Source organism: Danio aesculapii, chromosome 10 (assembly GCF_903798145.1).
Source record: "Danio aesculapii chromosome 10, fDanAes4.1, whole genome shotgun sequence".
Classification (NCBI taxonomy): domain Eukaryota; kingdom Metazoa; phylum Chordata; class Actinopteri; order Cypriniformes; family Danionidae; genus Danio; species Danio aesculapii.
Window position 1 is genome coordinate 10,476,956 of NC_079444.1, and position 72,089 is coordinate 10,549,044.

At 37.0% G+C, this 72,089-nt stretch overlaps 2 protein-coding genes across 4 annotated transcripts in view; both read left to right on the forward strand.

The window, feature by feature from the left end:
• Positions 1–7,460: 7,460 nt before the first annotated feature.
• On the forward strand, positions 7,461–28,539 carry si:ch211-243g18.2 (uncharacterized protein LOC559906 homolog). Its single transcript, XM_056466690.1, has 9 exons — positions 7,461–7,545; positions 10,983–11,380; positions 13,639–13,721; positions 13,797–13,953; positions 16,786–16,950; positions 18,491–18,616; positions 22,483–22,700; positions 22,850–22,878; positions 28,055–28,539. Exons 1-9 carry the CDS (start codon positions 7,461–7,463, stop codon positions 28,168–28,170), a joined length of 1,377 nt encoding a protein of 458 aa, XP_056322665.1. The 3' UTR covers positions 28,171–28,539.
• Positions 28,540–54,746: 26,207 nt separating this feature from the next.
• The window catches only part of rc3h2 (ring finger and CCCH-type domains 2), a 52,939-nt gene continuing 35,596 nt past the window's right edge, over positions 54,747–72,089 (forward strand). Inside the window, exons 1-6 of one of the 3 annotated variants that reach the window (XM_056467629.1) lie at positions 54,747–54,992; positions 60,698–61,001; positions 62,620–62,737; positions 67,418–67,651; positions 69,102–69,277; positions 71,820–72,020. In XM_056467629.1, coding sequence (XP_056323604.1) covers positions 60,771–61,001; positions 62,620–62,737; positions 67,418–67,651; positions 69,102–69,277; positions 71,820–72,020 — 960 coding nt within the window. In that variant the 5' untranslated portion in view covers positions 54,747–54,992; positions 60,698–60,770. Of the gene's footprint in view, positions 54,993–55,486; positions 55,546–57,459; positions 57,589–60,697; positions 61,002–62,619; positions 62,738–67,417; positions 67,652–69,101; positions 69,278–71,819; positions 72,021–72,089 lie in introns of those variants that run through there. The other 2 variants (XM_056467631.1, XM_056467630.1) reach the window with 2 other exon arrangements.

A 72,089-nucleotide genomic window follows, 5' to 3' on the forward strand; every position in this document is an offset into this window, starting at 1 on the left:
GTCCAAAGAATTTTGTCAGTTGTTGTGTCTGAGTGAGAAAAGAATTGATGAAATTTGAGAGATGTAATCATTAAATGCATTTTGTACCAAAACAATGAGAATTGATCCCTAGTTCAGCCCACATAGACTTCTGTTGTGCTCACTGTGTCAAGAGTTTTGCAAAAGTGTCCTATATAGAGAAATGTGTCCTAGCGTCTGTAAAAAACTTTATTACACTTAAGTAATAACAGTAGCACAAAAGGCAATACAATATATAACAAAAAAGCAGAAATATTTGTGTGTACTAGCAGATTTGTACATTTTTAATCCTTCATGATAAATAGCTTTTTTTGATATAAAGTATGCTGAAGTGTTGCTAGTGCTGCATCTCCATTTGTGTGTGTGTGACACACATTCACAGGCTACTCCTATCATAGGGGTTAATTTATCGTTAATTAGCCACAGTCTTAAAAAGGCTTACATGAGCTTTTATTTTGAAGTGTTTCTGGCAATCAGACAGTTTATTCTTACTTGTTTCGGGACCACACACACACACACCAACCTACATGGATACTCCGAAGTGATGTTTAGCACTTGCATGCTCAGTACTTGTTGGAAACTTTGTGGAAAAAGAATAAAGAATTCTGGATTGATTGCAGCTCGTTGCCTCTGACTGACCAGACATCTGTGGTGAACTAGCCCCCACTGACAACCCCTAACTGGTTTGTGGTTTCTATATCAGTTTTCTGTACACAGTATTAAGAAACTGTCAGCATTTGTGTCAGGGTGTGTTTCTCTTACGGCTGTATTCCTACCTCCATGACACTTGACTCTGCTGCAGCAGTCAGGCTATCTGCACTGCCACTGGGTCCAGAAACATTCTAGTTTGAATAGATGAACACAGGGGTCAGGAAAGGAAGAACATAAGCAAGCCAATGTCTGACTAGTGTATAGATATACTACAATATTGCCTGTAAAAGAAGTCTATGTTCCACCTACATACTGTGACATATGCATGTATTTAATGTCATACTTTAAAGACTAGCTATGTATTTAGAGTTGACTACAAATTCCTACAGTACTATAGCTATAGCTGTTCTGTGTATACCCTAAATTCCACGTTATCTACTTATAATGATATTTTAAAATGTATGGGAGTTCCACACTGAGTTAACTGTTAAACACAGTGTAGGTTACTGTCAAAAACTGTCAGAAGTAGCGTGAATGACATTAAAATTAATTATTATTTATATTTTAGTATAATTAAGGGGGTCAGTCACACACCAGAAGCGCTGCTCGGCGACGCGCCGCGCAACGCCATGCATTTCAGTATTCTAATTTCTAAACAAAAGTTTCTAAGGTACACAAGTCGGCAGCTGCCATGTGAATATGCGCGTCTGATGTGTCATACTCTCAACTGTCATGTGCTCGCCGTGTTGCGGCGCATCCGATGTGTGACCTGCTTTATTTTCTGTTCCTTTCTTACCTCCTCTACGCTACTGTCCTCCGATGCATTTACACCTCCTCTCGCGAATATTTCGGTTAATTTTATGCATTTGGCAGCATCTGATTTTAGAGCCCTTTTCTTGCTCTCTCTGACCTTTTCAGCACCGCCTTTCCTTTTTTTACGGTCCATATTTTGACATTAACGTTAGCTTGCGTTGTGTTGCATTTACTGTTTGACCATCTTGCCAGATTTTGATTACATCAGCGTAATCCACAGCCTCTGATTGGGTCGGCCCATCTCGAAACCGGCCGGCCGTCGCCGATTGGCCCAAATGCTTAACATGTATCATTATTATAATTATCAATCATCATTATTATTATTATTATTGTTGTCATCAACAGCAGCATTATATTCACATCTTGCAAGAGATAAAAGCTGCCAGCATGCAAAAACAATACATATTAAAAAAAAAAAAAAAAATACCTGACCGGCCCACATTTTAAAACTGCTCCGGCCCTTCTGGCATTTGCCAGAATTGCCAGACGGCCAGTCCGCCCCTGCATGTGTGAATTTACTCAATTGCAGTGGTGCCATCCAGTTTGGCATCAGCCGTACAGCTCTGAGAGTCTGGATTCTTCATTGTGTTTGTAGAGTTCACACAATAGATCTCTGTTTGCTACTCAACTGTTCCCATGACACAGTTTGAGCGAAGGATTACACTGCTCTTGAGAACATTCAAAAGGTGTTAAAGGAACAGTTCACCCCAATGCCAAATGTACTTACATTTACTTAACATTTACTCACCCTCAATTGGTTTTAAACTCATAGGAGAACACAAAATAAGATATTTTGAAGAATGCTGAAAACAAGTAGCCATTCACATCCATAGGACATACTTTAAGATATTTTCTTTTATGTTTAACAGTAAAAAGAAACTCAAACACATTTGGAACTACTCGAGATTAGATTTTTCAGATTTTTCATAATTTCTGTCACTTTGGCCCAAACACAACAACTTAATCAGACAGTATTACATAAATTAGCATATAACTTAAAAAAATAAATGTTGCATATTATTGTATACATGCATATTGCGTATGTTTTATTTTAAATGTAGAATTTAAAAATTAAAACTATATAGTATTTTTTTTCCTGATATGGCAGTCCAATATTTATAAAATAAAAAAAAAATAATAATAATAAAAAAAATAAAAAAAAAAGTGCTCAAATAAGGAGTCAATTTTCATTTTTGTGTGAACTTTAAAAGTTTGTTTTTTACAAGAAGGCTTGAAAGCTGAAGCTGGTGATTATGGTAAGGGGTGGTACATTTCTGCCATGTGCTTGAGGTGTTCAGTCAAACACAATGCACTGGGTCAGCTGTTCAATCACAGGACTCTGTGAGACTTTTTTCAGAAAGGGGGCTTTGTAGAAACCAGAACTCGAGCAGGGGTATGCTTCCTATACAGAGAGGTAGGTCGCTACTGAGCTATGCCATGATGCTTTGTTTCAAACTACTTCACTTTCCTTTGTGTTAATCCCTGATTTATCAGGAGGCGCCACAGTGGAATGAATCGCCAGTTACTCTGGCACATGTTTTATGCAGCAGATGCCCTTTCAGCTGCAACCCAGCACTGAGAGTACACTAACTCATAAACCCCCAGTGTTGGGAAACACCCATACACTCTTGCATTCACACTAACATTATGGCCAGTTTAGTTTATCCATTTCCCCCATACAGCATGTAGCATCCTGCAATTTGTCATGTGTTCACAACATTTCCTGCAGTGCTTTCGACTGATTAAAGAAAAAAACTTAGCGGTGCTTCACACGATATTCACATTGTGGCACAAGAACAGCCTTCTGTAGTTAAACACCACAGGGGAGCGCTTCTGAAAATCATCGTTAGCCAACTTTAAGGAAACGAAAAATAAACATAATCCACTTCTGTGTTTCCCAAACCCATTGTTCCAACAAATTTTGCAAACAGAGTTGCAAACTTGTGTGGTTGGATCTTAGCACAGATACTGGCTTACAAGTTATTACAGGTTATCCCGCTATGCCTTATTCATTTAAAAATATTTTCAGTTGACCAATGATGGCTTTGGCAACCACACCAAGCCATCTTAGAGAGACTTAGGTTATTTACAACATTTACTGTACATGACATCCCTAAAAGAGAGTTTTTTAAGCCAAACGTTTGAAAATGATTTTGTAGTGCAAGTTTGCCTTATTGTTGATTGCCTTATTATTGTTTTGACTATACAAAAATGTGATTAGTGAGTTAAAGAGCCCATATTATAGATGAAATAGGGTCATATTTAGGTTGTAAGGGTCTCCAACAACAGTCTAATATGCATGCAAGGTCAAACAACACTTTGATGGTCTTATAATATGCATTTATTTTTACCTCATTATCCCAGCGACTCCCATATGAATCGTTCAGCGATTCATTTGTACCCACACCCGTCCTCAGCGCGAAGCTAATCTGCGCTGATTGGACCAATGACAGGCTGCTGCGATTGGTCGACGACACTGACAGGCTTCAGGGCGAGACAGAGTGAAATGCCCAGCAGATTATCAACAATATAAAAGTAGTCACAGTGTACACACGCTTCATAGTGGATTTTGGCTGCCAGTGGGTGAATGTAAATATAGACGATGGACTAGAAAATACTGACGACTAACTATTTTATCAAGCAAAAAGTCCAAGAACTGGCGAGGATATGTCCTAGCAGTCTACTTGCTCTTTTTACACACACGCACACACAGGGCCGGCGCGTCCAGAATAGAGACGGCGCGGCGGCGACACCTCCCTCCCCCTCCGCGTCCTCAGTTACATCCGCGATTACAACCCTAAGATTTCAACCGCGACACCCCCTAAAGTCCTCACTTTACAAACGGGTCCCTTTGATCACCCTTTGCCTAGAGCTTTACCCTATTCAGAGACACGCACACACACACATCAACCTCCTAAGAGGAGGACAAGAGGACAAACGACCGTCCTCAGAGGAGCCACACACACACACATTACACACACACACATAGCTGACTATCCATAAACAAAGCGGCACGCGTCGCGTTTTCAACGTGGCTTTACACGCGATATGAGAATATAAAGAGTTAACCTGATACAGCACACGCGGTTACAAGTAACAAAACACAACTAAATGCATAATTTGCAAGCTAGAGTAAACGAGGCAACAATTTTAATCGCACGTACTTACACTGGTGAAATGGGGGAAGAAACTGATTCATGATCCACTGATCCTTGTTCTGACAGTCTTTACCGATCCTTCCTTTAACAAACTGATGAAGTCTTCTTTGTAAGCAGGTAGTTTCCAGAGGCTCTCGATCTGCTCAAGGCTAGGCTATATGCTAAGGTTTCATCTTTGGGTGAACTGTCAATAATCTCCATCTGCACAGCGTGACTTCATTCTACCGGTGTCTGTGTGTGTCTCTGTGTGTGTGTGTGTGTGACTTTTTTCTGTTAGTGGGCGGAGCCGCAGGTTTCAAATCTCCCGGGCTTGCGCGTGCAACTACTTGTGTTTCGTAGCTGCGTCATCGCGAAACACCTAATAACTCGTTATCAAGACGACTCGTTTGAAGCACTATGAGTCGACTCTTTTTTAGATGAATCAATAGTTTTAAACACTGTACACTTACAGATTTAAGCCTTAGCTGGATATTTCACTTCACTTAGAGCTGTGTGACACACTACATGGAAGAGCATTTTCAAAAAGCCATAATATGGGCTCTTTAATAAGCATGAGTACTTTCCATAAAGAAATCTGAACTGCTCTACGCTTGTTAGTCTGTTTATTTCTCCTCATTCCAAGGTTCACTTAATCTTGGATCCAGCCAATACACAGAGCATATGGTTGTCATAGACATCGATGAGTTAAGAGTACATGACTGATTCCTGCAAAGACCCCAGTGCCAGAAGAGTCTGCATTGATCCTGTTGGCTCTGAACACCGACCCGGTGACCTACTTGGACCTGTACTTTCTCTAAGACGGAAGCTCATGAATGCATGCAGAATCACAAACAAAGAACATTTTTATTTGTTTAAATATTGACACAAATCTAGAATATGTATTACAAAAGAACCTAATAGTCAGATTTGTTCGTATTTACAAACCCAAAACGTACCTCTATATACAATTCTGGAGAGTGCCAAATACATCCCAGGAGTGACGTTTTTTTGCAGTCTTTGTTTTTGCGAATCTACCAGAGGCCGCTGTGTACACTTTTTGAGATCTCAAATTTCTCTCACAAGTGCCATTCACGCCTGCTGTTCTCACGTAAATCCACCAGAGGCCGTTGTCGACTGACTGACTGACTGACCGATGGACTGACCCACCATCCTCCTTCCCTAAACCCAACCAATTGTATTGATTGACCTGCCGATCCACTTCCCTAAACCCAACTAACAATTTTCAAAAGCAATCCAGAAATAGAAAAGCTTTCACCTGATTTTACCACGTTTTTCGAGTTTACCACATTTTCCCCCTGTTATTTACTTGTTTATTTAATTTTTTGGCTTGTTTTTTTTTTTTTTTTTTTTGTCTTACCTGCTTTCTAGAACTGTTCTTCACTGGACTTGAACCCTGTCATCATGGTCATCTCCTCTCTGCTTCTCAAGTCCACTGATGTACATGGTGAGCAAACGGGACAAACTGATAACAGCGTGAAAGCCGTCCATATGGAGATAAGTGGTCAGCTGGTAAGCCTGAAAAGCAACGGCGTCTTACATATTGTTCATTTAAAAAATGAAAGGCAGCCATACGTAGCTCTGGCTATATAATTCGTGATCTTACATTTCCACAACAATCATGTTCTAAACAGAAAAATTGTTTAAATACTTAAATACTTTAGGTGCTTTTTTTGCAAACATTTAATTTAATTTGTTGAAATATCAATTCTTTGTAATTATTTTTAAAATGTATTAGCTAAGTAAAAACTTCTGAATCTGTGCTTTTTAGAATTTCTCACAACATGTTTGTTTGCATTCTGCAGAAGATCGAAAGTTTGTAACAACATAAGGGTGACTAAATTATTCATTTTAAGGTCAACTGTTCCTTTAAAATGAGAATTTGTTGTACATTTACTCATCATAAGACCATCTTGGAAGCAGGCGATTCCTTTTTTTTCTTCAACAGAACATTAAGAACGCCTGCTGGCACTTTAAGAGTCAAAAACCAAATGTATGCAAAACAAAATTAATATCCATGGCTCCCACTCCAGACTGACATCAATACACTTTGAATTGTTTGCTGAGGCTGTGGATTAAAAGTAAAAATGTTGTAATTAATGTAAATTTTTTTGCACAGTCCAGTGATTTCCTAAGACATGTATATAGTCAAGAGACACAGGTATTAGTTTTGTCTTCCCTGTATGTTTTGTTCTCACTCTCAAAATACTGATGGTTGTTCACTTACATATTATGAATCACCAAATAGCACTGTTTCAGAAAACAAAGAAAAAACAAAGGTCATCTACATCTTAGATGGCCTGAGGGTGATTAAATTAACAGCAAATCTTCCTTTTCGGGTGAACTATCCCTTTAAGCACTCAAAAACAGCACTGACACCAGTATTCAGTTTCTGTGTGAATGTAGCCTCTGTAAATTAGGCCAGGTTCTTAACTTTTTTGTCTGGTATAGAGCACAGTTTGCAACAGCTGATAACTAAAATACTGAAAAGACAGACTATCCTTCAGATCTAGTTCAGAGAGTATTGTAGACGATAAAGATACTATAGTAAACACTGTTCTGGCTCATAGATCTTGTCGTGCAGGCACATAGAGCAGGCTTTGTTTTTTCATCTCTTTGTTCTCGTCACAGAAGAAACCTGTTGAATATTTCATGCCGTGATCTCTGGTGTCTTGAGTTACAACTCTAGTTTAAGAAAGAGAGAGAGAGAGAGAGAGAGAGAGAGAGAGAGAGAGAGAGAGAGAGAGAGAGAGAGAGAGTCATGTGGCTCCTCCCACAGGTGTTCAGGTAATATAAGCCCCGCCCACTGGTCCTTAACTCTATATGAGGGCACTGTTAGTTTCTGACCACAGATCAGCGCTCCACACATCACACACCACAGAAAACACCCTCCCTTCACTGACAACAGGTACAGTATGAATTTGTTTAACTTCTTATCTTTCGCAGTAGCCTAACCACTTGGATATCAGCCTAGGTAACACTTTATTTTGATGGTCCATTTGAGTATTAGTAGACTGTCTGCTTAATATCTGCTGACACTGCTACTTTAACTGACTTTAGTAAACTTTGCAAATACATGTCAACTTACACTTACCCTAACCCAAACCCCAACCTAACAGTCTACTTATAATCTAATGAGAATCAGTTGGGATGTAGATGCAATGCAACTTAAATTCAGCGAACGGACCATCAAAATGAAGTGTGACCTCAGCCTCTTGTTAGGTTTTAAGATATAATATATTTATAATTATAATATAATTCACAGTGTATTTGATGGTAAGGTTCAAGATATAAGATATTGATTTTCTGCTAGTGATTAGATTGTCTGCTTAATATTTTATTTTAAAGTTCCATCAATAAACACGTCACTGCCTGAAAGTCATTTTGAAAGTTCATATCAACCCATTTTATTAACCTTAAGGCTAAAATTAATGTCAACCAGTGCTCAAATATAAATTCAGTAGTGCCAATAGTAATAATGAGAGTTATTTAACATGTAGTTGCAATTATACTTGCAGTGAACAGGACGGTGATGTAACATTTTGAATTGCTTGAGAAAAAGTTTTGAGTATATTTAGGTGTTTTGTAATGACCACTAACTGATTTAAACCGTTTATAAGACACTTGTTTAAATATTTATTGGAAAATCACCAAAGTCTTACTTTTCTAACTTATATAGATATAAAGTCAAACATGACATTATTCATACCCCAGGGATATGAACAATTTCAGACTTGACGGTATATAAGAAGAGCTTAGATGCAAAAACCTCTAAATGCCATCTTAAATTTTCCTCCAAAATGAGCATTTTTATCAGGATCCTGTGTGTAATATCACTTTTTCAGCAAAGAATAAGTCCTTTTCCTGCTATTTAAAGTGCAATAACTAAACATTTACAAATAAGGCTTCAGACGGCACTTAGAGGTTTTTGCATCTGAACGCTTCATATTTTAATCAGTGTCAATGAAGCTAGCATATATTCTCTATCTGCTCTTTATCTGATAAAGGGTTAAAGTTCTTGCACCTCCAGAAAATTGCATTGCCTTGTAGAGTAACTCATATCGTATTTGACAACTAAAGCAGCAAAGTCTCCAAGACAACAGACCTCACATGAGTAGGTTAAATGTTTGATGTGCCAACACGAAACAACAATGCAGTGTCCATTTACATATCATCTGATCGTTGTCCTTCAGTGGAGCTTTGTTCACTGTTGGATGCTTTTAATACTTCATTGAGTAAAGTTAAACATGAACATTAAGAGTACTGTAAAAGCATTTTAAAACTACACACTCATTGCTTTAGTTTAGTGGAACTAGGAAGACTAGTTGGTTAATTTTCTTTACAAGTTCAAAATCAAAAGAAAAAATTCATTCATAACAAATTTATAAAATAATTATAACATCTTGTAGCTTAAATTGTTTTACATTTTACAAATCCAGGTAAATAAAATTGATAGTTCACCAAAAATGCAAATTTAATCACTATTTAGTTTCCTTCAAGTGGTTCCAAACCTTTCTGAGTTTCTTTATTCTGTTGAACCTAAAAGAAGATATTATGAAGAAAGCTGAAAATCGATAACCACCGACATCCATAGTAGGAAAAAATAAATACTATGGAACCAAGGGTTTGTGGTTTCCAGCTTCCTTCAAATTCTCTTCTTTTGTGTTTGGTAGAATAAGCAAAGTCAAACAGTTTTGGAACAAGTACTAGGTGAGTAAATGATGACAGACATAGTATTTTTGGGTGATTCCTTAAAAAATAGGCTTCTTTATGAAGGGGTGAACTATAACCAGATTTTTTTCTCCCTGACATCACTGTCAAAGTTGAGATTGTGGTGTCAGATCGGCATAAAGAGCTCCTTCAACCCAGTGCTCTTTAACAGTAGCAGGCTGTCAGATGGTTATCACTTTATGGCAGGAGAAAAATGGAATAGGAAGGTGTGAACCAACTCTCTTAAGCAGCCCAGAGTTGAGAAGTCATTTGTAACAAGGTTTGGACGTTTACTTCTAGCTGCAAAATTCAGCATGGAAAAATTCTTGATTTGACAAGCTTCTTTTGACAAGTCAGTTTGTATAAAGAGCGTTTTTAAGCTGCATATCTTGAGGTCAGATGGAGATGTGTGATGTTCTTCTACACCAAATATGATCTCCTTCTGCGCACTGTTGCTACTTGTATTTTTTTCTCCTACACTGAAAAAAAGTGTTGCATGCAAAACTGTTGCAAACAATTTATTTGTGTTGAATTTAAACAAACAAATTAAATTTAATAATGTTCAACTTAATTTGTTTGTTTAAATTCAGCCCAAATAAATTGTTTACAACCACTTAACTTAAAAAAACTGAGTAAATCCAAGGAATCATCTTTGAATAATTTTTTTCAGTGTAGAGGTACCTTAAAATGTGGCTACAATGGAAGTTTTAAGCTTATTTAAAGTTTATTAAACTTATTTTAGTTTTTTCATACCACTTTTCCATGGTTTGAATGTAAAAATGCCCTTAACAGACAAGCAGGACTTTTACGCTTGCGCCTCAGGTTTTTTTAAGCACAGCGTAAACTTTAGACACCATGTCAAGTTAAAACTTTTACACACAGCACCACACATCAGTATCAATTTCAAAGCAGTGGACCAATCAGAACTCTAGGCCGGGCAAGTTTCTGTTTACAGGTGCTCAGTGGTTGTGTCGGGATATCTTCGTCCTCTATTCTGCCCCCCCTTTTTTTAAACATCACAATTTTATATGCAGACATGTTCTGTTCCAGATGAATACAATTGCTGAATCTGATATAGCACTAGTATACAACTCTTTTTGACATAAAACCACAAGGTTGAAGAACGAGCCTTCACAGCCTATTTAGTTTAATATATTTTGCCTTTCCTGTCTCTTTTAATTTTTAATTTTCTTTTTTCTTTTATTATCATTATTTATTTGACCTAATACACCATGCCGCCAACCTCAACATTCAGTACTGATCTGTTTATATGCTTAATTTGTAAAATGAATGCACCTCATATATTGTTTATGCACATCATATACTGTGTGGTTTATTTTTATTCTTTTAATCAATTTTGTACTGTTATGTATATATTTTTCCATTTGTTATTTTCTCTTTTACTTTTGTTTGTTAACAGTCATAAAAATCTGATAAAATATTAATACAAATATTAAAATAATAAAATATTTTACAAAAAAGACAAGTTCGGTGTGAATGGCCCCTTAGTGTGCATTTGGATATGAAGTGGATATCTTTAAATTTAGGTGTTACACAATACATCTTTTGATAGTCATTCACCAAAAAGAATGCTTCTGTGACAATCGGAAATACATCTTTTATTCCCATCCACAGAGATCATGTCGTCCAGTCTCTCAGTACGGAGCTTCTCTTTGGGCCGGCAGCCCTCTTTCTCCAGCATGTCTCTGAGGGACAGTGGACGTGCCCGATCCAAAGCTGCGGTCTCGTTCGCTGCCTCTAAGCCTCTGTCTCGCTCTTCCTCCATGAGCATGTCAGATCTGAACGGCCTCGGCAGCATGTCTCTCAACGGCCTGCATGGCAACAGCACCAATGAAAAAGAGGCTATGCAAAGCCTGAACAGCCGATTGGCCAACTACCTAGATAAGGTGCGCACTCTGGAGAAGTCCAACGCTGACCTGGAGCTGAGGATCAAACAACTGATGCTGGACCGTGTGCCGAAAGGACACGATATCGATTCCATGATGGCCCAAGCTCATGCTCTCGAACAGGAAGTATGTCCTGTTTTTTTGACTTCATGAAAATAAGCTTTGTTAGCAAGTCTGTTCAGCAATGCTCATTACCTAGCTAAATGATTACCTACTGGCAGACTAAACAGTTACATTTTAACAAAGAAGGAAAGCACTTAAAACTGAATAAATAGCCCTGTAAAAGGGTTAACATTCTCAGCCCATTATCCCTTGATACTAAGTTTAAGCATACAGAATGAACTACTGGAAAGAGGAAATATTGACTCCCTAAAATTATCTTTTCATCTTTTTTACTCTTATTTACTCTTTTATTTGTAAACTTGCTCCTTTTTTATTTATCTTTTTTTAGATGATATGTTTGTTTTTAATTTTTTTTTTTTTTTTAATTTTATTTATTTTTATTTTTATTTTATTTATTCTGTTTTATTTTTTATTTTATGTTATGTTATTTTTTTATTTTATTTATTATTATTTTATTTTCATATTTTTATGTATTTATTATTATTATTATTATTATTATAAGTTTTTTTATTCTGTTTTTATTATTGTTATTTTTATGTTATTTTATTTATTTTATTTTATTTATTTATCGGAAACACCGATACACACACATACACTACGGACAGTTCAGCTTACCCTATTCACCTATAGCGCATGTCTTTGGACTTGTGAGGGAAACCGGAGCACCCGGAGGAAACCCATGCCAACATGGGGAAACATGCAAACTCCACATAGAAATGCCAAGTGACCCAGCCGAGCCTTGAACCAGCGACCTTCTTGCTGAGAGGCGATCATGCAACCCACTTTGCCACTGTGACGCCTTTGATCTTGTTACATGCCAAATAAAAGAAAAAACATTCAGCATGAACTGACGAATTAGCAATTCTGAGAAAACCAACTAAATCTCAGGTTCTGAGCCATGATGAGGATGTCCAGTCCTCCTTCTGGAGGGGCATTGTCCCAAAGAGTTGCTTTAACTTGCTCCAACACACACGGCTAAAAATTGAGAGTGACTGTAAAGACTTTGATTAGTTATTTCAAGTGTGCCTAATTAAGGTTGTAGACAAGCTCTGCATCTCCAAAAGCAGAACTGGACACCACTGGTTGTAAGTGTGCCATGCCATGTTTTCAATAATTAATTACACTTTCTCCGTGACCCAAACCAGGCTCAATGGAAATACGTGACTTGGCCTACATTTATGTGAAACATAAATTACATTGCTCCAGGTACATTTCATTCCATGTTTTAGATGTCAAATCTGCTAGAGGGCGCTGTCTACATTCATTCAATCATTCATTCATTTTTCTTTGGCTTAATCCCTTTATTCATAAGGGGTCGCCTTATCCAGCATATGTTTTATACAGCGGATGCCCTTCCAGCTGCAACCCAGTACTGAGAAACATCCATAAACGCTCATTCATACTCATACACTACGGTCAATTTAGTTTATTCAATTCACCTATAGTGCATGTCTTTGGACTGTGAGGGAAACCGGAGCACCCGGAAGAAACCCAAAAGATTATGGGGAGAACATGCAAACTCCACACAGAAATGGCAACTGACCCAATGGACTTGAACTAGCAACCTTCTTGCTGTGGGGCGACAGTGCTAACCACTGGGCCACGGGTGTCACCGGTGCTGTTTGCATTTTTGCTAATTTTTGAATTTGTTACTTAGGGTACATTTTGATATACAAGTCATATAAATTTCCACCGTACTGCGACTGACCTAAACCCTTTCCTGAGCCCAACCAACAGTGTTTTCAAAAGAAAACATAAGAGAAAAATACATCTTAGCAACCTAGTTTTACCTTGATTTTACATTGCTTGTAACCATACTCTCTAAACCCGAGCACTCTGCATCACAAGTACAACTCCAGACAAAGTGAGCCACTGAGCAAACTGACCAAAACGTTGTCCATATGGAGACAGACAGGATATTCGAATATTCGAATATAAATAATAGACACCGTTAAGTTGTTTTGTCATATTTATTTGATTTTGTGTAAAGAACTGCATGGAAAAATCTTTTATTCATCGGCAAAAAATATCATTAGTGTGAAAAGGAACAGAAGTTGTTGGCGTCATACTGCCCTTTAGCACTCATTTTACCAAGAAACTGCAGTCAAACTATGTTGAATTACATTTTTGCAGTTTGACAAAAAAAAGTAGGTTGAAGCATGTGTTTCCAATGAGCCTGTGTTGGATTAATTGGTTGCTTCAATTCATCTGAGATAAATGCACCACATGCACCTTCATTCTTAAAATACTGTACCTTACAGGTAAGGAAGAAAACTCTGGAGAATGCGCGGATCATGCTCGAGATCGATAACGCCAAGCTGGCTGCAGATGATTTCAGAATCAAGTCAGTTTGTTACTTTTGCACCCATCAAAATGTCTTTGAAACTTTTGGAGGTCTGTAACTGATGTGTGTTTGCAGATGGGAGACGGAGAGCGCAATGTGTCAGTCTGTGGAACGAGACTGTGTGGCCCTGAAGAAAGCCAAGTCAGACCATGACCAGATCATCGCCACACTCCGTGGTGACCTGGACAGCCTGAAAGAGGAACTCTACTTCTTGAGGAAGAACCATGAGGAGGTAAGATCTCCACAGTGACAGTTCTTGCTCTTCACAGCCGCATTCACTCAGTTTACAAACTGGTTAAATAGTAGCATTTAAGTGTACATGAAAAAAAGTTGGATTTGAGCCAGTACAAAGTTCACTTGTTTTCATTTCCTACTAAACTCTGTTGCTGTAACCCCCATTTCTGCATACATTCATGAGGTTTTTTAAGTTACCATAAATAATCTTTATGCAAAGGAATTTTTCCACAAGGAAAGGGCTTCTTCAGACACTCCGAATAAAAAGTTATTTGGGGATTTGTACACACAGTGACCCTTCCCAGCAGCGCATTGATGTCTAAACGACATAAATAACTTAAAAAAACACACTGAATGTTCAAATCAATTTGGTCAAAATTACATTAAATTAACATCTAACATTGATGCCAAAAACACATCAGAAATCAATTATTGGACTCTCCTGTAGACGATTTCTGATCTGTTTTTTGACATCATGTTAGATGTCAGTTTGATGCAGTTTTGAGGATTTTACATGCGTTGTAGGGATATCAAATCCAGTGTAAATTTAGAATTTGCAAATGAAGTTTTCAAATTAATAAAAAATGTCTTTTTTATTTATAACAGTTTTTTATAAATACAGAACAGAACAAAAACATTTAAACAGTCTATAATATGTTTTATACGACTGATGAGGGGGAAAAAATATATATATATATATATAAGTAAATTAATAAATAAAATAATTAAATAATTAAAAAAGACAAAAACAAACCAAAACAAAAAACAAGCACCAGTCCATTCAAATATGACCATGAGTAAATAATATACATTTTTAAGTTTTACTTGATCAAACACAAAACATTGAAAATGGAGTTGAAAAAAAAGAGTAAAATTGTCCATGAATCATAAGTGCCCTACTTTCAACTCTTAAAAAGATAAACAAAATATTTCTTATATTGTAATACTTTTGTGTCATTATTTTGATGGTCAACAGGTTATCGAGGTGTGGATGTCAAATAGATGTCAAGTATTTGACATCAAATCCATTAGCGTTTTTAAAAACTTTTTATTTAAATTAAGTTTTATTTATATAACTTTTTATTTATATTGCGTATAATATTATTTATTATAATATTCAATTAAAATTCTTTAAATGAAATAAGAAAATTTAATACATTCATCCGTTCATTTTCTTTTCTGCTTAGTCACTTTATTAATCTAAGGTCGCCACAGTGGAATGAACCACTTACTTATCCAGCATATATTATGCATACCTGTCACTGGGAAACATTTATACACACTCATTTACACACATACACTACGGACAATTTAGCTTACCCAATTCACCTACAGTATAGCGCATGTCTTTGGACTTGTGGGAGAAACCTGAGCACCCGGAGGAAATCCACACCAACACGGGGAGAACATGCAAACTCCACACAGAAATGCCAACTGACTTAGCCGAGGCTAGAACCAGCAACCTTCTTTGCTGTAAGGCAATTGTGCTGCCCACTGCACCACCTTGACACCCAAAACTTAATACAAAATAAATAAATAAAAAAGTACTGCCATCATAAATACTTTTCAAGGGATACATTTGTACATCAAGTTACATTGCAGTTACCTCAGATTACACTGGTGATAGGTTATTATAATAATTATAATTATAATATATTATATAGGTTATAATTAACCTCTAAATGTACATATCCTCTTCAGAAAAATATCTTCAAAAATATCTTCATTAGTAGACATGCAGTCATTTTGTTTAAGTCTCTGAATCCACTGAGCCACCTTTGGAGAACCTTTTTCCATCCAATGTCATTTTTTTGCCATCAAGGTGTCTGCTGAATTCTATTCTATGGGTTGAAGTTCCATCCTGGAGAGCCATAGTTCCTAAAGACACTTTGACATAATAGGTGCAATAGATAGCAATAGCAGTAGCAATAGCAATAGCAATAGTAGATAGCAGGCACCTGTTTTTATCTACAGTAGGTTGGCTCCAAGCCATATTTGACCACTCCGAGATTCTCCTAGGACTAATAAAAACCCTTTGGGACCCACGGATTCTTAAGGTTGTTCCACTGTGGCAGTCCTGTCAGACCTTTGAAAAGTTTAAAGTAGTGACCTTTGTTGTCTTTGATAGACAAGCGCTATGACTGGAGTTGCTTGTAACCCAATCCCTGTGGTTCCTTTGTCTAATGCAATTTAAGATGTGCCTCACTGCTAAACTCTTTGCACAAAATCAAATTTTTTGGTCACAAACTTGCTCTACATGGGTATGATCAGATGTAAATGCTTGACCAACAAATTCTGAATGCAAAGAAGCAGAATAAACGCATAAACTTGAATTCTTGTATTACTCCGAAACTAACAAATACACAAATTATTTAATAAGTATAATGAGAAGTATAGTTTCTCACGCATATTTTCTTGGTGTTTGATAAGGAGGTGTGTCTCTGTGATAGCAGAATATTCAAATTATATCTGAATGGGTTTTTTTTGTGCGTGAAAGGCACACTGCATACTCCCTGTGTGAGCAACATGAGATCAACACTTTTAAATATTCATTGAGAAGAATTTAATAATGAAGTAACTTCCACCTACCGTGTGCCACCATGTGGTATCAAATTGCCAACATTCACTCTGCAGTCTCAAATGACCACACGAAAACATCCCAGTGTTCAAACACAAAACACACACACATTTACCATACTCAAATATGTTCAACAACTCATTAGTCAACAGTTTTAGTTAATTCCACAGAAGGTTATCTCTCGGTATGTTTAGATGTACAACATACTTCTCTTTAATAATCCGCCCATTACTTTTCCCACACTCTCTGAAGGAAATGGACAGTCTGAGAGCCCGGATTGCTCAAGAGGATGTCAATGTGGAGGTGGATGCGGCCCGTGGGCCAGAGCTGGGGACTGTCCTGTCTGATCTCAGGTCTCAGTATGAAGGCATTGTCCAGAAGAACAAGGAGGAAGCTGAGAGCTGGTACCGTAAAAAGGTTTGTGCTCTCAGGGGAACAGGGTCAGAACCAGTACCATGGCTGCCAGCCCCCATTAAGACTATCCCAGACCCAGATCACATTTCACTTACAATAACACCTTCATACAGCTATGTGTTTTTGGACATGTACAATAGAAAACCAGGCTAATGTGGGCATGGTATTCATGTTACTAAAAGGATTATAAGATTATTACACTGTAAAACCTAAAAAGTTTTGGTAACTCAAACCATTTGAGAAAACTGATTGCAACAAACCATTTAAGTTCAAAAACTAATCCTAATGAGTACTGTGAACTTACTTCATTTGAGTAAATGAAGCAATTTGAGCACATTGAAACCCAATAAATGAAGAGATCTCAAACCAAATGAGTATTGTAAAACCCAATAAGTTAAGACAACTCAAACCATTTGAGGAAACCGATTGCTACAAACCATTTGAGTTAAAAAAACTAATCTATATGAGTTCTGTGAACTTACTCTATTTAAGTTGAAGTAATGAGGTATTTCATTAATTCATTACCTTCAACACTGAGTTGAACACTCTTTTCAAATGAGTAGAATTAACTTTCTTTCAAGTTTGAGTTAACTACACTCATTTCATTTGATAAAGTTGACTGTTGGGGTCTTACAGTGTATACATTGCAATGTTTTCTGTGTTAATCATGATTTTGTTTATATCCATAACATGTGTGTAAGCTAAAACATGGTCTTTTTATGGTACATAAAGAACATTTTGACCAGGAACTATGGTAATATGATGATATTTTTAGGAAATGGATGGTATTTGCATATGATACTTCAAAAATACAGTGGTATTTTTAAATATTAGACCACACTATTATCATGGACTACTGAACCACACTTGTACAGATGGTATTTGCAGCTACTATGGAACTATTATAATATATATAATTTCTTCAAAACATAAATGTCATTGTATTTTTGTAAACTGAAAGATAGTATTAATAGGGTACAGCAATATGCTAAAAATACTTCTGGTACAATGATGAAACCAATATATTTTTGGTAATTAATACTATTAGTCCACACTACTTTTATGGACTTTAGAACCATGGTATTTTCAAAGTATTTGCATATTACTATACGTACTTTTTGAGACATTACTTTTTGTGTATAAAATCAACATATTTAAAAAGATAATTTGAATATTCCATGGTTTTGGGACAAGTACAATAGTAAAACAAAGTTGAATACTACCATTATTACTAGAATTACCAGTATTACCAGGTAGTATAAGTATGATATTTACATTACTAAGTAGTTAGAGTAAGTATTTACCCAACATTATTTGCATATTATACCATGGTAATACAATTAAATTTTTGAGTGAGTGGAACCTTTGTATCTTTAAAAGGGAACCAGTATCTTTATAGCAAATAATAAGGTCCCATGTTATTACAATTAATGATATCATTATAGATAAGTAAAACACCTAGTGCATTACTTTCTTCAATTTCATAGTGGTCTTTCATACAGAACACTTGTGTAACCCATCAACTATATGTGTGTGTGTTTAGTTGGAGACGGTGCAGACGCAGGTGCGTGAGAGCAATGAAGCCTTGAGAGGAGCTCAGAGTGAACTCACCGAGAGGCAGCGCTTTCTGCAGACCCTGGAAGTGGAACTGGAGAGCCTTCATAAACAGGTCAGAACCAGGCAGGAGGAACCTTTTAGCGACCATTTCGGTTCCCTGAGTGAACTTTGAAAGCCTCGGCCAATGCAGATTCAATTACAGCTTAGCACTGGAAAGTAAAACCCTGCCCTTTATGTCAAAGCTATTTGAACGACCCAGGCCATAAATGCTCCATCACATGCCTGCACTTACTTTCACCAGTCAAATGTGAGCGGCAGGAAGCACAGACACAGTTTGTTGTCGGATTATGTCAGTAAAAAGGGGTCAGTTGAGACCTTACTAAAAGTAGTAGGGTTTTAGATCTCCAAAAGAGACGTTTATCTATCAGGTTTGCTTGTTGTTCATGACCTTCCGGTCTCATGCAAGTGAAAGATCAGTTCCAGCATCTCGGATGTATTTACTATCAACAGGTCACTCTTGTGTAAATAAGCCAAGATGTAAATTCACATAGTAGGGGTCGTTACTTAATGGATATATGCTGGTACAGCTATTTTAAAGTTGCAAGTAGATGCACTGTAAATACTCTGAAAATAAAGATTCAGTCATCATTGACTCACACTGTAAAAAATAGTATGACGAAAGGTCAAGACTACAAAAGTTTTTTATGTTACCTTAATAAGATAATCAAGTTTCAATTTCATTTTTAAAGTTATGCAAAGTTTAACTTAATGTTTTTAGTCATTTGAATGATATAAATTGAGATTATTAGCAAAGTTAATTTGATTCATCTTAATTAAGCCAGCAACATTTGTTTACAGTGCACCATTTACTTCTTCTAAACCTGCTTCTGTTTTCTTCTGTTGAGCACCAAAGAAGATATTTTGAAGAAAGCTGGAAACATTTAACCATTGGCCAAATTTTTACTACTACTATTAAGTCAATGGTTACAGATTTTCACCTTTCTTCAAAGTATCTTCTTATGTGTTCAACAGAATAAAGAAATTCGGTAACACATTATTTTGACCGTCAATTTGAGTATTAGTAGACTGTTTAATATTTGTTGATACTGCTGCTAAACAGACATTTAACTATATACACTCTCTGAAATAAAGGTACAGGAGTTAAAAAAGGCTGCACCTTTTCAAAAGGTACATATTTGTACCCAAGGAGTCCAAAATGGTACCTCAAAGGTGCACATTAGTGCCCAAATGTACCTAAAATATTCTTTTGAGGTACCATTATGTACCTTTCAGGTACAAATATGTACCTTTTAAAAAGGTACTGCCCCAGTGACAGCTCCTGTACCTTTGTTTCTGAGAGTGTAAGAAACTTTGCAAGTACATGTCACAACTTACACTAACCCTAACCCCAACCTAACAGCATACTTATAATCTAATGAAAACTAGTTGGCATTATGCAATGTAACTTAAATTCAACAAACGGACCATCAAAATAGACCATCAGAAACTCTTCTGCTTTGGACACTTGAGGGTGAGTAAATAGTGTGTAAATTTCCCTTTAATGTCTTCCTCTGCAAAACATAAGTTTTGCTATTTTACTATACAATGAACTGCATAATACCTTAAATGTCAACTTGATTAGAGGTCTCTAAGGATTTGTATGCATGAGCGCAGTATTCAAAGAAGCCTCATTGTCTGAGCAGTTCAGTGTATCACCAACTGGTGGTTGGCAGTTTAAACATGATTACATGTAAAATAGATGGGCTAGGGTTAGATTAGAATTAGGTTAGAATTGACTTGTTTACTGACAGAATAGCTTAATTGTGGGTACATTTGATCCCCAATGTGATGAATGCCAGGAGCACACACACATGCACAAGCCCCCTACCATAACTTTAACCATCACAATTGAGTGCCTAACCCTAACCTTTTCCTAAACTTAACCTTAACCCAGTTCTAACCTTGAACCTAAAACCAAATGGTAATCCTCAAACAGCCCTTTAAATGAGGTGCCAGAAAATGAATAACAGTTTAATTGTTTTCTCTTTACTCTTTCTCAAATGGCCTGTTTCCACTGAGTGGATACCAATGGTACTGTTTTGGAGGGCGTGGTGTATGACAGAAAGTTTTAGCGAATGTCATTCTAACTCGAGAAAATGTCAAAGTAAAGCTGTACGGGTTGTTTTACATATCACATGAGAAGCACTTCTCACAAAACAGAAGCTTTAAACACATAAATACCTGTGTATAAATGTTCGTTACTAACCTTTCTATGAACATAATTTGATTATAACTGCAATCAATGATCAGTGTGAAATAGCCTACTGTAACGTCTGCAGTTACATAAAATAAATAAATAAATAAATGCAACATATATGAACACATACAGACCCTTACAGTCTCTGAAAACTACACACAGCATACATTTATTTAGTCCTTATTTGGGTCAGTGCAAACCTCTCATCTGTATCTTTAATCTTCACTATCACATGTAACATCTTGTTAGAAAGTCATTCCATCATTCCTAGTTTCGAATTTGGTCATGTTTTAGGCTGCTGAAAGAATCATTTGCTCCTTTGTTTTTTCCAGCTTCTCCTTTGTTTTTTCACGCTTCACTCTTACGTTTGTCCATTTCTGAAAGGATTGGATGTCAGAAGCTGTTCAATAATCACGCGCATGTTATTATCATAACCTTAAGACGTTTGTTATTTCAAATATAGACCCGCGGCCAGCGCAAGCGAGAAAACGAAGGCCTTTAGACGGCCCCAAAACTATGGGGCACAGGGCAGATTCTTCTCTTCTTCTTGGCTTTGTGGCTGTTCAAGACGAGATCATGGTTTGTTTGAGCTCGGGTTGACCATGGCTCATAATTATATGTATATATTATTATGGTGTAATGTCTCGGTTGTGCATTTAAAAATGGTGGTTCTTTTGTTTTCATTCTGGCTTGTTGCATGAGCGAGTGCCGTATCTCTGTAAACCAATAGCGTTCAGTTGGGCGTCTAGCTCCGTCTATTGGTACTCTTTTTGTTGTGCAAGGTACTCTTTGCCAAGGATACCCAAAAAGTGGTATGGTACGGTTTACTTTTAGGTACCCTTTAACAGTGGAAATGGCCATAAAAGTGTACCGAACTGTACCGCACCGTGCCACTCAGATAAAACGGGCCAAAAATGGCTCTCATAAAAATAGTTAGACACACGCATAAGGTTAAAACGAACTGCATTTATAAATATTTTGTAACAATGTCTATTGAATTGAAAGCATTGTAAATGCTCCTAATGTTTAATGATAGTTTTAGATTTGTTTTGTTTTTGTTTTGCTTTGACTTTTTGGATCATAGAGAGAGGAGGACAGGTAATGATTGTATACAGAAATGTATTACAAATCCAATGTGTATCTACCATCAATGTTTGGTGTATTAAATGGATAGTTCACCCAAAACTGAACAGTCTGTCATCATTTCCTCAACATTTACTTGTTCCAAACCTGTTTGACATTCTTTCCTTTGCTGAACAATAAAGAAGATATTTTGAAGAAAGCTGGAAACCTGTAACCATTTACTTCCATAGTATTTTTCTTTTTCTACTATGGAAGTCAATAGTTTCGTGTTTTCAGCTTTCTTTAAAATATATTCTTTTGTGTTTAACAGAATAAATAAACTCATAAAGGTTTGGAACCACTTGATTATGAGTACATTTTCATTTGTGGGTGAACTATCCTTTTAATGTGCCTTCAAAAAGCATTGCGTAGCCAGACTAGATTTTTAAATACATTTTCATCACCCAAGGGCAGCCTAACATACATAAAAAGCAACCAATTACAGATTTTTCTGTTCAGTGTCATATTTAGGACTGTTAATCATTTAAATAACAGACTTATGTGTAAAACTCTATGCTAAAAATCCCAAAAGTTCAGCATTTGTCCTATGGCGTGGTGTCTGAAGCATCACAAATTCCCCTTAAAATTCTCTTTCACAGGTGGCAGCTCTGGAGGGTAACCTAAGTGAGACAGGGCAGAAATACACCCTAGAGATGGAGCGCCTGCAGGCCACCCTGGCCCAGCTGGAGGACAGCCTGTCTCAGCTGCGTCTGGATATGCAGCGCAACAAGACTGACTACGAGCAGCTCCTGCGCATCAAGCAGAATCTGGAGATGGAGATTGCCACCTACAGGAGGCTGCTGGAGGGCGAGGAGACGTGAGTGACTCTTTTAGCTCAACTCCTCATTATTTACTCAGTGTAGCGTCATCCATATCTCCACACACTGATATGGGTGTCTGGGGTTTTCACAGCTTAATGATTGTTTTGATACTTACGTCATGTTTTTATTTTCTTTTATTTAACAGGGTTAAAGAGATTCCTCCACCACCCAAGAGTGAGTTCTCATCCATTCTCAATGTGTCACTTGTTGGATTCAACAAACACTAGATCAAATACGCACACTTGAACTAAACTTGCTTTTAGCAAACATTTGACTAGAACTGCATGTTGCATTAACTGAATGTAAAAACTGTAACATGGTATTATCTCAATGGGATAGTTTTTAGTTGTAAATTTTGCTTTTATTTTACTCACACTCCGGCCATCTAATGTGTAGGTGGCTTTTTTATCCTCAGTAGAACATTAAAAAAGATTTTTAGCTGAATCTGTGGTCCTTGGTGATTCATAAAATGCAAGTCCACTTCAGTTATGGGCACTTTGAGAGTCTAAAAACAGGCAAAACATTTATTACAATTAATATCTGTTCCTTCTGAAAATATACTCCAGAAGGTCTTATAAATCAAAACGGTTTGCAAACATTATTTACTAACAGCTTCTTCAGTTTCTTATAAATGTCTTAATGGCTAAAGTGTGACAAGCTCACTTTATTAAGCACAAGCTGGGCTAAAATAATGTTTATTCCCTAATCTGTTGAAATTCTTGATTCCGATTGTCTGGAAGGTGTGCAATAAAATCGTTTATTGTACAGGTATAATTCCAGTCAGTTTTGATCAAACTTATATAAATGCGCTTCACTCAAACATCAGTAGTAACTGTTACATATGGGTCGAGACAACAGAGATGAGGATCCACGTGCAGTTTAATAATCAAGAGTAGTCAGGCAGGCAATAGTGAAACTGGGATGAACAGGAGCATAAGGGTAATCTAAAGAATGTGGTAAAAATAACAGGCAAATGCTCAGGACAGACAGCTTAATGGCATAAACAATAAAACAATGAAGGGTCTAAAACACGGTAAGCCAAGACACTTCATAATGCTAACAGTGAACAAGACTCTGCAACGTGTAAGGGAATGTGAGCAGTGTATATAAAGTAGTCTCTGTAATAAGTCTTTCATCAGCTGGAAACAGGTGTGTGTGAGGTGCATGACAGGATTTGTAGTTCATAAGTTGACAGAATCATGTTCCGGGTGAAGGTGCATGTTTACCAGCGGTCTGCAAGTCTGGATCGCTGGTGATTGTGACAGTAACCATACACTCAAAAAACTGATTGCTGCTGCTTGTTCAAACTACCTGTTTAAAATGAGCTGAAACAACACAATTCTGGTCATTTCTGTGGCCAATGTATTTGTTTTATGTTCAGTCCACTTAAATTTGTAAGTTAACTATTAAGTTAACTTAAGTGTTTTGTGTTGGGGCAACATGAAGGAATTGTGTTGGTCCAGCTACCTGGTTAGGGGATTTGTAGTTCCCAGCAAGCTTTACGTGGAATTGAATTAAGAATGGAAATATTGACAATAAAAGTAATCTGAGGTGTTTAAGGTTATAAGGAAAACTTGTTAGAGTTTATTCTTCACTTCAGTTTGATGATTTAGAAGAGTTTCATGTAATGCTTTGAGTTTTAAGATTACCACTTTGCAGAAGCACCCATGTTATGACGGCAGCTTAATTAGCTCAGTGAGCAATAACGGTCTCAATCAACTCTATATGTAACTCATGACATATGAAATATAGTGTACTCTATTAGTTCATTTAGGATAACTTCAAATAAAACAAAAAAAAGAGACTTTGAAGTGTACGACACATAAACAACCATGATATTATCAGACCTTTGAGTTTAAGATAAATAAAAATACAAATGTTTTCAAACTTTTTTTTTTTATAAAATCATGTTGTACCAACTCATTTAAATGTGTAAATAGTTTTTTTAGTTGGTGCTAAAAAACATATTGGATGGAAATCCTGCCCTCAATTAAAATGAGTTATTTTTTTGAGTGTAGTAACTAAGTGACAGTTGCCGGAATCTTTTTTACTTCTTACACTATGTGCTTCACCAGAAACCAATGGGGAACAACCAACTGAATATGCTCAAAGATAGTTGCAAAAAGGTAGCTAACACATGTTACTATGAGCTATTAGATATGCCTGTGTCATTTACATGCACACACATATACGACAATTTATCTCACACATGCTCTCTCTGTCTGCCTGTGAATGATAATTCAGATCCGGGAGATCTAACGTGTCATAACTGATAAAAATTCCACTGTAGCATAGCCAGTTTTAACATCTATCATTTGGCAAAGGACCATATAGTAAGCTAAAAAATCAATGTGTGTCAGGTGGTTCTTTATAAAAAAAAATGTAATGCATGGAAACCATTGATTATTGCTCACATAACTGCAGTTATTGTAAAAAATATATATTGCTGAGGGAAAAAAACAGATAAGAGTGGCTAGTAAAAAAAAGAAATATTTTTAAGTCATATAAATAAGGCCAGAGAAAGCTTTTGTTGTCTGAAGGAGGAAGGCTAGAGGTGTTACTATAAACATGATGTATAAATGACTCTGTGCGCTCATTGACTTTTAAGTGTTATGTTGATTTAACTTTTGTGAGCCACCTTTCTGTTAGAAAGGCTTGAGGGTCAGTGTCAAAAATTTGATGGTGAGTTTCAGCATCCCCTAATGGGCCCATCAATGTGAAAACTGACTGAGGCAGGTAAAGGAGATTAAGAGTGGGTTTCTTTGTTGTTGTTTGTTATTGTTGTTGTTTATTTATTGCACTGTCTACAATGTAATAAAATATAAATAATAAGGGTCAAAGTCACACACTGACCTACATACAGAGACCTTCTGAACACAGAAAGTCACACACCTTTGTGCCGTTCTTCGAAACTGTAACTACAAATGAACCATCCCTGCCATTCCCAGCAGGTTCTTTCACCATAGACTGAAGAAAAAAAGGGGCCAACAGAAAATTCACCATACGTTGATGTAGAATATCTGTCTAATGTGCAGCTTGCTGGTGCTGACATCTGTCAATTTGCATTTGTGATTCTTTGCTGTTGCCCTAATGACATGAGCGGTTACTTATACTCATGTTGCGCACTCATAACAAAAATATGAATTTCACACAGTGCATGAACAACATTTAATATTGTACATAAGATGTGAAATGTTTCCTTGGACCACACAACCAGTCATACATTTTTTGAAAATTGAAATTTATAAATCTTCTAAAAGCTGAATAAATAAGATTTCCATTGATGTTTGGATAGGACAATATTTTGCTGAAACTAAATTGGCCATAGTGTATGAGTTTGTGCGAATGAGTGTATGGGAGTTTCCCAGTTCTGGGTTGTGGCTGGAAGGGCATCCACTATGAATAGTTGGCAGTTCATACTGCTGTGGCGACCCCTGAAAATAAGGCACTAAGCCAAAGGAAAGTGAATAAATGAAAACTGGGCTGAGATATAGCTATTTGTCTGGAATCTGGAGGTAATAAATACTGCAAAAATCACCTTTAAAGTTGTTGGAATTAAGTGTTTAGGAATGCATATTAATAATCACAAATTTATTTATTATGTACAAAATTTTTTACAGAAAGACATTTACAAAATGTCATCATCTTTTTTCCATCAAAGAAAAATCTATAATTCTGACTCATACAACGTATTTTTGGCTATTGCCAAAAATATACCTGTGCAAGACTTTTTCCCAGTGTTGGGTTGCAGCTGGAAGGGCATCCGCTGCGTAAAACATGCTGGATAAGTTGGCGGTCCATCCCGCTGTGGCGACCCCAGATTAATAAAGGGACTAAGCTGAAAAGAAAATGAATGAATGAATGAATGAACATAAGACTTTATGGTTCAGGGTCACAGATTACTAACACTTTATAAACATATTTGTTCAGATATTCGCAAACACAGTAACACAATAGTCTAAAATTCATATTATGTTCAAATCATATTAGAGATAATGTACAATGGTTACCAACATACTTCATCCAACATGAATTAATCTATTTCAGACAGTATAGGTTGGGAAAACCCCAACTATGATAAATATTGTGAACATTGTGAGGGAGAATGAACAAATTCTTAGTGTATGTCACAATGTGGCCAATTACTTGTTCACGTGGTTTACTTCTTTTGCAAAAACACAATTTTTGGAATTTTAATTGTGCAGAAACACTAATAAAAGTAAACCCTTTACCCTTTTATATGATGTCTGATTGCTATCTGTACAACTAAACATTTTTTTTAAGTGCTTTCCACTGTCACTAGAAAAAAAATATGTAAAAGCAGAATTTGTGGACCAAACAGGATTAATTTTGTCTTGCCTGTAAATGTTTTTAGGATTTTCAAAGTGCCTGCATCACCACAGACTACACTCTCTAGAAAAATATCATACATTTTGGTCAGAAATGAACAGCTATTTTTTATTTTGTCTGACACAACATTAAATTTGACATTATATCAGAACAATTCAAGAAAATAATACATGTTCATATTACACGCACACAGAAGAAATATACAAGTTTGAAACGCAAATATATTTAATATATCTTTATCATTTTTGAAGAGTATTTTTCTAAGTTTTCAATGCAAATAAAACTGAAAAATAAAAAGTCAACATATGGGTGAAATTATGATATGCAATAATTCAGAATAACAGATATATTTATGTAAAAACGAAACAACTAATTATTCTAGGCTCTCCTTATAAAAATGAATATAAACAATAAGTGATCATACCGTAGCCTTCTAGATTGTATTATTTTCTAAATGTTAAGCTGACCAATGAATAAAAACTTAGTAATGGAAAGGATAGTGGCCAAGTATAAAGATTAGGATTCTTTTAATACTTTGCTAAATGATTTACATTCTAAACATGCCTGACAGAATATTTTGCTACTGTACATAAACTACTGTGCATACACTGAACTGCATTCTAGTGTGCATCTTCTGTAAATCACAGTCAAGATGTATTTATAAATTTATGAAATTCTCTATCCCAAATTTAAGCAGGAGTGACACAAATGTCCTCCATCCTGTAAAATCCGCTGTTCAGGCCAGCACTGACGCTTGATGCTTAAGTATAATTTAAGCCGTGGTCTTGAACTGTTGTGTAAACAGAGCTCCGATATCAGCCCGTGGCTCTGGAATGTCCTGGATCTTCTCACCTGAGCTCCATACTGAAAACTAATGACACATTAAACAGTGCCAAACAGAGCAGCTTCTCATAAACCAGCGTACAGTCCAGTGTCTGTTTCTTGGAGAGGAATGTGACGTATCGCTAACATCTCTCCCTCTCTGTCTTTCTGTCCGCAGAAGAGCCTGACGTTCGTACCCGCAAGATAGTAAAGGTGGTAACGCAAACCATGATCAATGGTAAAGTCGTGGACGAATCCAGCGAAGTCGAACAGATTGAGGAGACAAAGAAGTAAAACAAGAACAAGACTGTCTGTGTGATTCTCCATATAAAAGCCTCTATTGTCCGTTTAGAAGCTGCATTACCTTTTGGCCCCAGCGGGCCCCTGATTTTTGTTTCATTCCCAGTCTTTCAAAGAGATCGTCTTTCCTTTCTCAAGCAACAAAAAGAGCTGAAATTACTAGGAAAGCCATCAGATTTAGAGCTGAAACTGAAGAAGAAACAAGTGACAAGTGTTGCTGTTATTGCATTTAGGCACTTGTCAGACCAAATTCTTTCTGCATGCAATATTTATTTCTCAATAGTGTAGCATGAGGATGAAATTATTAACTTAAGAGTTTGCTTCTCTGTCATTGTTTTCAATCTTTACCCATATTAAAAACTATTCCATGCAAACTGCATTTGTTGTGACTCCTTATGACCTAAGTCTATATATTTAAATGTATTATCTTTATTATTAACGTATTCAACTATAAGTTATGCTTATTTAAAACTCATTTATGTTTATAATGGAGTGAAGTCTATAATTGGAAGGCAATTACTTTACTTTTACTTTAGATTTACACAGAAATTTTTGATACTCGTGATTTTACATCTACAGATTTTGTTATGCTTCAGTTTTTTTGTTGATCAATTGATCTTTTCTAGTTGTCTCAGCTTGCATCAGTCAAACTGACTAAAAATATATTAAACTAAACTTTTATAACTTAAAAAAATGAGCTGGAACCCGATTAAAATAAGTTGAAGGAACATAAATGCTTTTGTAGTGATCTCTTTTTGTCATATTATTTTTTACAGTGTGAATTATAGTGAGAATATTGTGACTCTTGACGTAGTAGGTGCCCATTTCAAGTTAAGATGATTCTTTAGGGTCTTAATGAAAAGTCTATTACTGAATTGGGTTAAATTTCTCAATGGTAACCTAAATAAACACAGTTTTCCTTGTCAAAAACACTTCAGTTCACAGCGACTTGATTCAGTGTGTCTCTTTAAATGATAATGAGCTGCTGGTTACCCCACCCATCTGAAGCTGGTAGCAATCCATTCTTTAGGTAGCAAAAGCTCCACACCACACATATTGTGCTTAGCCAAGCATCGTGTTACTGTTTCCTCCTGCCTCACTGACATGACAGAGAATTTGTTTCCACATTATAATGTGACATCATAGATCACAAATCTGAGATGGCACTACTAAAGCATGTTGGGCGCTTATCATTCCATTAATCGTATATACACTCACTGGCCACTTTATTAGGTACACCTGTCCAACTGCTCGTTAACGTTATTCTTTAATTAGCCAATCACATGGCAGCAACAGTACATTTAGGCATGTAGACATGGTCAAGACGATCTGCTGCAGTACAAACCTAAAAGCACGATTCATCTCTGTACTAAAATGGCCTCTTAGGGCGGTTCTAAAGGCAAAAGGGGGTCTAACCCGGTACTAGTAAGGTGTACCTATTAAAGTGGCCAGTGAGTTTAATTTTTAACTGCTTGACATTGCAACCCGGCAAACATCTCTAATGTTATATACAAAAAGTGGCACTGCTGGATTTAAATACTCAGCTGTGTAGTCTGAACTGGGTAGTATTATAACCACAACACTACAGTAGCCAATTTTCCATCCTAAAATGAAGCAAATCTTTTCAAAGTTCACAACGATTACCAACAGTAAACAAGTTTAATATTTGGCAAATGTGTTTCCATCTCCCATTAATTGCATAAACCCTTTTTCACATAAGTTCAAGCCACCTCAAAAAGCTTATAAACATTATCAATTAACTTTAATTACATTTTAAGTTCCAGGTTTTTATTGATAATTTGGCATTTTCATCAGTCGTTTTCTCATACTATACTTAAAAATGTGTATTAACATAAAGTGATGGAAACCCAGCTACTGACAAACATGAGAGGATGATTATCTAAATCTAACATCAGTGAACTAAAGTTAGCGTTTGTTAGCTATAACCAAAATCAGCAAACCAAAATAATCAACCCAGGCTCATTCTGAAAACGTACCTTTATATACATTTCTAGAGAGCACCAAATACGTCTCAGGAGGTATGTTTTTTGCGGTTTTTGCTTTTGCGAATTCACCGCAGTGTATTCTTTTTCACATTTCAAATTTCTCTTGTGAGTCTCATTTGCGTCTGCTCATCTCGTATAAATCCAAGAGAGGCCGCTGTCGACTGACTGACTGACCAACCGATCCCCTCACCCTCCTCCTTTCCTAAACCCAACCGATAGCGTTTTAAAAAGCACTGACTGACCAGCGTCTTATATGTTATAGTACATAGATTGATTAACGTCATTGCGTCACAACGCTATCCATGTTTCCTCCAGAGTTTCATGTAATTTCAGGTGTTTCATTTAAAATTTTTTAACTTTACCTGCAGTTTCACTTTCATTCAGGAACATTTCATTCATGCCCCCATGACAAACTGAGGTATTTGATGCGAGCATTAAGTAAGGACTGGTGGAAGAGTGCTCTTTTAATGGAATTTGATACCGCACATTGAATGGAAAGCAAAAACCTCTGCATTTCGCGACGCAAGTGTCTGTGGTCCTTTAAGGTAATCAAAAATCACTGTTTACGTGGTAGTCTAAACTCAAAATCAGAGTATTGTCTTAATCATATTAAAATCGGAGCATTGGTGTCCATGTACGTATTCATTGAAAGTGCCAGATGATGTTGCAAGCTTTCAGAGACAGTGCATTCCTCTGACTTTAAGTTGACTCCATGAGCCCTCAAATGGGTCATTAAGTTTGACGTGTTTCCCCCTTACACGCAACTTTTGTAAGCATCTGCATCACGTTGCTGTATCAGAATCCTTGCTAATAAAATATGCTTTAGAATGCTTAGTTTAAGCAAACTTGATGAACGCGATCATGCGTGTTGATCTGAACAGAGTCGCTCTCTCTCAACGAATGCGCTGTACTGTGTGCGTTGCGTGCGTCCATTCCCTAAGCAATAAGGACAAACGCCTTACATCGCCTGTCCATATTCCTCAAAGTTGTTTAGAATTAAATGTTTAGAGATGGTGTGACAACGTGTACGTATGTGTGCCTTTGATGCACCCCTTGATGCTTCTTATGTCCCAGTGGCACCGGAATTAGGCACCAAAATTCATATGCTGATTATGCTGGTATGGCACCGGGTTTCGGTACCTAACCCTAATCTGGCGTTTCTCTAGGGGCAAAGGTTGTACCAGACCTGTGCTTTTACGACAGTCTGGTGGCTAACAAATGCACTGGAATCTCAGCGAATCTCACCTGCTTCACAGACATAAGAAATATATCCACATAAAGCTTGAAATCTGTACTTTTAAATGAACCAAGTGCACTTGAAAACCGAAGTTTTTTGGTTTTGTAATCTGTATGAAACAAACACGAGATACTGTCCATCCTTTCAAATGCACATCACATGACAACAACTACTCAAACTATGCCCCAATCTAGTAAACAAAGTGTCGCTGTCATTTCTGGAGGACATCCGCCATCAAGACCAAATTGTGGATTACTTCAAAAGGCCAGCGCGATCTGACAAAGCATTATCCAGAGGATGATCATGTGTAGAACGGCAATAAATGAGGTTGGTGTCGTGATCTCGTTCCTTTTGAGTGCACATTAGTTCGGGCAACCTGAAAATATGCAAATTTAGTTTGATTCAAATGTTTAGAAATGAAACTTTATGAGACAGATGTTGCTTAATTTGATTGGTGATTCCAATTATGTGATGTAATTGTAAGCTTGGCAAACAGTTTTGGAGAATTTGATGTTTCCCCATTCAGACAGAATGCCCAAGCATACGAAAATGCCTGAAAGGCATTACAAAGATGGCTGCCGAGTGAAATGGCAACAAAAAAGGAGTGGAAGGTGACACGTTTGGAAAGTGCAGATAACTGAGGATGTCCAATCTAGTTCAAATGGATTTACCAGTAGATCCCAAAGAGTAAATGTTAATGGGATGGTGTCCAATGCATTGTCTTCTACTGGTACCAAACAGAGTTGTGTTTTGTCCCCTCAGTTGTTTTATTTTGATACTGATGATTGTCTCTGCACGTTAGTGTTTTTCTCAGTATTGGGATATGTGTGTTTCTGTGCCTTGTGAAGATTATTAAATTGATGTTATCTTTATCTCTATTGCATTGTCCTTGTTCTTCCAAACCACACATCCATGATAAGTAGTAACCTGAAGGACATGAAGAACAATGGGCAACATTTACTGTATGCATAATACAAAATACGATAGAAATAATAAAGAAGACTCTCTTCAAAATAGGGATTCCAAAAAATGAGTATTCAGAGTCACGTGTGATCCATTTTGGGTTCATTAAAGAATAATAACCTGAATGAATTAATGAATTATTTCTTAAATCAACTACAATATCAATAATCTAGAGTTTTTACACTATAAAAAACGTTTTATTGAATATTTTTTTAAAGAGTGTATTGTGACAAGTGCTAATGATAAAGGAAAATACTTTAATGTAACAATAGCTGTGTGTTTAGATGCACTTTGCAAACCAAAGTCACTTTTAAATTATACGATTTGAATGTAAAAAATGTAAATGAAGTTCTTGGTTCACATCAGGACAACAAAGCTATTAAAGTTTACTGTATTGCTATACTACTTGACATATGCTGTTTTCACTATAAACATTTTGAGAGATGATCTCGGAGGCATTTATGTGATAAAATGACTCTTTTTACATTCATTGTACTGGATTAGAGTTCATGAGATTTGTGGTCAAACATCTTTGATTGTTGACGCCATGCTGGTTGTCTTCATCTTCTTCTAAATGCCCTCATTGAGATGATTGGATCTGTTGGCCAGTGAAGGCAGTGGAGGATAGACTGGTGAGGACTGAAGAGGCGTTTGGCATTTGGGGCGTCTGGAGACTCCAGCAATCTGAACTGATCCCCGCTCAGATCTGTCAGTAGAGAACAAGAGGATGTTCACTAAGAAGTCCTGAGAAAGCCTGAATTCATTTAGAAGGCTGGATTAGAAATGTCTGCTTAATGATCGACATCCATGCTTTTATTTTGTTTGGTTTTTACTTTTTAAAAATGTTCTAAAATGTGTAATGCAATGTATTTTTTAAAAATCATCTTTTATAATTATTTATTTTTTTAAATGGCATTTCTTTATCTTATTTACTGTACACATTTTTTCTCATTTCCCTAAATACAGTAAGCAGAAATAAATAAATGCATTTTTAAGTAATTCTGGTTCTTTAATTTGTAATAATAATACAAATAATAATAATAATAATTATTAATTATACTTATAATTTATTATTATTATTATTATTATTATTATTATTATTATTATTATTATTATTATTATTATTATTATTATTATTATTATTATTAAAAGGCGATGCGGTGGTGCAGTGGGTAGCACGTTTGCCTCACAACAAGAAGGTCACTAGTTCCACCCTCGGCTGGGTAAGTTCGCGTTTCTGTGTGGAGTTATATCCAAATACACATGCTATGCCCATATGGTCCAAAACCTTACAGTGTTATGAAGCGGACAGGAGACAGAGGTAAGGAAACGTTAGGGTGTTTATTAAATGACAACAAGGAGCACATGAAGGATAGCCAGGAGGATCAGGAATGATGTTGGGGTCTTTTCCTCCGTGGCTGGGTAACAGGAATACACGAGGATGGACAGCACACACCAGATACAGCTGACAGAGGATGACACAGACTTGGAAGGACTGGAAGACAGGACGATTCGGGAGGACCAGGAAGACTAGGAGGAATACAAAGAGAACAGGTAAGTAAATCGTTTGTTTTAGCTGAGGATGACTACGCTGAGTGGTCGCTCAGTTGTCCGCTTTCGTCGAGACGAGCCCGGACAATGAGCGACTGGAGTGCTGTGCTTTTATCTGGTGCTCGTGAATGTGATGCAGCTGTGTGCTCATTAGAAGTCAGGTGATGGTGATCTTCGTGAGTGGGGGTCGTGAGAGCCTGACCAATCCATGACAGTACCCCCCTCCCCAGGGCCCGCTCCTGAGGGCCGACACCTCCGACGCCGTGGTGGTCTCCCTCTGCCTCTAGGCGCTGGGAACTCAGGGTGGCTCTCATGAAACTCCACCATGAGACTAGGATCGAGAATATCAGCTCTGGGAACCCATGTCCTTTCTTCGGGGCCGTACCCTTCCCAGTCCACCAGGTACTCCAACTGGCCACCACGACGTCGGGAACGCAAGATCTCCTTCACTGCGTAGACGGCTCCTTCTTCTAGGAGCAGTGGAGGAGGGGGTTCCTCTTCGTGGTCAGGCTCTGTGGAGGGAAGAACAGGATCGTGATAGGGTTTCAGGAGTGATACGTGGAATGTAGGGTGAATACGGTAGTGAGAGGGTAATTGTAGTTTGTAGGTGACGGGGTTAACCTGTTCCACGATGGTGAAGGGACCAACAAATCGGGGACTTAACTTGCGAGAGGGCAGTCGCATGCGTATGTCCCGGGTGGATAGCCACACCTTTTGTCCGGGTGTGTATCTGGGTTCTTCAGACCTTCTCCTATCGGCGGTTACCTTGCTTCGACGGACTGCCCTCTGCAGATGTTGATGAGCCTCGTCCCAGACTCTCTCGCTCTCCCGGAACCAGTGATCCACTGCGGGGACATCAGATGGTTCGCCATCCCAGGGAAAGAGCGGTGGTTGGAAGCCCAGGACGCACTGGAATGGCGTGAGTCCGGTGGAGGGTTGCCGCAGTGAATTTTGGGCATATTCTGCCCAGCCCAAATACTGGCTCCAGGAGTTCTGGTGACCACTGCAGAAGGTCCTCAGGAACCGTCCCACCTCCTGAATCTTCCTCTCTGTCTGCCCGTTGGTTTGGGGATGATATCCAGAAGAGAGGCTGACGGCCACACCTAGGAGCTTGAAGAAGGCTTTCCATAGACGTGAGATGAACTGTGGACCTCTGTCCGACACAATATCTTCTGGAATACCAAATGACCTGAAGACTTGATTAAAGATATTGTCGGCAGTTTCAAAGGCTGTGGGAAGACCTTTCAGAGGGATTAGTTTGACAAACTTTGAGAATCTATCTACTATGACTAGAATACAGGTATTACCTTCTGACGAAGGGAGGTCAGTGATAAAGTCCACTCCTAGGTGTGACCAGGGACGGTTCGGAATCGGCAAGGGATGGAGCTTTCCAGCGGGTAGATGACGTGGGCTCTTGGATTGGGCACAGTCCTTACAGCCCTGAACATATTGCCTCACATCCCTTGCCATGTTTGGCCACCAGAATCGTTGGGATACTAGCGAGAGAGTATTGTTGATCCCTGGATGTCCAGTGCCTAGCGAGGTATGTAAGGAGTGGATCAGATCTACCCGGTGTTCAGGTGGTATGAACTGCCGATGAGGAGGGCATCCCGGCGGAGCAGGGGCTTCCGGAGTGGCAACGACTGGAGGAGCGTTCCAGGTGATCGGACAAATGGAGATGTGTTCGGGAAGAATCTTCGTTGGGAGTTCTTCATGATCGTGATGCTCGTGTAAACGAGAGAGAGCGTCTGCTCTTAGATTCTTGGGTCCTGGACGATAGGAAATGGAGAAATCAAAACGTGAGAAGAAAAGTGACCATCTGGCTTGACGTGGACATAGTCTCTTGGCCTCTTTGATGTATTGGAGGTTTTTGTGATCTGTGATCACCTGGAACGGATGTTTGGCTCCCTCCAACCAGTGACGCCACTCCTCCAAGGCTAGCTTGATTGCTAGAAGCTCCCTGTCTCCTATGCTGTAATTCTGCTCCGCCGGGCTCAACTTCCGAGAGAAATAGGCACAGGGATGCAGTCGGGGCGGTGTATCATGATGTTGAGATAATACTGCCCCGACGCCGGTGGTGGATGCGTCCACTTCCACCACGAAAGGAAGATTTGGGTCAGGATGAGTCAGGAGTGGGGCCCTTGTGAACTCCTTCTTAAGAAGGCGGAAGGCTGCGGCTGCTTCTTTGGTCCACTCCAGTCCTTTGGGTTTACCCTTGAGGTAGAGGTGATGTTCTCTCAATGTGTGTAGGACCTCCGCAACGTGTTGGCGATGTTCGGCCTCACTCCGGGAGTAAATGAGGATGTCATCTATGTACACTATTACACAGTGGTGAAGAAACTCCCGGAGGACTTCATGAATGAAGTTTTGGAATACGGAGGGGGCGTTGACCAGACCGTAAGGCATGACCTCATATTCATAGTGGCCAGTAGGGGTCACGAATGCTGTCTTCCATTGGTCCCCCTCACGTATTCTTATCAGATTATACGCGCTGCGGAGGTCCAATTTAGTGAAGACTTTAGCTTCTCGGAGCTGTTCCAAAGCGGCTGGTACCAGAGGAAGGGGATATCGGTATTTTACTGTACCGTTATTTAGGACCCTGTAGTCGATGCATGGACGCAGCCCTCCGTCCTTCTTGGCCACAAAGAAGAAGCTTGAGGCGGCTGGTGATTTTGAGTGACGTATGTACCCCTGACTCAGAGCCTCCCTTATGTAATCTTCCATTGCCTGATTCTCTGGAAGCGAGAGCGGGTAGATCCTACCTCTTGGCAACTGGGCATCTGGAACTAGGTCGATCGCGCAGTCCCATGGCCGATGCGGCGGTAGCTGGGAAGCTCTCTTGGGGCAGAAGACATCATGAAAGGAGCTGTACTCCTTAGGAATGTGGATAGACTGCTTCTCAGGAGGGCTCTCGACCGATGTTGCAAACAAAGAAATGGGGTTCCGACCTTGAAGAGGGAGATTTGGAAAACAGGCAGGTGTACATCCAGATCCCCATTTCTTTATCTCTCCTGTGCCCCAAGAGATGATGGGATCGTGCTTCACCAGCCACGGGCGCCCTAGAATGATGTCCATATTTGCACCCTCCAGAACCAGAAATTGAATCCTCTCTTGATGTAACAACCCCACTTGAAGAAGGATGTCTTCGCATTGTCGATGGATACGGGTCGAAGATCGAGTGCACTGGGTTATCGGTTGTATCTGGTATATATGCGAGGACGCCTCAGTACGGAGGTGGAGTTGACGACAGAGGGATTGGGAGATGAAGTTCCCTGCTGACCCGGAGTCGATGAGGGCTGTGACAAGGAGAGAAATAGAGGCAGTAGTTATTTGTACGGTGGTAGTAAGTGGTTTACATTGTTCAATATTCGTACTGAATACACTCACTGAAGTCCGAATGGGACGAAGGGGACACTCCATACGGGTGTGTCCACTGACACCGCAGTATAGACACAGACCCCGGGTCAGCCTCCTCTGTCGTTCCGCTGATGTCAGTCTTCCAGACTCTATTATCATGGGTTCTGGTTCTGGAGAGGCTGTTGACTCAGGCGATTGGAGGAGTGCAGACGAGGGGGTGATGGTGTCCTGTTGATAGGAACGGAGACGATCGGAACATCGGAGAGAATGTTGGATGAATCTCTCCAGACCCATTGTATCATCTAATGTGGCCAGTTGGATTCGGAGAGTGGGTTCCAAGCCGAGCCGGTACGTGGTCAACAACGATCTCTCATTCCATCCACTTGCAGCTGCTAGAGTGCGAAACCGGAGAGCATATTCCTGTGTAGATAGAGTACCTTGCTTTAGATGATACAGCTGCTCTCCAGCGGCTACTTCCCCATCAGAACGTCCAAACACCTCTTTGAAATACTCCGTGAAGGTAGTGATGGAATTCATGACCGGCCCGGCTTGGTTCCAGATCGTCTCAGCCCATTTAAGTGCAGGTCCAGAGAGTAGAGATACGATGTAGGCGATCTTCGACTTATCTGTGGGATATAGAGAAGGTTGCATTTCGAATATGAGGGAACATTGTAACAGAAAACCATTGCACTCCCCCGCTCCGCCTGAGTAGGGCGCTGGTCGGGCCATGGGACTGGAAGGAAGGGCCGAAGAAGAAACTGTGGAGGCGGAAGTGCTCGGTGCTGGTGGTGCGTTGGAAAGTGGAGCTGGTGGCTGTAGAATCCGCTTCAACTGGTCCACCAGCTCTTGAAGGTGATCGGGGGTGCTCATGTTGTCGTCGTTATGGGTCCGGGCTTCTGTTATGAAGCGGACAGGAGACAGAGGTAAGGAAACGTTAGGGTGTTTATTAAATGACAACAAGGAGCACATGAAGGATAGCCAGGAGGATCAGGAATGATGTTGGGGTCTTTTCCTCCGTGGCTGGGTAACAGGAATACACGAGGATGGACAGCACACACCAGATACAGCTGACAGAGGATGACACAGACTTGGAAGGACTGGAAGACAGGACGATTCGGGAGGACCAGGAAGACTAGGAGGAATACAAAGAGAACAGGTAAGTAAATCGTTTGTTTTAGCTGAGGATGACTACGCTGAGTGGTCGCTCAGTTGTCCGCTTTCGTCGAGACGAGCCCGGACAATGAGCGACTGGAGTGCTGTGCTTTTATCTGGTGCTCGTGAATGTGATGCAGCTGTGTGCTCATTAGAAGTCAGGTGATGGTGATCTTCGTGAGTGGGGGTCGTGAGAGCCTGACCAATCCATGACATACAGGTGGACAAATCTAAGCCTGTTTTTAATAAAACAAATATAAATTTGCATATAATAAATTCTACTAATAATAATAACATTATACAAAGGCAAGTTGTCATGAATAAACTGAAAAGAGCCTCTTAGATGAAGAAGGCATGGTATTTGTTTTTATATTTATGTAGTTAATAATAATTTTTGTATTATTTTAATCCTTTAAATCTTTTTCATTTGTAAAGATATTTCTGTATTGCTCTTTATCCTGCATTTTTTAAGCAATGTGTAAGCGAGACGCACAACTAATTCACTCTGCTGGATTTTACTCACTTAACACACTCTGCAATAGACTGATTGCACAGTCTATTTTAGTTCCTCAAAATAGCAACGTGCCAACAATGCGCCTTAGCACACCTCTATTTTAGACCGAAACACCCATGAGTCCACAAAGTGGCGTAAATGGATTTGCTTTTTAAACAACGTGGCGGAAAACAGGAAAATTAAGGTTCGCTGGTCTGAAATTAGCAACATGTGGGGGCAAACATGTCTTGCGCCTTATTGCGCCGGGTGTATGATAGGGCTCTTTGAGTGTATGGCCATACATGATAAATGCACTATATAAATACACATTACATAACATATGGATTAATTCTTATAAATTTGTGCGAATTACAGTCGCTTTTCTGACAATATATAAAACAGTTATGTTTCCTCATGAGATTGGGCTCATATGTTTGAGCGTACACACATTCTGTGCGATAGTAACACACCAGAAATCCCTTTTCTTGGAAACGGACAGAGAACAGCCAAAAGTACAGTAACAATGTGTGGGAAAAATAGAGCTGGATCATGTCATCTCACTCATTTTGTTATTCCTCATACTGAAAGATCTCAATGGCAACTAATCAGGCTCAAAAACCATCAGCGCAATTATGACAAGAAGGCGTTCTTGTTTCTCTTGAAGGGACCTCCATTCTTTCATGGAAATAAGACTCTAGTGCAGGGGATTTGTAGGAATAAGGTGAATGTTGGACTTCCCCGACACACCCTGGACCTAAAACACACAAACTGACATGCAGGATGCCTCAAAAAGCTCTTTACACATCTGTCAAACTCCTCCATCTACAAACAGCTTGTCAGTTCCCTATTTAACACTGGGATTTTTGCAGATTTGACACTGACGTTTACTTCTTTGGATTGATGTATCTGTGTGCTAAAGCTAGCAACTGCTGTCTGTGTTATTGATGATTAAGAGTTAGCTCAAATGAAAGTCTTTCTGGATTTAGTTTAGTGATGTTTTAGCGCACATGCTTTCAATATGTTTTCATGACATGTTTATGGGCAAAGGGCAAATGCAAACATGTTAAAGAGACAGTTCACCTAAAAATAAAAAAATGACCTCATTTACTCAGCCTCTTGTGGTTTTAAACCGTTATGTGTGCCGTTCTTCTGTTGAACAAGAAGATACTTTGAAAAATGCTTCCATAGTCAATCTTTTTTTAATGTCAATCAAACAAGCATTTTTGAAAGTATCTTTTGTGTTTAAGAGAATAATGAAACTCATCTAGGTTTTGAACAAGTAAAGGGTGAGTAAATGATGACAGAAATTTCATTTTTGGGTGAACTATTCCTTTAAGCAGAATGTTGGACTTGTTAGAAGCATAATGAATAAGTACACTATGTAGGCCTAATAACACATTTGCAAGAAGAAAATACTGGGTTATAATTAAGCCCACACGGAATCTGCGCACGCAGAATTCCGCAGATTTTTGCAGATTTCCGCAGATTTTTAGCCTATCATTAATTCTTTTTATTTACTTGAGTAAATGTGTGTAAATCTATATTCATTCAGTTTTTAAATTAATTACAGTAATATCATTGACTAATATGAAAATGTTCATCTGATTTATGTACAATGCAGTTTGTACAGTAAAATTTTAGTAGATTTATTATATAAGAAACTTGCTTTGTTTACCAAATAAAGTGAATCTAATTGGATTTGCATTTTAAACATTAAATACAAGTTAAAAAATATATTCTTTTTTATTTCACATATTAAGGTTTTAGTTATGATACCAAAATTCTCAGCAGAAATAGCAAAAAATCTCCGCAGATTCCATCTGACCCTAGTTAAAAGCATCAATGACATGCACACTGTGGGGCCGATATGTACTATGCTTTTGGTCACACAATTTCCCATGGTGATTTTAGGCAATAGCTATGAACAGAATCATTATTATTATTTAAAATTATTTAAGTAAATTATTTGACATTTAATACAATTTGAGGGTATTTCTGCACTGTAAAACCTTTAGTTAGGGTAAACAATTCGAGGAAACCGATTGCAACAAACCATTTAAGTTCAAAAACTAATCCTAATGAGTACTGTGAAACCCAACAAGTTAAGGCAACACAAACCATTTGAGTTAAAAAAAACTAATCTATATGAGTTCTGTGAACTTACTCCATTTAAGTTGAAGTAATGAGGTATTTCATTAAATCATTACCTTCAACACTGAGTTCAAAACTCTTTTCAAATGAGTAGAATTAACTTTCAGTCAATTTTGAGTTAACTACACTCACTGTTTGGTTTTACAGTGTGTATAATAATGTATACTCTTTCTCAAAGTATAAAACAACTGTTTTTAAAATAGAAAATCTCTTGCTCATGATAGCTCAATTTATTTGAGTAAAATACAATAAAATAGTAACACTGAGGAACAGTATTACAATAGTATTACAGTTTAAAATAAGAGATTTTCAGTAATTTCTGTCTTTACTCTAGAAACTAATCACATTTACAATCATTTTACAATAATGTAATCTGTTTTTTTTTTAATTATTAAAAAGATGTAATGGATTTTTTAATCTATTTTTCCCCTCAAATTACTAGATAGTCAGTTTTTTGTTTTCACACACATTTACATTACCCCTCATTCTCAAACAGAGCTCAAGACTGCTTACACAGTTACTAAAATACTTTTATACATAAAACAGTTCAACAAAACACGGGTCACTAATTACTTTTTTAATATTTATAATTAATTACATTTCCTGCTTTTCTTATTGGAAATTGTTAATTGAAATTCCTTTTACTAGTCAATTCGATTGCTATCACTGGTAGGCTCAGAAGGCTGTTGTCATCCATCCACATAGTTAATCAGCTATAGATCACATATGGCTGCTGCCAGAAGTTAATGAGAATTATTTATAGTATTTCTTTAATTTCCCATTCATTGTATTTTATTAACGTCTACCCCTACCCCAATCCTAAACCCAACCGTCACAATGTAATGTAAAAACAGATCTGGATCTAGAGTCTTCTCTATTAGTCTCACTAATTAATGATGTGGATGGATGATAAAACACTTCTCAGCCTACCAGTAGGAGCAGAAGACCCCAACTGGCGCATATCTATCAGCTGATAACCACTGATAACACCCATTCAATCAAGTGATAACATTCGAAGCGGGTGCTTTTACACTGGTGGGGCATGTATGCTTATATTATATTATTTTATTTTTCTACCCTATCTGTTTATCATCTTTTCTCCATTTATTAGTTATTTTATCATATTAAATTATTTATTTTGCTGCTCTGACATGCATAATCAATACTATGCTGCAGGGATATATTTAGAGATGAGCTTTATAAAAAATTGAATATACTGTAGACCACTTCATGTTTGCGCTTTAATGCTCATGTTTTATCAGATGTCGATGTGTATACATTATCTAATGAAAGCATTTCTGTGCTTAAAGTACAGTAAAAAGAGAGTTGGATCATACCTACCTGGTCAATGGAGTAGATGACCCAACCAGATATCAAAACTGAACAAGCGAATCTTAAAAAACTGACTGTAGATCCCACTGCATTGCGTTTGACTGACATGCTATAAATTCTTGCCATTTCAGATTTACTTGCATTTGATGCTTGGAAAGTGTTCATTTTAGGCCTTGTTTGTAACTATCAAGCGGCAAGGAATATCATTCCATTGCTATGCTAATGACACCCAACTTTAATTTAGTACTAACTCATGTAATTCAGCTGCCCTGTCATCTTCCACTTTGACCATCTGTTTGGAGTTTTAAAAACCAGAAGTGGATGTGTCCAAATTTCTTGCACTAAAAGAGCTCAAAGACTGACGCCATTTATATAGGCACCCCTCACCAGATCCAGACAGCATTACTTTGTCTGGTCAGAATATTCCACTCTCAGATCCAGTTTCAAATGTTTTTAGTGTTTTACTAGATTCTCATCTGGCCTTTGAGGCTCACGTTAATTATCTGTACAAGATTTTATTTTTCATCATGTGAATATCGCTAAACTTACCTGAACTATTGTATTGCTGGACAAAGGTGGTGGAAAAGTACTGAAAAATCATACTCAAGTAAAAGTACCATTACTTGCCTAAAAATGTAGTTCAAGTACCGTTAAAGTATCTGTTGTAAATATTACTCAAAGTATGAGTAAAAAGTAGCCCTTTTTAAAAGTACTCAAGAGTAGTGAGTAGTGAATATAATGCTGTGAAAGGCTAATGCTTTTATATGCAATGTGTGCTGGTGTGTGTAAACGTGACATTCTGTAGTACATTTAGCTATAGACTATTTGACCATTTTCAGACTGTCTAAACAGTCTCTGGGTCATTGTGTGTAAAGATTTTGGCCATCTCTTTGGACACTTTTAATGCTTTCAAACAGTTTGCTGCATTTATATAGCGCCCCTGTCTTGATGTTGTTCAGTATGATGCGATTTAATTTCTGTGTGCGATTTGATTGGACAGCAATTGCAGGACTGAATTTTCTACTCAGCCAATCACCATAGACAAGAAAAAATAAAGTAGTGACTTCAGGCGGAAGGAAAATAGTGGAGCAAAAGTACCGATACTGCACTAAAAATGTCCTCAAGGGAAAGTAAAAGTACACATTTTTAAAACTACTTAATAAATTACAATTCTTGAGAAAAACTACTCAATTACAGTAGTTTGAGCATTTGTAATCTGTTACTTTACACGAATGCTGGACAATGGATAGACTATTATAAAGCGGAAATTTTGCTGAACCAATATAATGCTCTTCTCATCAGGATTCCTGGCAAAAAGTCTACAGAAACTGAAAAATATTCAGAACCGTGCTGCAATGATCCTGATGAGGGTATGCAAATATGACCACATCACTCTTAAAACCATTCTTTGACTTCCTGAACTACGTACTATTCCTTCAGAAATAATTATAGAATATCCCATCCAACTTATCATTGACTTCCATAGCAGGAAAAACAAATATTGAAGTCAATGGTAACTGTTTTCAAACATTTCTTAAAATATCTTCTTTTGTGTTAGAAGAAAGAAACTTAAACAGGTTTTTGACAAGTGAAGGGTGAGTAAATGATGACAGGGTCAATCTGTGCTTTTTAAAACACTATTGGTTGGGTTTAGGGAAGGGGGAGGGTGGATTTACAAGAAAACAGCAGGTGAGAGTGGCACTCGCGAGAGAAATTTGATATCTCAAAAACATACACAGCAGCCCTTTCTTGGATACGCGAAAACAAAAACTGCAAAACAACGTAACTCCTGGGACGTATTTGGCGGTCTCCAGAAATGCATATAGAGGTACGTTTTCAGAATGAGCCTGGGTACAACTTGGATGAGGTTCCAAGTGAGCTGTCTTTTTACCAAATCCAAGATAATCATCACTATCAGCACCATTAAATTTGCGACACAAGACTCCAAACTCACTGAACTTAAATAGTCATATTTATGGTTAATATAGTTGGTTCACATGACTAAGAAGCTTTTTTTCACAACTGCAAGAAAAAGACAGCTGTAATAGCCTCATTGTGTTCAGTAAAAGAGGTCCAGACATTCCTCTAATTGGCAGCCGAGAATCAAATTCATTAGAGGCAGCTCAACTATAGAGATTTAGGCAGTACCAAACAATAGTGAAAGTGCAAACCAAGCCAAGCAAATCCATACATACTGTAAGTAAACCGAGTTGTACTGACCCATACCGTACACCACTAAACTGCATTGTGAAAAAGTGGCTGATCCAAACGTACTGGCTGAATGAACCCATGTTGCGTAGCTTTCGAGTAAACAGGTAAGCTAGCGAAACAAAAGTATGTGATATAACGAATACAAATCTGTGTGTTTTTGTACAATGCAGTGACATTTAAAAACCTTGTTTTTGGTGAGCTTTCTCAACACATTCCATTACATGTTCAGTCATCTGATGAAGAGTACACTGTCTTTTGTAACAGTTTGATTGCATTTGACCACATGGATTTGTACGACGAAAACAACCCATCAAACGGAAGTGGTTTAAATCTAATTTGTATCAATTGTGACAGAATTGATTAAACCCACCTAAAAGTTTTATTCTGTCATCATTTACTTATCCTCTACTTGTTCCAAACCTGTTTAAGTTCATGTCTTCTTTTAAACAGAAATTAAGTTTTTAATGCTACAATAAAGCTTTTAGTATATCTTATTTTGAGTTTAATAGAAGAAAAAAAATCATTAACATTTGGAACCACTTGAGTGTCAATAACTATTATGGAAATTTTCATTTTTTCAAGGTGAACTGTCCATTCAATGGAATATTAGGGCCTATTCTTGGCCTTAATCCAAATTTGTAGATGAATCACATCACACCAAATCATACAAAACCTCCTAAATAGCTTTTTATTCTTGTTTTTGTTGTTTTGAATAACCTTTCAAAGACAATTTCCTTTAAAATGTAGTAAAACACACCATGTTAAGTTACTAATTGACTCGGCTGTGAAATCTGATCTGTACAATAGTAACAATGTCACTAAAAAACACAACTTATTCTTAAATCAACATGTGTTGCAGAAAATAATGCACTTAAATGAACTCCTGCCTCTATGCGGCTCTTGTTTAATATGATACCCAAGACTGAGGGAGACATTTAGCTAGCATGTGAGCACAGTGATTGAAAACTTCATATAAAGATCACAGCTAAATGACGCATGCTAACCAGTGAAGCAATTATAATAGCCCTGAATTAAATCACTCACCGTGACACAAGCATGTCCATGTACTGGAGTGACCGGTAACCATTAACTCTCCTGGTGCTCTAAAATGAAACAATAACAGTGTTTGTCAAGACTATTACAGTTAATAGAAAAGTGCTGATAGAGCTAATAGAAAGTTTGAACTATGAGGGAAATACCCATCATCTGTCTATAATGCCCTGTCAAAACAACACACTGAGTAAGGACTATAATACAGAAAACCCACAAGTGGTTGTTGCTAAAGAGCTTTTAAGCCTTTAAAAAGTAGTGGTGTTGTTAGCTCCGTTTCTTAGATTAACACAGGCTTATGCTATGATTACAGACTTAAACGGGCACAGTCTAGACAGATGTGCAGGAAAAACACATTATTTATTTTCTCTTAAAATTGTAGGTTCATTTTTCACCCTTTTCCAGAAGCTAGTGAAGAATACAACCCAGGCTCATCCTGAAAATGTACCTCTATATACATTTCTGGAGATACATTTCTTGTTTTTTTCAGTTTTTGTTTTCGCAAACCCACCAGAGGCCACTGTGTGCTATTTCTGAGATCTCAAGTTTCTCTCGTGAGTGCCATTCGCATTTGCTATTCTCGTAAATCCACCAGAGGTCGCTGTCAACTGACTGTTCGACTGACTAAATGACTGACAACTCACTCTACCCTCCCAATCAATAATATTTTAAGAAGCACAGATTGACCCACCCACCCACTTCCCTAAACCCAACCGACCGTTTTAAAAATCAATCCAGAAAAAAGAAAAGCTCTCGTCTGATTTTTACGACGTTTTACCACATTCTCACCCTGTTATTTACTTGTTTATTTTATTTTTCAGCTTATGTTTTTGTCTTACCTGCTTTCTGGAACTTCACTAGACTCGAACGTTATGTCGTTATGGTCATCTCCTCTCTGCGTCTCAATCCACTGACGTACATGGCGAGCTTACTGGATGAACTGGTAACAGCCGGAAAGCCATCCATGTGGAGGTAAGCGGTCAGCTGGTAAGTGTGAAAAGGAACGGCTTCATACCACCCCCCGTGAAAAAATGAAATGCAGCCATATGTACTTCAGGCCACATTATTCATGATCTCCAGAAATGTATATAGGTTTTTCAGAATGAGCCTATGTTGGAAGAAACTTGACAACATTTCAAAGTGTAAGTCCTGCACACATTGCCACTGACAACCACTTAATTGATCCGCCAGTTACTTGCAAAATGCATGAGATCCATGAATACATGATAATACCTACAGTTTAACCCTAGTTTAACAGTTTACAGAAATATTAGCCCAAATATCATCACAATATGGATAAAGCAATCTCTTGAAAGCGAAAACACTGAAATAATGAAATGTCAACCTAGAACCCTGATCTAAACCTGATTGAAAATCAAGAAAGAAACACTACAGTGACTGTGGAACTGTGGAAGAGACTGAAGAAGAGCTGATTAACATCACAGCAGAGATGTTGTCCTCTGAGAGACTAGTGACTATTCATAAATGTTTGTAATTTAAATGTAGAGATTCAATTCAAGTTTATTTCTTATAGCACTTTTCATAATAATTATCATTCCAAGTCAAATTTACAAAAGGTGCCAATTATTACTACATTAGTTGTAAGTTGTGTGTAGGGTGGACAGAATATAAGCACAGTTAATCTGCACTTACATACAGTACACTACCTGACAATAATCTTGTTGTCGATCCCAGTGGTAAGAGCAACAAATAATAACTTGACTTCTGGTTGATCATTTGGAAAAGTGGCTGAAGGTAGATTTTTCCAATGAATCACCTGTTGAACTGCATCCCAATCATCACAAATACTGCAGAGGACCTATTAGAAGCCGCATGGACCCAAAATTCTCACAGAAATCAGTCAAATTTGGTAAAGGAAAAATCATGGTTAGGGGTTACATTCAGTATGGGGGCGTGTGATACTTCAGCCTCCACATCAAAATTCCTGACAGCAAAGAAGGTCAAGGTGCTCCAGGATTGGCCAGCCCAGTCACCAGACATGAACATTATTGAACATGTCTGGGGTAAGATGACGGAGGAGGCATTTAAGATGAATCCAAAGAATCTTGATACATTCTGGGAGTCCTGCAAGAACGCTTTCTTTGCCATTGCAGATGACTTTATTAATAAGTTATTTGAGTCATTGCAGAGATGTATGGATGCAGTACTCCAAGCTCATGGGAGTCATACACAATATTCATTTTTTTCCACTGTAGCATAACTTTATATTCTGTACTGTACATTATTTCTGTTAAGTGACAAGACTTTTGTCTAAGCAAAGTCAGACCTTACTGTCCTAATTAAATATCAAGGCATGATCATATTTTATTTCGGTAATCTAGAGGCCTTTGCCTTTCATATAAGCCATATCTGATACCAAATGATCAACTACAAGTCAAGTTATTATTTGCTGTTCCTAAAACTTGGACAGGCAACAAGATTTTTGTCAGGTAGTGTATATAGTGTCCTGTCAATGAGAGAAAAATAAAAGTTTTGTTTATATTACTATCACAGTATGTATATAACTTGTTGCTTCATCAGTATTCTCAGATGCATTCCCACCTGAAAAACCTGTCCTGAGGTGCTTAAAAGAGATCACTCCCATAAACACACAAAAGACCACTAGTACTAGACTACCCACACTTGACTGCTCTTTGTCATTATGTTTAAATGGGAAAATCTCTTAGAAATCCACAGGATAGATGCAAGAGATTAGGCAGATTTGTTCTAATGATTTACCTATGCCATTGCTCATCCTTCAAGCTAGAATAGACAACAAATGCAAAGTTGTGTCCCATATCCAGTCAGGTTGTATAGGAAAGAACCTGTTCCTCAGAGTGAGATTCAGTCTTCAGACGTGTGTTATTAGCGTTCCTGTGGCATTCCTATCTCAAACCCATTTGAGAAGCTCTATAATTATCTCTTGTCCAGCTTTGAAAGCCTCTGCTTAGCTAATGACACATTGTGATGGAAATCGTATCCTTGTGAATAATGGGTTTTAAAAGTGATTGTGGTCAAGAGAGGGACAGGCCAGCTAAATATCTTTTTACTCTCCTATTAAATGACAGATCCTGTGCTGAAATTCTGTGTGAGGCTTTTTAATGAAGAATAACTGTGAATGTTTTCTCCAACTTTGGCATGTTGTTCTGACTTATTTGCAGGTTATGTGTTGCTGATATCAACAATTTAGTTTCACTAATGCCACATGGGGGCGGCGCGGTGGGTAGCACAGTCGCCTCACAGCAAAAAGGACGCTGGTTCGAGCCTCGGATGGATGAGTCAGTTGGCATTTCTGTGCGGAGTTTGCATGTTCTCCCCATGTTTGTGTGGGTTTCCGCCGGGTGCTCCAGTCCCCACCACTTTCCAAAGACATACACCATAGGTGAATTTGGTAAGCTAAATTGTCCAAAGTGTATGTGTGTGTGAATGAGAGTGTATGGGTGTTTCCCAGTGATGAGTTGCAGCTGGAAGAGCATCCGCTGCAAAAAAACATATGCTGGATAAGTTGGCGGTTCATTCCACTGTGACGACCCCAGATTAATAAAGGGACTAAGCCGAAAAGAAATATAATGCCCCCATGGCCTATCATAAAAATTTAATTGATAATTTTTACTCCTGATATATAATACTGGAATTGCAACTAGTAAGAAGTCAGTTTTTTTTACTAGTGTATATTTTATTCCTCATATCAAGAATTTAATTTCTGCGACTGATGGCATTATTACATGTATCAAGAACACTTCAGTTTAAACGGCTTGCCACACTGTAAAAATATACGCCATTCCTACCCAGTACAAGTAAATAAAACACTTATCTAGATCAAATCTCATCAGTTAATGTTTTGGAGCCTGAAAGTTATAGGAGGAAGGTTAGAGATAAAGTTAAACTGCAAAGGGGACTGGATGTCCATTGTCAGATATTCTTTCAGTCATTGGAAAGTTAAAACTACATCAAACGACCTAAGAAAAATGTCCCAAAAACACTTTCTGGTTTTCAGAGGCTTATTTAACAGGGTGGGGTGACCAGTGAACCATTGTAAGAGATCGGCAATGACATGGAAAGAATCCAGTACTGAATAAAATTTAAAACGACGAAGTCATTCACCGTGGGCGAATAGCGCCCTCTTGCGTTTAACAATACTTATTTCCAGTTGTATTTGTTCCTTAAAGGGATAGTTCACCCAAAAATGAAAATTATGTCATCATATACCCATCTTTCACTTGTACAAAAATGATTGGGGTTTCTTTCTTCTGTTAAACACAAATGATGATAACTGGCACCAATCAATTTTACTACAAAAAAAACTTTTACTATAAAAGTAGTAATGAATGATGTGCATGTATTTCATTCATTTATTCATTATCTTTCGGCTTAGTCCATTATTTGTCAAGGGTCACAACAGTGGAATGAACCACCAACTATTCTGCCCTTCCAGCTGCAACCCAGTACTGAGGATTTTCAAAAGATACATTACAAAAGTTTAAAATTGAACTACATTCAAGTTGAATTTTTGATAATTAAAATAATATGCATTGATAAAAATGTTGACGTTCACACTTTTTAAACAAAGAATCACAAATTTTGTACAAAAACTTTTTTGAGGTTTGATAGAAAATTTAATAAACATTCAAATAGATGTTAATGTCTAAGCTTTTTCCAACAATTTTGTTCCATGAGAGCCTTTAGAGAATTAGACTTTAGAGAGGTTAGAGGCGTGATTCTTTTCTTTATTTTTGTGTTTTTGAAAAAGTATTTTCTAATAAAAAAATAAAATCGTGAATGTTATTTCAATTTGCAGTGTTGCTGGAGGTATAACAGGTAGCTCAGCTACAAGTTTTGCTACATTTATCAGTAGCTTGACATTTTCAGCTACTTATGATACAATGTAGCTTTTCTGGTAACTCAGCTACTTAAGATACATTGTAGCTTTTCCAGTACAGTAGCTACTTTTCCCAGCAAATAATGAAGTAGCTTGACAACAGCTAAATTCCATTTTGTGAACCTGCAAATGTCTGAAGCAGCACAGTGTTGTAAATCATGCATCTCGTGGTTTATTTATTTATTTATTTATTTATTTATTTGTTTATTTGTTTGTTTGTTACTGTTATTTTGTAAGTAATATTTTTCAAGTAACAATAGTTGAAATTTAGTCTATAAAGTATTATAATAGTTGGCAAGTAATTTGAAAACAGAAGGATATGAGAGGGATTCAATAAAATCTCTTACCGAAAACAGTAAGTCATATGTCACTTTTAAAAAAGTAATATATGCCTTTGTGAGAAAAGTAGCTTCAACGAAATTTTAGAAATTAACTTGTAGTGTAGCTTAATTAATTTTCATGACAAGCTTTCAGTTTTTTTATATTTTCTTAAATATATTTTTGGCATATCAAAGCTTATTTTTCATCATCGTTAGCTTACTTCAGATTTCTGTGGCACACGATCCTTCAGAAAATATTATACTTATTATAATAGACTGATCTGCTGCTTAAGAAACATTTCTGACTCTTTTCAAAATGTTAAAGAAATTGACAATAATGAGAATTCATTATGTTAGAGCATGATGAAATGATAGGATGAAAAGATCGTGCAACATTGAGGACTGCAGTAATGATACTCAAAATTAATTTCGCATCACAGGAATTAATTACATTTTTAAATGTAGCCAAATATAAAACACAAAGTGATAATTCACAGTCCTATTCCTGATTATTTTGATCAAATAATACAAATAATAATAAATTGCATTTATACTTTAATTTATACAAATGCATTCTTGGCTAATAAAATCTAAAACATGAAAAATTCTGGATTTTTCCTAACTTTGGATCAGTACAAAAAGCAAAAATTGTGTATCTGTTAAACAGCAAGGGGTGAATAATTGCCGCATATGAATGCACCGTTTGCCTGCAATGTGTTTTTATTAACAGATGATGTCGCCAAAGTCCTTATAAATAATCATTGTGCATTTATTTTGTAATACAAATTAAAAGTGATTGAATGAGGTAAAAAGGTGACAGGATGAGAAATCTGAGGGTGAGTAAGTCTGTGTGATTTAAGTGCAAAGTGATTTTTTTCCACATAAAATTCCTTTATTGAGTTCCACACACCATAACATAAATAATAATAATAATAATAATAATAATAATAATAATAATAAAAGTAATAATATTTTAAATAAATGATGAAATTTGTAAAATAAAACAAGATTATAAATAAAACATTTTATTGAAATGAACACAAACAATAAATAAATGAATTAAGTTAAATGGAATAAACATAAATAAATAAAAATGGCATTAGAAACATTATTTTTAATTTAATCCTAAATAAAATAAAAATGATTACAATGAATCCCATTTTATTAAAACAAGTAAGTAAACATAAAAATAAATGCAGATAAGAACGCAATAGTATAACTTAAAAGAAAGAAAATATTCTGAAAACATATTTGTGGCTTGTTTAGAATATTCATTTTTCCCAAAGTATAAAATAACTAATTACATAGATGCCTTTTACAATTTAAAATGGGATCCTTTAGGGTTTACAGCATCTAAAAGATTGAAATGCCCTAGTTAATGTCATGTTGTCCACTATAAAAGGCATCTGTTTGATTTGAAATTTAAAAATTACTTCATTGAAAGTGTCTTCATCAGGAGTGAACATTACAGTTACAAAAGAGCCCTTTTTAGTAAAAGGATTCTTTCATTAAGCAAAATAAGGCATTCTTTTTGTATAATGAATACAAATGAACCATTGTTGAGAGCTTTTTTTTTTAAATCTACCTGTTAATCCAGTAAGCTACATGTTTTATATTTTATTAGACCAAAGACAAGATGCAAGAGTAGGCTACATGATCCACAAAGCAGAATCATCTCTGTCTCTTTAAAATACATGCAGCCTACGCCTCGAAAAGCGGCTTGTTCCGGCTTTGCCCCTTTACATCTTTCTCCTTGCCCCCTACATGAAAATAGTACCTTGCATATTAATAAACAACAATATCCTCTGCGATATCTGTTGACACTCAGCATTGTTTCATGGTCTAACCGAGTCGTTTTCAATTTAAACATGCTCATCTGGGGCTAAATCGAGGATGCGAGTGTCTGCGGCGGAGTGATATCTGCTCTGGATCTCACTGCTGGACGGAGCTGTCGAATTGCGAATCCTACTATGGCGAAGGATTGGATGTTGAATATTAATCAGGTAATCAGCAGGTTGCTTGGTAACTTTGGATAGTGTAAAGCTAAGACTCGTAAAGAAGGAGCTATGTTTCATATACAACTTTTATGTGCAAATAAAATTTATTTTGAGGTAAAAATTGCATTGTTGCATATGCTGCCCTCAGTAATCATTCAATCGTTCATTATCTTTTTGGCTTAGTCCCCTTATTAATCAGGGGTGGAATGAACCGCCAACTTATCCAGCACATGTTTTACCCAGCGGTTGCCCTTCCAGCTGCAACCCAACACTGGGAAACAACCACACACTCTTACACATTCAATACAGCCAATTTAGCTTATTCAGTTAAAGTGTACTGTCTTTGGACTGTAGGGGAAACCGGAGCACCCAGAGGAAACCCATGTGAACATGAGAGAACATGCGAACTCCACACAGAAACGACCCAGCCCAACCAGCGACCTTCTTGCTGTGAGGCAATTGTGCTTGCTACCCACTGCGCCACCATGCTGCCCCTGCCCTCAAAAAACTTTGGGTCAAATTAAGATATTTAGGATTTATTAAAGATAAAGATAACACACACACACACGCACGCACGCACGCACGAACACACACACACACGCACACGCACACGCACACACACACACACACACGCACACACACACACACACACACACACACACACACAATAAAAAGCAAATATACTGTATATGTAATATAATTAGGCCTAAATAAAATACAATACAAATATACAAAGGCATTGACTTTCTAGAGGCAGCATAATTAATTTGAAAATATGTATTTAAAACTATTTATTTATATTTATATTAATTTTTATTATTATTATAAATGGGTTTAAAAGCATATTTGGACATTTTTTTGGTTTGTAATAAGTTAGATAATTAAACCAGTGTATCTGTTTACATATTGATTTGATTTATTTTAACCTAATTTTTGTTTATTTATTTATTTCCTTCATTCATTTTCTTCTCAGCTTAGTTATTCAGGGGTCCCCACAGCGGAAGAAACCGCCAATTTATCTAGCATATGTTATTATTTACAAAACTGCATTTGTTTGTTTCAATCTATCTATCTATCTATCTATCTATCTATCTATCTATCTATCTATCTATCTTTTTATCTGTTCATTATCTTTAATATAATAATTTAAAAAAATCATATTATTAAGCACATTTAATGGCATTTATGTTAATAGCTGTATATTTATTATAGTTAGATTGTTTTCATGTATTTCTTTATTTAATTGTATTTAATGTGTTTATTTATCTAAATGTTTGTTTGTTTGTTTATTTTCATTAAATCATTTTCTTTTTGGCTTACTCCCCCCATTAATGAGGAGTTGACACAGTGGAATGAACCGCCAACTTATCCGGCATGTGTTTTACGCAGCAGATGCCCTTCCAGCTGCAACCCAACACTGGGAAACACCCATACACTCTTGCATTACCACACACACACTACAGCCAATTTAGTTTATTCAATTCACCTATACTGCATGTCTTTGGATTTGTGGGGGAAACCGGAGCACCCGGAGAAAACCCACGCGAACACGGGGAGAACATGCAAACTCCACACAGAAATGCCAACTGACCCAGTCGGGGCTCAAACCAGCGTCCTTCTTGCTTTAGGGTGTCATTTCTCGAGTTTCAGTAACATTTCATGATTCATTTCACGGCAGACAAGACGAAACTGACGCTGTCACAAAGTGAAGTGCAAAAGTATATATTTCCTCAACTCTAAATGAGGGGATTTTGCTCGTGAATATTCATTAACATCGCTGACGTCGCGCTGTTGCCCTCCAATGGCAGACCCCTGGCTTCTGAATATTAAGTAAAAACACTTCGCCATAGTAGTTTTGCTATATTCGCTGACGCTCATGGGAGTGTACCTGCTCATGCTGAACATGTCGCGCTGTCAGGGAATGCGCTCTCAAATCTCTGGAAATTGCAGACATGATTTTATGTGATGTCCGGTCGGGATAAAAAGACGCCAAAAAATTCGGAAAAAAAACAAGTTCGGCTTTGCTGTGAATAAAAGACTGCGATGAAGAAACTGGTGTTGATGGCGAAGTGCAAATAAACTATGGACGGTTATGATGAGACTCTGTTTCGCCTGCGGTAAGTGCAAGACGCGCGACTTTGACAGTTTATTATTGGGAAGTAGCATTGAGGATCACCGCTGCTGTGGCGCGCGCTGCTTTCAAGATGTGCGCGAAATGATTACGCAACATCATCCCTATAATAAATAAAACGATTTTCCAAACTTTTTTCTTGATGAAAACAAATAGTCACTCAATGCATAGGCGTACCTGTGCAACAGCATTTGGCGTTGGTTTAAGTTCATTGCACAGCTGCGTAATTGCGCAAATTTTCGTCTGGAGTGATGTGTAATTGCATATTTTATTATATCTGATTAATATTTTTCATTGTAGTGTTTATTGAATGCTTACTCAAAAACAATAATCAGTGATCAATCGTTTCCCTATTAATTTAGAATACCTGGTTATTGTTAAAGTAAGAAGAGAAAGTTTTAAATAAGTTTACGAGTGAACGGCCTGTCAGTAAAGTTGCACAACAACATCAAGCATAATTCGCGCTCAATCAGACTTCCGCGTGTTAACAACAATCGATTGTACCACGCTTCGCTCATTTGATCCACCCAAAGCATTAGGTAATTCATTTTTTTATCATTTCCAATCACGATGCTCACATTTCTACATATTTTAACTACATATTATAGAAACCACAGTATTTTAAGATGATAAACTTAAAAGTATCCTAGTTTCAGTTTCAGTATCACTAAAGAGCACAGATGTTCTGTTGTTGTCTTTAAGGGGGTTTTTCAAACTGAAACCTTTCTTAGATAACGCATTATTAGAAATATGAAAACATTCTCTCCTTTTTAAATGAGTAAATGGAGTTTTAAGTTACTTGACAAGACATTTTACAGTATATGTTCATTTGCATGCATAACCAAACTGGCAGGCAGCATAATCCGGATGATTGCACAAAAGCAGCTTTGAAGGTTTTTTAAAATAGTTTTATTCTTTATAGTTTTATTGATTCTTTCTTTGGCGGATCTTAAATATTTTTGGAAACATTCCTTTCTATTCTTAAAGAGACAGTTCAACAAAATACAAACATTTCCTCAAGTGTTTTTACAATTTTATGAATTTCTTTCTTCTGCTAAACACAAAAGAGATATTCTGAAGAATGTTGGAAACCAGCATTGACAGGAACAACAACAACAAAGATATCGAAGTCAATGGCTGCTGCTATGCAACATTCTTGTTTGTATTCAACAGAAGAACGAAAGTCAGGTTTGGAACAAGTGCAGGAAGTGTAAATAATAACAGAATTGTAATTTTCATGGGTGAACCATGCCTTTAAAACATTCTTCACACTAAGATAAAAAGGGCTCTTTTAAGAACTTTTCACCAGATTTTATTTGGGGAGCCAAAAATTGTGCGTTTTTATGAGTTCATGACCAATATTTTGCTGTTGCAACTTAATGGAGCTTGTTCTGGTGCATGGGGTGAAACTGTACATGTGTTTAGATGTATGAAGGCAGAGGAGGTGTCTGGGGTAACAAGGACATGATGTTCCAACTTTGGGGTCACACTGACCTAAAGATACACTCGCATGCACATTTGCACCCATTACCCCTCAGCATTCCTAGGGGTCAGGTTCTGGGTCTGTCAATTTACTGAAGCAAGCGCTTTCCATGAAATACAAGGGACTATCCGTCAGGGGAGCCAAGAGCAAATATTCCTAAAACAATAGTTTACCCCAAAAATGAAAATTCTACAATGAAATAGCTACTATGAAAGTCAATGACTACTTTTTCCTCAGAATATCTTAAAAAACTCATAGAAGTCGGTACCAGATGAGTGTGAGTAAATGATGACAGAGTTGAAATGTTTGGTGAACTATCCCTGTTGGATGGCATGTGGGTTGTAGCTAGTATAAATTAAAAAAATTATCATGAGATATACACTTCAATAAAATATTTGAAGTCCAACAGTGTGTACTTTTACTTGAGCTGAATTTTAAACTTACAGCCAAACTGTAAATGAATCAGATGTAGAATAGTAAACAATGTTACAAACATTTTCCTGTTTGAAAGTTCTTCTCATTTTTCTGCACCCCCTGCGTCACATGGACACAAGTGTTAAGTGGTTTCCTGTTTATCATTGTGAAGTGATCTTTCTTATTTTTGAGGTTTGCACTATGTTCCAAACGCGTGCTCGCTTCAAGCAGAACTATTTTTAGCATGTATTATTTTAAAACCTATTGTATCGTCACAGCTGCGTCATTAACATCACATCTAAACAAATAGTAACCAAATACTGTACTGTGTGTACTGTAATTGTTTAATTCTAAAGTAATGCTGTATTTCTTATTAAGAAGATAAAGTAATAACAATGAAAGTACCCAACTCCAAAAGTATAACCCACGGGTAACCACTCGCATGACTGGTGTGGTGGGTGGGCGTGTAAAAGCCAGATTTTCCTCGAGCAGATGCTCCCGTGACCGTGAATCATTGAATCACGCCCCGAAACCCACCGCCGCAACTTTCTTCTGTCCCCACGAACACGTTTTGTCACGCGCTTGAACTCCGCGACATTAAATATTAATATAGCGTGGAAATATGACTCGCGCGAGCAGAATCGAGTTACTCTGTGGATGTTTCACGCACGCGGTCACTTACACGGTGGGTATAATTTCATACATTAATATATGTGCGCTATGGCTGCCTGTCTATTACGGGTGTATTTTTATTTAACGTATTTCTAGTTTAATTGGTTCATTTAACTTTTTAGAACATTTAAAAAGTATTATTGAATTTTACTGTGAATATTTAGCCTATTTTGTTTACTTTTAGGCTATTTTGTTTACTTTTGTGTAATATTTATTTACATAATGCAATGTTATTTTGCCTATATTGAACATCTTTTATATTTTTTAAATGTACTTACTAGTTAAGCTGTGTTTGAATTATTTTAGAAGAAATTTGGCTGTTTTTCTTCTTTGCATTTAACCGTGTTAAGAAATAAATGTACTACAGTAAAAGAGAGAAAAGACCACATGGCCCCTAGGCATGAGCCTGTCTTGACATATGATTGATTCTCAACAGCAGTCGGGGCCCTTGTGTAACTTTGCATGACATGGTGCTTCTGTCAGGGTATGAAGTGTCTCTGAGCTTTTCCTGGAGGATCAGATATCAGCCAATGGGGGGTCGTTCAGCAGGTGTTAGTACAGCAGCTGAAGGTGTGTGTAGTAGTATAGTAGGGGAATGAATGATTTCTTTTACCCAAGTAATTTCACACCTTCCGACAAGAGCCATTGGTGAAGATAAAGTCCATTTTCATCTTTTCATTTTATATGTCTTTCTTTCTGACTTTCCTTTTTGCTTGGGGTCTGTGAAATATGTTTAATGTGGTGTGGCTGTTGATGGCTGTTTGTAAATCACTCTTATCTGCTCCACCTTCTGTCCCGCCGGAAGTCCCTGAAGAGCAGCAGAGTTCAGAAACAAACAGGCGGATCTGGAGGAATACTAGAGGGAGGGGTTGAGTGAATGGAGATGTGAGGAACATGAATGAGTGCAAAACAGTTTATTCCTGGAGCTGAAGCTGAGAAGTGATGGGAGCGTGAATGGATGTCAAGTGGAAAATGAGAGATTTATATATATATATATATATATATATATATATATATATATATATATATATATTAGTGCTGTCAATCGATTAAAAAAAGAACTAATTATTCACACTTTTTTTTAATTAATCGTGATTAATCACATTTAAACGACTGAACGTTTTTATGGCTATTCAAATGTAAAATTATTGTAAATTCAAAATATCATTGTTTGAATTTTTGCTAAACTTGTAACACAGATTTCTTCATGTAAACAACACACATGAAGAAATAAACCATCAAGATCCTCAAACAGTTGGCTTGAAAGCCATATTTATTACAGGAAAAAAAAACACAGGCATGGAAGTGCCATTTGAATTATAAAACAATCAATGCCAATAAAAACAAAAATGATTTCCATGTTGGATTCTAAGTGGACTGCTAAAAATTCCAAAATACAGGCATCGCAAATATGGAAATTGGAAAATTCTAATAACAAAGTGTTGAATACAAACAATTGGGCTCATTGAAAAGTTGTATTGCTGAGAGTTGAGAACATTAATTATAAAGTAGAAAGAATTTTGCTTAGTCCTCCTTTACATTCAGCCAGTTGCTATGACAGTCCAGTCTGTTGTCATTATCGGGACTGTGGCCCTTTTCTTTTGAATGATGTGACCTGAGAGTGAGAACAAGCAGAATCACAGAATCAGCATATGAATTTCGGTGCCACTGGTGCTGCGACAAGGACATAAGAAGCATCAAAGCGTCAAAGGCACACACAGTACGGATTGTGTCACACCAAAGACTATAGAATTCTTACAGGGACTTTGGTCACACCATCTCTAAACATTAAATTCTAAACAACAGACACCGTCCGTTTGTTCTTGTTCCTAGGAAACACACACACACACACACAATGCGCGTGGTACAGCGTACCCGAGCGACTCCCTTCAGATTCATCAATACGTACCATTATGTTCATCAAATTTGTTTAAACTAAGCGTTCTTAAGTATGGCTATATTATACGAGCAAAGAATCCGACACAGCAAAGTGAAGCAGATGCTTTACAAATGTTGCGTGTAAAGGGGGAAACACGTCAAACTTAATGAAACATTTGAGGGTGCATGGACTCAACTTAAGGCAGAGGAATGGGCTGTCTTTGAAAGCTTGCGACATCATCTGGCACTTTCATTGAGTACATTTACATGGACACCAATACTCCAACTGTAATATGATTAAGGAAAAAGCTGATTAAGAGTCTACCATGTAAACAGCTTTTTTTGATTACCTTAAAGGAGTTGATTACCCGAGTCACAGAATGCAAAGTTTTTTCTTTCCATTTGACACTTCTAAAAGTGCTTTCTTGGTCTTATCCATATTTCTTTTTCTACGTTGAACACACGTCGGCCACAACAGGAAATAAAAAAAACTGCAACTGCATTAATTGCGTTCATTTTTTTAACGCGTTAAATATTTCAAATTAATCGCATGCATTAACACACAAATTTTGACAGCAGTAATATATATATATATATATATATATATATATATATATATATATATATACATAAAATAAGAATTATTAGCCTTCCTGAATTATTAGCCCCCTTGTTTATTTTTTTCCACAATTTCTGTTTAACAGACAGAAGTGTTTTTCAACACACTTCTAAACATAATAGTTTTAATAACTCATTTCTAATAACTGATTTATTTTATCTTTGCCATGATGACAGTAAATAATATTATACTAAATATTTTTCAAGACACTAGTATTCAGATTAAAGTGACATTTAAAGGCTTAACTAGGTTAATTAGGTTAACTAGACAGGTTAGGGTAATTTGACAAGTTATTGTATAGCGATGGTTTGTTCTGTAGACAATCAAAAAAAAAAAGTTTTTTTTAAAATATATATATATATATATATATATATATATATATATATATATATATATATATATATATATATATATATATATATATATATAGCTTAAAGGTGCTGATAAAAAACATTCATAATCGTTGGAGCAAGTCGTGGGTTACATGCATTCAACCTACGTAGTATAATTCATGAGCAAATGACTTTTGAAATGTATTGCCTGATTGGGCAGCGATGCAGAAAAAGCCACCTGCCTATGTTTTCAGACACAGCCAATGCAATCCAGTATCTTTTTATGTTCTCAGGTGTGTTTAATGCACCAGGGCGTGGAGGCATGCGATCTACCTGAGCAAGATTGTTCCACCTGGAGGTCACAGGATGCCGGTGCAGGCAGCTCAATGGACCGAGTTTCTATCCTGCCCCATTTGCTATAATGAGTTTGATGCCTGCAGCCACAAGCCCATCAGCCTGGGGTGCTCGCACACCGTCTGCAAGACCTGCCTCCATAAACTGCACCGCAAGGCCTGTCCTTTTGACCAGACGGCCATCAGCACTGACATTGATGTGCTGCCTGTCAACTGTGCCCTCCTGCAGCTGGTGGGGGCGCCGGTGAGTGGGGTGTGATGGGAGATTTGCATAATTGCCTTTGAGTTTTTGTATGGGTCAGGACATCCAAAAAGCCTTTTTGGGTTGTGAAGCTTAAAATGCTAAATATATATATGAGCAATATCACACGAGTAGCAGTGCGATATGGCTGTATATCAGTACTAGTGAGAGGCATGCGTTGTGTCCCACCAGTGACGATATACAGACACATCGCCCTGGTACGAATGTGATATTGCATTTATACAACAGTTCGACGGCATAATCGTGCATATAATAAAGAAAATCAAACACAGAGTTTAAAAACTTTTTGTATGAGGAACTACTTTCGTCCGCCATTCATTCACATCTGCAGCTGACGTCAGAACAGCAGAAACTGTTGTTACTTCACAAACGTTACTTTACAGCTAGTATTTAAATGATTCTCTAGCGTAATATCTAAAGTGATGACAAAACAAGTAACTTTGCTCACATTTTAAGATTATAAGGCTGAACGCCATGAAATGCCATCAGTCTAGAGACATTTTCCAGTATTTCTCTGTTGCAATCAGGATTTCACAATAATTAACCCAAACACTACCAGATTACTGTTGGGTTTGCGATAAGGAAAAAAGCTAAACATATGCTGGCATGTGTTCATTCTTTCTGTTTACTGAGCTAGTCTGCAGTAACGAAAACAGGAGACTCATTAGAAATAAAATGATAGCCAACCAAAAAGTAACTTAGCGTTATACAAAGAGTGGCCAACACAAAATACATACATTCCTGATATGTGAGTCCCATCTCACCCTCAATACACTACAGTTACTATGGTATAAATACAGCACTACAACATACAAAAGAGTGAGAGAGATCGACGTAGACTTACCAGTCACTTACCAGTTTAATAATGATTTGATCAGCTGTAGTTTGAAATTACGCTGTTTTTCTCTCTAAGGGCTTATTATGCGGTCTCTGTCTCCATCTTGTTGATGTACAACATCAACCGTCTTTGCTCTGCTTTATGACAGGCTGACGGATGCCGACACGCTGTATCTCCGAAATTATAAATATATAAAATAGGCATTATCCTTATAAATAAGCTGCATAGTTGCAATCTAAACAACTACATTCTCACCTAAAAAGCCTCAAAAGTACATTATGTTGTCCAACAGCTGCAATATTTGTCAAACTGTAGTGAGGTTATTAATCTGCTGTTACTCTATATGGGCGGAGTAATACAGAAGGGTGAAGAGGCTGTACGAGTGCTGATATTATGGGAATATTGCACGGCTGTCAGCCAATCATATTTAAGACCCAGGCAGAAATGTTGTATAAATATACATACATTATTTTATTATTTAAAAATATTCAGTACTGTCATATTTGTAGTGAAATATGTAACACTTTTACATCAATTACATTATATGTTACAAATACAAATCTATAACATGATAGGACATTACATAAAAACATAAAATCTATACTATAAACATGAAGATGTGCACCATTTAATATACCATTTTACATATTTCTTCAAACAGGTACTGATCACTAATGGTGCCATTTAACAGTGATGTCATTATACCACATTAGAAATCAGCTTCATAACTTCCAACGTTTTTTTTTCATTTTATTTCTGCAGGTTCCTGAGGGAGAAGTTGTGAGTGTGGGCAGTGCTGAAGACACGAGACATTATGAAGTGTGCAGGATGTGCGTGGAGGAGCTGGCTCTATACCTCAAACCAGTCAGTGGAGGAAAAGGTGAGTCTGTGAAGACAGAGACGCAGGTGGATCAACATTTGGTGCTTTAAGTGCACCATTTTTGTTTAGGTTTGTGGCACAATGAGCTCAGATTAGAATAGCGCAACATTTCCTGTTGTTTGGCGGTTGCATGTGTTTGATCTGCTTGTGGTTGGAGAAACCAACGTCGGTGAGAAAAACAAAAAACTGAAACTCCATGACCATTTTAACAACAAAAGTAATCATGCACATGTTTTATATGAAATAAATGCAATTAAATAAAGGTAGCCATTTGCAATATATGAAAAATGGCAATAAAATAAATCCAAACAAAATAAAATAAGTAGCTATAACACACTCATAGCACTCATGGCTGAATATAAGCACTTTTGTGATTTTGTGTAGGCACAACAGCGCTAATATACAGTCATAACACACTGCTACAAGTGTAATTATACAACAGTTTGAAATATTTAACAATAAAAAGACCTACAGTACGGGGAAAACTAAATCAACAGTTCTGTCAGTATTACTCTACTGCATCTGGTAATTCAAAAATATTAACCGCATAAATAATAATATATAAAATAAAAAAAAATAATAACCCCATGTCTTTTTAATAAAGGACTAGATTGAATGTCCACTAAGAAAAGTGATGAATCCTTTAAACAAAGCCTTTAGGATGAACTCATTAGACATTCTTTGTCTCCATTCAATGGTGAATCAATGTAAAGTCAACTGTCACTACAAACACATACTGTACCACAAAACAGAATACTTTCATTAAATACTGCTATGATTTATACATAGATATATACACTGAATATCGTACGGACCCTGAGCATGCGTCGATAGCGCCGCCATATTAGTACAGTGCTCCCAGGACAAATGTCATTCAATCGCACTTGTCAAGAATGTGAAAATGTTGGACTTTTGCGCTGCGTATGAGTGTAGCAATGAGTAAAAAAAGAAAACAAAGCACAAAGGCATCACATTTCATAGGTAAGTTTTAGTTTTTTACGATTTTGTATGTTACGAATTTTGCGCTAAACAAGCAACGCTATTAATGATAAGTCTTTTACTGCCCTGACCATAAGGGAAAGTAGCATCAACTCTCACTAAATACCAGGCTTATGCTAGTTTTGTTGAATAAAATAAGCAAACAATGTAAATGAAATATGATAAGAAGATGCTGCGGTTCTAGAAACTTGTATTATTGTCAGCTAAGTGAACGAGTCGTTCATAACGGAGGTTCTTTCACAAATGAATCGCTTCCCTCTGTTAAAATTAGAAGTAAAAGCAGGCAAGGGGGTGTTGTTCAGGACACAGATGATATCAAATTTAACAGGGAGGGAAGATAATACATTTCCATGCACACAAACACATACTCTTTGTCGATAATGCCCTTGCGGTTCTCTATCCACCGATGTAGAAAAGTGATGTAAAATTATAATTTTCGTTAAAAAAAAAAATCTTTGCATACTGACCACCGGGAAAACTCCCAATTATAATATATATATATATATATATATATATATATATATATATATATATATATATATATATATATATATATATATATATATATATATATATATATATAAATGTGTATATGTGTATATATCTCTGGCTCTGGATGGCCAGTTCTTCACTGCACTGTGGTCCCACATTCATTTCAAAGAAGCCCTACCCTGTACTAAAATGGTGGCTCTATTGATGCATTCTTTCCAACAGACTACAATAGCGTAGGCAACATCTAATGTAAATGTGATGTCAACATCTATGTGATTTATATTAATTAGAATTTATTGAACAATGACAATCAGCAATCAAAATGATAAAGATGCAAAGCAAATCAGTCAAAAAAAACTTTGGCCAATTTTTAATATAGAATTGTATTTCTAATGTTATTACATTGTATTTAAATGTATTATATAAGGTTGCCCTCAGTCAAATTCATTATTCTGGAATAAATAATAGATGTCTGAGACCAAATACTGTTGTTAGATGTACAATTAATTAATTATACTTCATGTTTAACCACTACAGAGACATATGTCAGATTCCAAAATAAGTGTCCATGGTAAGACTGCTCTTGGTTTTTTAGACATACTATCACTCACATTAGAAAGCCCTTTTTATATAGGCACTGTAAAAATAAACATATTTTAGGTCTAAACAGCAGCAGACACAACTACAGCAGTATTTGCCAAACTGCCTTCAAAAGACAAAGTCCAGTTAAACATGTTGTAGGTAGAGTAATGCTTTCATTTCTCTGAGGTTTCATCTCTGTCACAAAGCCTATTTTAGGCCATAGCTCAATTTTAACAAGATGTGAAGTTACTGCACTCTGCCTTTTGATGTGAGTTTAGTCCTCTATCAAGACACTGCAGTGAACAAAGCATCAAGTGGTTGTAATGTCCCACATTCGGGAAGCACCTAGTATATATAAAAATGAGGAATCATGTGTTGTCTTTTCTCTAACTTTTTGCATGCTGACTTGCATAAGTGATGATTCTATGTAAACCAATAGTGTTCAGGATGAAGTCTAGCTTCCACCCTTTTGATACCATACTGTTATGCTTGGTACCCTTACAATGCAAAAAATCTCCCCCAAAAAGTGCTACTGTACAATATACTGTTTTGGAACTTCTGAAAGTGGAAACTGAAATAAATGCATACTGTGTTATTTGTACCAAACCGTACCACTCAGTGGAATTGAGTTATTAGAGAGCTGGTCGCTAGAATATCTCAAAACCCTCAGCCAATCAGATTTAAGAACAGGAAAGATCTGCAATTTCATATATTATTGCATGTGAGTTGCTGGTGGTACTTACCACTGAGTGAATAATGTCCCGCTGGCTGCTGTGTGGACTTTGAGAATGGCTCTTTGCAGGCCAATAAAACACTTGTTCTCCATGAGCAGTAAAGCTTCAGGCCACTCATGTCCTCGGCTGCGGTGAGTGGAAAAGTCTGTTTCAGGACTCAATTGACTGTTTTATTGGGATAATAATAAAAGTTACTCCTCTCAGTGAACTGGTGGGGCGCTGAAGCTCTTAAACTGCTCATTGAAGAGTTTGAGCTCATAACAGTATTCCTCCACCAAACCTCCACTATTATCTGCTCTGTGATCGTAAAAAGACTTATGGGACTTTAACCCTCAGGATGTTTAGCAGCTCATGGAAGTAAGATCAGTTGTAGAAGAGATATGGCATATTAGTGGTATTATAAGCCCTGCTTATGTCAAGCACAATAACTTAAACAACCAATGAATGGTAATTCTCTGTTTATTGTATACATGTCCTGCTGTTTTGTAATTTGTAACTTTAAATGCCCAAGCTCTTTAAGCAGGCTGGATTAATATATAGAGGAATTTATTTTTTTTAAATATTTCCCAAATGATGTTTAACAGAGCAAGGAAATCTTCACAGTATGTCTGATAATATTTTTTCTTCTGCAGAAAGTCTTATTTGTTTTATTTCAGCTAGATTAAAAGCAGTTTTTAATTTTTTAAAAGCCATTTTAAGGTCAAAATTTTTTGCCCCTTTAAGCTACAGTATATATTTTTTTCGAAAGTCTACAGAACAAACCATCGTTATACAATAACTTGCCTAATTACCCTAACCTGCCTAGTTAACCTAATTAACCTAGTTAAGCCTTTAAATGTCACTTTAAGCTGTATAGAAGTGCCTTGAAAAATATCCAGTCAAATATTATCTACTGTCATCATGCAAAGATAAAATAATTAGTTATTAGAAATGAGTTATTAAAACTATTATGTTTAGAAATGTGTTGAAGAAATCTTCTCTCCGTTAAACAGAAATTGTGGAAAAAATAAACAAGGGGGCTAATAATTCTGACTTCAACTATGTATATATAATAAAGGGCTATATAGATGTCTTAGAAATGTATATAAAACATAATGATAGAATTATTATCATTTAATGCATCTCAATAGCAATAACTAATGTAATTGAAACCAGGATTATTTGACTAAATATATATTTCTTAAGTTATAAATAGCGATGCCACCTTTTTTTACTATTTTATGCCAAAAAATGAGAATATAGTTTTATATTTGATTAAAAAAATGTATTCTGCAAATACCTACTTCTTTGAACTGCTGATGACAATTCCTATTACACCTTCTTTTTTTAAAATATCACAAGATATCAAAATACATGTTTACAATATACATCAATGTTAGCAAACCTTAATAGAAGAAGTTAAATGATTTCAAATTAAAAATAAAGCCAAGAGCACATTATAAGAAACACAGTGAATTTTTGAATATTATTGCACATCTGTACACAGTATATTTATATACACACAAACATTAACATACATATTTAATATACTGTTAAAAAAAGTTTATTAATTTTTTAAATACCATTTTCTTCCAGGGTCATTTTTTTCCATTCTGTACTAAACTTTAGTAATAAACAGAATGCCCAATAAATTAAAATACTTAAATGAATAGAAATATGTCTGTAAACCTTGGCACTTTTTTATTATTTTATGCCAAAAGTGCTCTAAATTACTTTTTTTTTTTTAATTAGGAAGAAATATCATGAGTAGTTTATAAAACAAACACATACTGTAACTATAAATCATGAATCCAAAGAAACTTAGAATTGTCTAGTGGTCTCTTTAATTTGTTTTATAGCCGTATAAATGTGTATGATGTTCTGTCCCGCACAGGTGTAGTGTCGGCGAGTTCGAGTGCTCTCAGTCGGCCCATGCAGAGGAAGCTGGTGACGCTGGTGAACTGTCAGCTGGTGGAGGAGGAGGGCCGCGTACGGGCGGTGCGGGCCTGCAGGTCTCTGGGTGAACGTACCGTCACTGAGCTCATCCTGCAGCACCAGAACCCACAACAGCTCTCTGCAAACCTGTGGGCTGCAGTGAGGGCACGCGGGTGCCAGTTCCTTGGGCCTGGTGGGTTTCTTTGTGTCGATTTTAAATTATTGTTTGTTGTTTTAGCATATTTTGGGTTATTTGAAACTTTGGAAAAGTAGCTCTACTTTTAAATAAATATAGAAATTTAAATAGAAATGAAAAAAATGGATTAAGAAATTAATACTTAATAACAAAAGACTAAAATAAATAATAAAGGAGTATTTAATTAAAATTCTATTATAAAATAGTAAATCAATATATGGATCAATAATGGAACTTAACAAGTAACTTAAAATATTTTAGTCCTAAACACTCATCATTTAAAGACAAGGGTTAAATATCAACGTAAAATGGAATGTGTGTGTGTGTGTGTGTGTGTGTGTGTATAGATATATATACAGTTGAAGTCAGAATTATTAGCCCCCCATTAATTTTTTTTGTTTTCTTTTTAAATATTTCCTAAATTATGTTTAACAGAGCAAGGAAATTTTCACAGTATGTCTGATAATATGTTTTCTTCTGGAGAAAGTCTTATTTGTTTTAGTTTGGCTAGAATAAAAGCAGTTTTTAATTTTTATAAAAGCCATTTTAAGGTCAATATTATTAGCCCCTTTAAGCTATATATTTTTTTGATAGTCTGCAGAACAAACCATTATTATACAATAACTTATTCTATAAGTCTAATAAGGCCAAATTAACCCTAACCTGCCTAGTTAACCTAATTAACCTAGTTAAGCCTTTAAATGTCACTTTAAGCTGTATAGAAGAGTCTTGAAAAATATCTAGTCAAATATTATTTACTGTCATCATAGCAAAGATAAAATAAATCAGTTATTAGAGATGAGTTATTAAAACTATTACGTTTAGAAATGTGTTGAAAAAATCTTTCCGTTAAACAGAAATTGGGGAAAAAAAATAAATAGGGGGGCTAATAATTCTGACTTCAACTGTTTAGATACACACACACATATATATATATATATATATATATATATATATATATATATATATATATATATATATATATATATATATATATATATATATATATATATATATATGATTATTTACATTTAAATACTTCCTTATTGACCCAATAAATGAGCCTTGGGTAGTATAAATAATATTAACGAAAAATATAAGTACGTTTCATGGCTAATGCTGATGATCCAACTGAACAGATATCATTAGACTTATCATCCTAACTAACTAATAATAATGTCTGTCACCACTTTTAAGTTGCAAATAACCCAAATATGCCTGAAATGTACTGTATATTAAAAAAATCCAAAAGTGTGTGTTTGTTCTTGGCTGTCAGTGATGATTGCTCATAGGGCAGATTCTGAATGGGAAAACATTGATTTCCCCATCTGATCTCATTTTGAGTTTTCTAGTCTGAGAACACCAGAGCATAACTCAATTCCTCCAGCCTGACGAGTTCACACTGATCTCTACTCTGACTGCGTGTCTTCATCTGTGTGTATTTCAGCCATGCAGGAAGACGCTCTGAAGCTGGTGCTGTTGGCTCTGGAAGACGGATCTGCTCTGTCGAGGAAGGTTCTGGTGCTGTTTGTGGTGCAGAAACTGGAAGCACGGTTTCCTCAGGCGTCAAAGACCAGCATCGGGCATGTGGTTCAGCTGCTGTATCGAGCCTCCTGCTTTAAGGTCAGAGCAGAAACCGTTGAGCTAAAACCGCTGATCACTTTATGGCATTACACTCAGTGCTCCATCTCTGCCATGAATCAGGAAGAGAGTCAGGAAAAGAGTTATGAGATGTGTTAAGTGTGTCGTAACTTGATATGGTGTGGATATAAAGTGCCTGGCAATGGCAATATCTCAGAGCGCTTTTACACTGGCACTTTTGATGTGCACCCGGGTTCGTTTGACCTCAGAGTTCAGTTCGTTTGTGTAATGTGAACCTGAGTCCCACTGAAAAGGATCGTCTGGGGTGTGGTTCAGGGTGTAATTGCAGGGGGGTTTAATCTCTAATTAATGCTTCATTGAAAGACATCAAAAAAGGATGTATGGGGGTCTGCCCTGTAATAGTTAAGAAATAATCTGCTCTGATCTGTATCTTAAATAATGTTAATAATTAAAATAATAGATAATGTACATATACATTTACCAACCCCTATAATGGTTCATACCATTGTGAATGCATGTTTTCGGAATAAATGGGTGACCACATGGGAAAGCTAGGTTGCTGCTGGAACTGGTGTTAGTTAGACCAGCAGAGGGCGCTCAACCTGCGGTCTGTGTGGGTCCAGACGCCCCAGTATAGTGAAAGGGACTCTGTATTTTCAGTGAGCATTTTCAGATGAGACGTTAAACTGAGGTACTGTCTTTCTGTGGTCATTAAAAAATTCCAAGATGTCCTTCGAAAAAGAGTAGAGGTTTAACCCTGGTATCCTGGCCAAATTTGCCCACTGGCCTCTGTTCATCATGGACTCCTAACTATCCCCATATCATAATTGGCTTCATCACTCTGTCTCCTCTCCACCAATCAGCTGGTGTGTGGTGTGCGGTCTGGCGCAATATGGCTGCCGTTGTGTCATCTAGGTGGATGCTGCACACTGGTGGTGGATGAGGAGATTCCCCCCATTGTGTAAAGCGCATTAAGGCTCCAGGAAAGCGCTATATAAATGTAAGGAATTAAAAATATAAATCCTGGTTTTGGTTCATGTGAACTCTGGTACGGTTCACTGCAGATGTGAACACAGTCACTCTGAATCATGGAAGTGAGCTGCTATTAAGCATGTATGAATTGCTCAGACAGTGTATTTAAGCGTTTGCTCAGTTTTCAGACACAACTGCAGGCAGAAAGAAGGTATTTCTACTAAATTTTTCAGAAAACGGCTCTCTTCTCATTCATTTTAACATTTGTTTTACATCCATGATCAATATATGCATGTGCCGCTCAGTGTTAGCATGCTGAAAAATAAACTACAGTCCAAAGTTCAAACTTTGAGCATATGGGCAGTAGTATCCAACCATTTTATTGCTTCTCTCGCACTACCATTACCTAGCAATAACTGCCACTGTGATGATGCAACTGTACTGTGGGTCAGAACTAAAAACTACTGTGTGAAGTTCAGCGGGGGGAGGTGGGGTCAATCGAACTCAGTTGTGAACCAGGCAATCAAAACAAAGGCACCCTTTCAAAAAGTCTTGATAAGTTATTGATAAATTGTGAATCTATATGTTTGTGGATAAAGAGGACATATCAGTTTGCACATTTCAGTGCGCTATAATTGGGTCCCAAATGTTTTTACTAAACCAGAAAATGGGATAAAAGACAACCCTGTCATTTTGTTTTAGTAAGGCTCCTATTGATGCAAGGATGGGATCTTAGGGTGCACTCATACAAGGCTATCTGAACCATGCCCAGGTGCTTTTCCTGGTTCGTTTGACAAGTGTGAGTGTTATGAATCGGGCCCAGGCGCAGTTCAGGTGACCGGCCCTGGCCCAGTTGGAAGAGGTATGCTTGTAGTGTGAGTGCAAAGCGCACCTGAACCTGAAGCTGAAGACGTAACGTCACTTTAAAGGAACTGTTTCATACGGATTTATAAATTGTTCTAATCATTTCTACTTTTCAATGAACACAAACTCTCGTAGTTTATTAAAGATGCAAACCCCTCGTTGCTCGTCAGCTAGCTGCACCTTCTGCAAACCTCCTTACCTCCTACAAACAAACAAAAATCCATGTTAAAAAAACAAACGTCCTGTTGTTGAGTGTACCAGTAAACATAAGAGTCTCCATGACTTCCAACTTTCTACTGGTCGGTCCTGAAATTTTGGCTGTGTGAGATTCGCTTGTCTTGTTGTTTATATCAGAATAGCTTGTACAGTCACCACCCTCTTCTGTAAATGATTTGCATTTAAAGGGATACACCAAAATTGTACTTTTGCTCATACAGGTGCTTATTTGTCAAGTTATGGTATTATTATGTGGGGTTTTTCTAGCTAAAATTTCACAGATGATGATTCTCCTATCCTATGATTTTTAATAAACAGCTAAATTAAATTAATTTATAATTTACTAGATTTAAAAAAAATCATAGATGCAGTAATCTTATGGAAACCTTCTTAGCTTGATTTACTGTGCCATCTTATCAAATCAATTACCTCAATAGATCATTTACATCAAATGCCAATCAGCAGTTGATTATGATGTAAATTATGTGCATTTCTGTCCATCTTTTTTTAGGTGACCAAACGTGATGAAGACTCGTCACTCATGCAGCTCAAAGAAGAGTTTCGCACGTATGAAGCCCTGCGGCGCGAACATGATGCTCAGATTGTTCATATTGCGATGGAAGCAGGACTGCGCATTTCACCTGAGCAGTGGTCATCTCTGCTGTACGGCGACCTCACGCACAAATCTCACATGCAGTCCATCATAGATAAGGTACTGTGTGTGTGCTGCACCTACTCATTGTAACTTAAGGCTGATTTATACTTCTGCGTCAAGCATTTG

Bases quoted from the DNA above. Each gene is read 5' to 3' on its own strand.
- si:ch211-243g18.2 (XM_056466690.1), top strand. From the start codon at position 7,461: ATGAGGGCACTGTTAGTTTCTGACCACAGATCAGCGCTCCACACATCA. The intron at 16,951-18,490 runs GTTTGTGCTCTC...GTGTGTGTTTAG, and splicing joins AGAGCTGGTACCGTAAAAAG to TTGGAGACGGTGCAGACGCA. The intron at 22,701-22,849 runs GTGAGTGACTCT...TTTATTTAACAG, and splicing joins CTGCTGGAGGGCGAGGAGAC to GGTTAAAGAGATTCCTCCAC.